General features: G+C 42.6%; 3 protein-coding genes and 1 long non-coding RNA gene across 8 annotated transcripts; 2 read left to right on the plus strand and 2 right to left on the minus strand.

Moving 5' to 3' along the window:
• Positions 1-8,022: 8,022 nt before the first annotated feature.
• LOC309340843 lies at positions 8,023-19,514 on the minus strand. Its single transcript, XR_014156124.1, has 3 exons — positions 19,477-19,514; positions 8,534-8,603; positions 8,023-8,149 (listed from the first exon to the last, which is right to left on the minus strand). It is a non-coding gene; the product is annotated as an uncharacterized lncRNA (long non-coding RNA).
• An 11,261-nt stretch (positions 19,515-30,775) lies between these two features.
• SETD4 (SET domain containing 4) lies at positions 30,776-44,227 on the minus strand. 4 transcript variants are annotated; one of them, XM_081859899.1, is made up of 11 exons: positions 44,018-44,227; positions 42,013-42,121; positions 41,102-41,187; positions 40,571-40,608; positions 39,352-39,440; positions 36,620-37,052; positions 35,298-35,472; positions 33,131-33,212; positions 32,328-32,408; positions 32,063-32,186; positions 30,776-31,415 (listed from the first exon to the last, which is right to left on the minus strand). In XM_081859899.1, the coding sequence occupies exons 2-11, from the start codon at positions 42,060-42,062 to the stop codon at positions 31,281-31,283; spliced, it is 1,293 nt and encodes a 430-aa protein (XP_081716025.1). In that variant the 5' UTR covers positions 42,063-42,121; positions 44,018-44,227; the 3' UTR covers positions 30,776-31,280. The 4 variants fall into 4 exon arrangements, with proteins under 4 accessions (XP_081716025.1, XP_081716023.1, XP_081716024.1 ...); XM_081859897.1 differs by having other exon boundaries at positions 41,102-41,197; positions 44,018-44,226; XM_081859898.1 differs by lacking the exon at positions 44,018-44,227 and adding an exon at positions 43,615-43,716.
• Positions 43,842-47,987, plus strand: LOC309340834 (carbonyl reductase [NADPH] 1-like). Its single transcript, XM_081859921.1, has 4 exons — positions 43,842-43,974; positions 45,396-45,686; positions 46,446-46,553; positions 46,714-47,987. The coding sequence occupies exons 2-4, from the start codon at positions 45,401-45,403 to the stop codon at positions 47,148-47,150; spliced, it is 831 nt and encodes a 276-aa protein (XP_081716047.1). The 5' UTR covers positions 43,842-43,974; positions 45,396-45,400; the 3' UTR covers positions 47,151-47,987.
• A 3,005-nt stretch (positions 47,988-50,992) lies between these two features.
• LOC309340833 (carbonyl reductase [NADPH] 1-like) lies at positions 50,993-59,016 on the plus strand. Of its 2 annotated transcripts, none has more exons than XM_081859919.1 (4): positions 50,993-51,128; positions 51,673-52,004; positions 56,287-56,394; positions 57,626-59,016. In XM_081859919.1, exons 2-4 carry the CDS (start codon positions 51,716-51,718, stop codon positions 58,060-58,062), a joined length of 834 nt encoding a protein of 277 aa, XP_081716045.1. In that variant the 5' UTR covers positions 50,993-51,128; positions 51,673-51,715; the 3' UTR covers positions 58,063-59,016. The 2 variants fall into 2 exon arrangements, with proteins under 2 accessions (XP_081716045.1, XP_081716046.1); XM_081859920.1 differs by having other exon boundaries at positions 51,021-51,128; positions 51,697-52,004.
• The last annotated feature ends 3,153 nt before the right edge of the window (positions 59,017-62,169 follow it).

Below are 62,169 nucleotides of genomic sequence, written 5' to 3' on the forward strand. Positions count from 1 at the left end.
AGGTGTCCCAGCCCTGTATTAGTCGACCACTGTGAGAGGGATTTTTTTTTACTACCACTATGAGAGGGATGAAATTAAGATCCTGTGCATTTGGTTCCCTTAGCACCCCTTCGTCCACAGCTCTGCAGACACAGTGGTGGATCTTTCTCCCCTCCACGTGCTTGCTTAAATCTCCTGTAGGCTGCAGAAGTTATACTACAGAGGATTGGAGTGATCAGCTACTTCCCTCAGGAACAAATTGAAAGACATGTCAGTTCTTGATTTCCTTTTCAAGATGAACTTAACAATGATCAATAAAACTGGAAGATGGCTGGCACCATCCACCTCAGACAAGAACAGTGTAACAAGCCACCTATGGAAGTTTATTTTAGAACAGTCCAGACAGCTCCACTGAATTTAGTGAGAATCATTTTAATGGATTTAACAGGAGATCTCCTGTCATCTTTACTTCTGATTTAAACTCAGTATTCCAGTTCCTTTTTGTTTCATAATATTCATTGCACATTTTTTCCCCTGAATCTTAGCTAAAGGATATCATCTCATCACCTCTTGAATGATGCCCATGCAGAACCCACCCACAGATGCTAGACGTACCTCCACCCTCGCCTCGGCCAGCCATTTTATTCTCAGCATAGCACAGCAGTTTTCTGCTTGTGGGTCCCCTTCACTAGATCACAGTACCCCTCTTGTTACTTGCACGAATGAGTGCTTTAAGTACAAAAGGGCTTTTCGCCACACCCCCATGGCCCATGGGCCCTTCAGGCTTTCCACATGTTCAGGGCAAACATCTGCAGGAGAGATTCTCCTGTACTCTTGTAGGCTTCCTACACGATTTAGAACCATTATCATGCAGGGACTCTACATGACACAGGGACTCTACATGAGTCCAGGAGGATCTCTGCGGCAGATGTTAGCTCTGAACATGAGGAAGCCAAAAGGAGCTGCATGTCAGTGGGGCGAAAGTGGTGTGCCCAGTATGAGGTAGCAGTTAGAGTGCTAGACCAGGACTTGGGAGACATAGGTTCAAATCCTCTCTTAGTTATGAAGCTTGCTGGGTGACCTTGGGGTCATCACTGTCTCTTAGCCTAAGCTACCTCATAGAGTTGTGAAAATAAAAGGGTGAGTGGGGAACTATATATGCCACTTTGAGCTCCTTGGAGGAAAGGTGAGATATAAAAATGGAGGAGGAGGAAAGGAAAGAGAAGGAATATGACAACAACAACAACAACAACATTTTTCTTTTTTTAAAAAAGTGGCCTGGCCCCACAGTCCCATTGAACTTGTGTTGTCTATTCATGTAAGTAGGGCTAGCATTCCTCTTGAAAAGTTACAATTCTCTAAATAATCCAAGGTTATACCTCTTACTTAAAAACAACATTCTTAGATGGTTTCCTTTTTGCCCTATGCATAGGACCAAGGAAGAAAACAGAACCTTGCTTCTAGCAACGAAGTCATATTGGTGCACAGGTTAACCAATGTGATTGCCATCAACTAACTGGTTCCTTGTTATTATCCAGGTGTTTATGCTGGATGCTGCTGCCTCACATAGCAAAAGGCGTTTGCTACCTTAGACGTAGTCTAAACACAGACAAGTACAAACTGGCCACACACAAAAAAAGAGAGAAGGATTTCAAAGTGCTTATTTTAGAAAGACAAAATCAATAGCTGTGTTCCAGGCACCAGAGGCTACAAAATACTTGGCCATTATGCTAAATGCCAAAGAATGCAAACAAATGCCAGCAAGCATTCCACTGATACGTGCTTATATCTGTACCTTGAAATCATTCTGAAAATCAAAAATACTTGGGATTAACACTTCCTCTTAATCATCCAGAACTGGCTGCTTCCAAGAACTATGTCAGACATAATGATATTATTGCCAGGTAGGAACAAGAGACGCCCACCAGGTCAAGCTTCCGAAAACATATGCATTCATCACCCATGATGAAAGTGTATATATGCTTTTGCCTACACTAAACAGAGATCCACACAGGGGAAATGCCATGTGGGAAGCAGTACTGAAAGAGAGAAATCCAGGTTGATTGACACATTAGGCTGAAACAGAGAGACTGCAGTCATATACTCACTTACCTGGAGGCTTAGGCAGTAAGTCTCATTTCCCATAGCAACCATTGTGAAATGGGTTACTATTCCTTCTTAGTTCCACTGTGAAAGTGTGGCTCAAGCTACGTGTTATGTAGAATTCCATAATTCATGTCTCCACTTCTTTCCTCCTTTTAACTCAAAGCATGATTGGGCAAGCTAGAGCCAAGGGGAAGAATGGTGGATGGGAGCAGAAAATACATTAGCAAACCAATACAACACACAACAAATCCACAGAAAACTCATTCCTGAGTTCATGGGTAAATAAGATTGTGGTGAAAACTCACCAGCATTGAAGCCAGCCAAATCTCAGACTTACATCTTACCTTGGCTGCTTTAAAAGAAAAACAGGCGCAGGCAAAAAAAAAAGTCACAGAATCTCCCTTAACAGTAGTTTGAAGCCCGGGATTGAAAGAAACCTCATGACATGGAGACCAACTTTGACATGAATGACCCAACCTTGAAAAGGTGTCCTTGAAAGGCAGAGTAGTTTTACAAAAAGCACCTTGGTGCCAGTTCCCTTCATTTCAATGGGGCTTACAGGCTAAACCTGAAACAGTGGAGAGTAAAGTAGGGTTAGGAAACTTGTAGCCAACCCAACCCCCCAATGTTCTTGGCTTCCAACTTCCATCAGCTCCAGCCAGCATGGTCAATGTTCAGGGGTGATGGGATTTATAGTCCAGCAACAACTGCCAGGGCAATGCAGTAAATGGAAGACTGGAGAAGCAAGGATAACAAGGGGTGAAAGAAAGGAAATACTGTTACACATATATAGATTTTCACTCAGGTTTCAGTCAAGGGAGAAGACTAAGGAGTTATGGCAAAGTTACCCACTGATGATGAAAAGAGTACCATAAGGTGGAAATCAAAGCATCTGTTTCTCATATTCAGTATTAAGCAGGCCAATTAATGGAAACAGCTGGAAGCAAAAGGGCCACCCATGGAGACTCAGAATCCTTTGTGTCATTTGGAAATCCTATTTTTTTAAAAAAACGAGAAGCAACAGAGTTAGCCTGTCAGAAACTAGACCACCAAATGAGGCCAATGGCAGAGGGGAGTCCACTGTCGAATCTGGTAAAGGGTTAGGAAAATTCCATGAGCGAGGCAGGCAGGAGCTGCTCAAAATCCAAAGGGGAAGCCTGTTGGAAGCTGAGGAGTGAGCAAAGGAGGTGGGAGACAAGTCCAAGGCTATATAAGAACACAAGAAGAGCCTGCTGGATCAGGCCAATGGCCAGTCTAGCCCAACATCCTGATCTCACAGTGGCCAAACAGATGCCTATGGGAAACCTTCAAGGAAGACCTGAGCACAACTCCTGCAGTCTTCAGCAGCTGGTAATCAGAGACCTACTTCATCTGACAGTGGAGGTAAAATATAACCACTGTGGCTAGTTACTGTTGATAGCCTTGTCCTCCATGAATTTGTGTAAATCTCTTTTAAAGCCATCCAGGTGGCCCTCACTGACTCCTGTGACAGTGAGTTCCATGAAGAAGTGCTTTCTTTACTCTTTCCTGCCTGTACACAGTACAGTGGTACCTCGGGTTAAGTACTTAATTCGTTCTGGAGGTCCATTCTTAACCTGAAACTGTTCTTAACCTGAAGCACCACTTTAGCTAATGGGGCCTCCTGCTGCTGCCATGCTGCCAGAACACGATTTCTGTTCTCATCCTGAAGCAAAGTTCTTAACCTGAAGCACTATTTCTGGGTTAGCAGAGTCTGTAACCTGAAGCGTATGTAACCTGAAGCGTATGTAACCCGAGGTACCACTGTATTTAAAATGTGGTTGCACCATAGATTTGGTATAATGGCATTCTGATATCGACAGTTTTCTGTTCAATTCCCTAGTGTGGAACTCGCCTTTTTTACATCTGCCACACACTGGGTTGACATCTTCCTTGAGCTGTCTCATACAATCCCAAGATCTCATTCCTGCTCAGTCACCACCAGTTCTGACCTCCTGACTATATGTGAAATTAAGATATTTTGCCCCAACATGCATCACTTTACACTTGTTCGCACTGAATTACATTTGCCATTTTAACCCCATTCACCAAAATAAAAAAATTCCTTCCAGTAGCACCTTAAAGACCAACTGAGTTAGTTCTAGGTATGAGCTTTCGTGTGCATGCACACTTCTGAAGAAGTGTGCATGCACACGAAAGCTCATACCTAGAACTAACTCAGTTGGTCTTTAAGGTGCTACTGGAAGGAATTTTTTTATTTTGTTTTGACCATGGCAGACCAACACGGCTACCTACCCATTCACCAAGTTTGGAGAGGTCCTTTTGGAGCTAGTGTAGATATTTTCGCCAACTAATGATTTTTTATGTACACATTACCTCAGCGTGTGCAGCTTTGTACCCATTACTTGGTTGGAGAACTGCACAGAAAAATTTGGAGAAGTGTAAGTTTCAGTCCATTTATTGTTTCAGGAAGTTCAAGTTAGGTAGGCACATGGTACCTGCTTTAGGAACGGGTGCAATTTTGTCCCCTCTCCCCAGTGTATAACGATTGCTTGGCTTCTATCTTTTCACCATCTGCAACTTACTCTCAGGTAGACCCACTGACCTATAAACTGCTTCAAGCAACTTTTCACACCATTCCAATGACAGATTTGTCTTTCGAATAACACCAGCCAGTTCAAGGGCAGATACTTTAGGACACTGGATAATATTTCCCCCATTGCTAAATTATAAATGTTCTACAGGTCTCTACTTAATACCAATGAAACTGCCACTTTAGGGCAAAATGAAATTAAAACCAGGATTATTATGCCATTTTAATGGCCAGACTCGCATAAAGTGATACTCTGTAGCCATCTAACCTTTTCATAATCAAGTGTAAAATTCCCTTTTTCTTTGCTTTTAATGACTCATAAAAGACTTGGTGTATAAGATATATTTCTCTTTCCGTTGTAAGCGGAGCCAGGGTGGCTGTGCCTTCCCTGCCTATTGCAGGTATTTGGTGCCAACACTCTGATCCATATGCATGAACTGGATATACACATAAGAGCTTACTAAACAAACTGGACAGAGTCCCAGAGGGAACACTCAAAAATGTATTAATCAAAGTCAAGCGGCAGAGCAAATTGAACCAGTTCATTAATTATGAAAATTCTCTCACAAAGTGACATGTTGTTAACTGTGTGGAGACTTGACACATTTTCATCGGCAAAGGGCTTTTTTTTTAATACTGTGACTCAATATGAAGCATTTAATTTTAAAATTAAGAGAATATCTCTCTCTCTCTCTCTCCACAGTTTTTAGTCTGAATTGAAATACACATATATACTTTTACACAATATCTTCTTCACTTTGCAAGATCCCTGCAGTATGGATTCACACTCGCTTCTAGCATACAGAGGGCACTTTAAATACACGTGTCATGCTAACACAAGTTCACAAATCTCCATAAACTGGAAGCTGCCCTGGATTCATATGCATCAACATTCAATTGCCATTTCCAGGTATAAATAAACCTTCCATTAAGCTGAAAGAAATCTCCCCTTCCCAAAAATTTCCTCATGTCAAATTTTCTGCAGATACATCCTCTGGAGTCTTTGTTGGACATTCTATAATATTTGATTTTTACATTTGATACATATCCATTGTTGGCATGCAACAGATTCAACATCTGACAGCATACTGATATTTTGTTGTTATTTCTTATTAGATTTGTATCTCACCTATCCTCCAAGGAGATCAAGGTGGCATACACATTCACCCCTCTCTCCATTTTATCTTCACAACAACCCTGCGATGGATCAGTCCTGCTCCCCACGAGGGTCTGCATCATTGGCATGATCTCTGCGAGAAACTAGCTGGCAAAGCAGCACTCAGCAAGGTTGAACTCTCTGCTCATCAGCTAGTAAGCAGAGGGTTCAGTCATGTCCCCACACATCAGCTGACATCACCCAGTGACATCAACTGATTGACAGAAAGGTGTGTTTGGGGGGAAATGCCTTTGCAGGCCAGAGGTTCCGCACCTCTGAGAAGGAGGAACATCCCCTCCACTGAATCATTGTTTGCAGTGGTGCAGCTAGAGCCAGATCTTAGGCCCAGAGCCCAGAGCCACAAATCATAGGAGGGCTCCAACACCCAGAGAGCAGCAGATGAGGAGAGAGCTGCAAGTAGGCCCCATGTCAGCACCATGTTGGCCAGAAGGCACCTGGCTGGGCATATATATTGTTACATATGCTCTCTTTTTATTGTTATTATGAAAATATTTATCTTTTTCTCAAACACAATGGTGCTTAGTCCCATCAGGGCAGCAGAAGCAACACTCATTTTATTCTGGTGGTCATGCTGCTGCTAACATTTAAAAATGTAAAGGTAAAGGGACCCCTGACAGTTAAGTCCAGTCGCAGACGACTCTGGGGTTGTGGCGCTCATCTCGCTTTGCAGGAGAAGGAAGCCGGCATTTGTCCGCAGACAGTTTTTCCGGGTCATGTGGCCAGCATGACTAAGCCACTTCTGGCTCAATGGAACACTGAAACCAGAGCAGCGCACAGAAACGCCATTTAACTTCTCGCCAGACCGGTTATTTAAATAAGTTTAAAATGCAAAAATGTGCATTCTCAGAGTATTGGAGAATTACTCTTTTTTTGTAAGCAGGGTTGGCAAACTCTCTTTCTTTAACAATGCCATAGAAACATGGACTATCTCCTTTGAGTGAAGGCTTCATAAGGAGTTCTCTGATCAGTTCTAAAACCATCAAGAATGGACCTTGCTTAGGAAGATAGGATGCAGCCTTATACTGTCTTAATCAGGCCTTTGGTCTACTAGCTTAGTACACTGACTGACAGTGGCTTCCCAGGATCTCAGACCAAGTTATCTCCCAGCTGTAGCTGGAGAGTCTGTAGACAGAAGCTGAGAACTTCTGTGTACAAAATAGATGCCCCACCACTGATCTCCAGCCCTTCCTCTCAGTCCTAAAAGCCAGACACAGACGTGTGCCTTAAAAAAGTACCACCATGTGTGAGGAATGGATTCTTCCAAATGTTATCATGCCCTGAAAGGATCGTGTCTTAAGGGAACATTTTTAGAAGAAGGAAATGTGAATGCCATTATTCATTTCTGGCAATCTGCATGGCGTTATATTTATAAAATGGGTAAAGATACTTGGGCAAAGTCTATAAGTGTCCTTTCCAGTAATTTCAGGTCTGGAAGCAAATAAGAAAACTGTAGCTTTAAGACAAATGGAAGCTTAAAGTTAGTGAAGCTGGAGGAGGGTTGGTTCCTTCCTGGTGGTGTGGGAGTCGCTTCCTTCCTTGTGGTGTGAACTGATGCCAGCACCACCCCCAGGAAGATGTTATGAAGAAATCATGTAGACAAGGACAATTATATGGTTTCTTCCCACACAGCTGTTACCTTTTCTCCAACCCTAGTTGACATTCACATGGAAAGAAAACCTATCATTTGCTCTACCCACACAGTTCCTCTCTCCACACAATTCCCGTATCACTGTGGGCAAGTGTGAATCAGTTCTGTGTTTGCTAAGAACATAAGAAGCGTTCTGCTGGATCAGTCTTGCGTTCTGTTTTCACAGTGGCCAATCAGATGCTGGTTTGCTGGCTTTTTTGTTTATTATGTTCATTTATTAGACACTTCATAACATGGCTTCTCTGGGTGGCATACATTAATAAGGCCAAAGCAAGATTAAAACATAATAATATAATCAAATACAACAATAAAATATAGGACTAGAACAAAACAAAACAACAGATACCAACCATGGTCAAGTGAGACCATCAGACATTGTGTCTTGCCCTGCTTGTAAATGCCAAGAATCTTATTCATTTGTTTTAAACAAAGCCAGCCTCTTAAACCAGTCCTATGTTTGGTTACCTATAAATGCAGGGCTTACCATTGTTCTTTCACTTGATGGTTTGTGCATCGCCTCATGGCCATAAAAACACTCACCTCCATGTCTGCCTCTTCCTAACTGCATTCTCCTTCTGTCAGCCTTGTGACAGAACTTGTGTGTTCATACACACACACACATACACCAATACTCAGCGCACCACTGATATGTGTCATTGCTTCTAACCTAAATGGAAGTATATGGGAAAAGCAGGGGGTCAGTGTCCAGTTAAGTGGCTGGTGTCCCCAGAGGGCCCTGAGTATTAGTGATCCACAATTCCCTACAGAGAATTGTACTAGGCATACAGTGCTGTCTATTGTTGTTATACCAAGCAGGGAAGAAGTAGAAAATTAAGAAAAGGAGACTTAGAAGAACTGTAGGGTGTAAATCAAGCAGACATAGCAGAGGTCTCAAAAGAGACATAGCAGAACATCGGAGGAAGTGAGCTAAGCCAATGGAGTTGTGGCAGCTTCTCCCTCTGTCTCTCTCTCACACACACACACCCCACAAAGACACACTGAGAGAAGAAACGGTACTTCACACAATCACAGACAGAGCACCTCAGCTTACCTTCCTCATTGCCTTCCACAAATGCAAGCCACTCACTGCAACCGCAGGGAGGAAGGGGTGGAAAAGGCATCTAGAAGGAATAAATAAGCAAGAACTGGCCCTCGATGAACAACCAATTAAATCTGGAACTTTCAAACCTCATAACTTGAAGAACTCTGGGGTTAATGTTGCACAATAGAGAGCTCTGCAATCACTTTGAGTTTCTGATATTACCTAAACTGCCCAAAGAAGAAAGTGAAGAGTTAGGACAGTGGTTCTCAAAGGGTGTGGCATGCCACACTGGTGTGGCAGGAGAGGATGGCAGTAAAGGAAATATTTAAACATCTCAGTGTGGTACACACACACACACACAACCAGAAAGAGTATCCATACCTCTCTTCAAGAACATTAGCTATTATTCAACAGTTCTCTATGATGATATTGTTGTGAACAGGGATTTTAAATTCTGATAAATATGAAAGATCAGAAAAGGAAAAAGCTTCTTTGTACTGAAGAGGAGATGAGCATTTGTTAATCTCAAATTAGACCTAATATAAATGAAATTACCTGGCATAAACAAGCTCACACCTCTCACTGAGTTTGAAGGTGCATATGTAAGCGCCTCATTTATAATTATATTTTGGGAATGATTCGTATTCTGATGTAGCTGCATTGTTTTATACTTTCTGGATGCTCTGCGATCATATGTTAAAGTAATTCTGCTCTATGTTATAAATCAAGCACTGCTAATTGTTTCTTTTTGTTTTCCAATGTATTTCTTATCAATAAAAAAATTGGTGTGGAGTGAGCAAATTTTTATTCTGGAAATATGTCCCAGATAAAAAAGTTTGAGAACCACTGAGTTAGGAGGTGAACAATGGTAGGAAACATGAGAAGCCTGCGCCTCAGCCACTTTTCATCAGGACTTTCGGAAATTTAGTCAGATTGTCATTGTCACAAGATCCTCAATGCCCAACTTCATATGGATAGTACAAAACATGTGGATATTCAGTCTTATAACATGAGACAATGCTAGAAAAATCAGCTGGCTTAATTATACAGCTGTATAATAGGTTTTCCATTACTTCCTCTATATAATAGGCTTTGCTTTAAACAACGTTTCCCAAAAGTTTCATTCTCACAGTAACAGAATGCCTCTAATCCTTCTGATTCTCTCCATACAGCTGTTGTTTTCAAAGGATGCAGCCCAGATCCTATTGAAGTCAATGGTAAAATGTCCAGCAAATTTAATGGCGCTCTAAATATGTTGCCAGATAATGCCATCTCCCCAATGATTTTGCAGGCAAATTTGCACGTATAGCTTTTTGACCAGTACAAGTACTGGCATTTTGCAGGCCAGAATAGCCTCTGGATTTCCAATCATGCTGGGTTAAGCCATGGCCAAGGACCAGGCCCAACTGAGTACTGTACTTATTCTCTCTTTGATAGGAAATGAGTGGAAGCAGCAATGTTTAGTATAGATAACTGGTGACATCTAGTGAGCAATTTATATAATGCACAAAATGTTCCAACAAAATTCCGACCTTGATTAAAAGTGTGGAAGACCAGCTCTTGCAGTCACCATAGGAAAACTTATTGATCAACAGCCTGGGCCCTGATAAGTCTGCAGTTCAGCTGAAGGGGGTTTTCTGTGGATTGGCAGCTTTGCCAATAGCCCTAAGCCCATCAGCTGCTCCTTTCCTCTGGAAGGAAGAGCTTGGAACCTAGGCTGGTAAGTCATCATACACATATTTGTGATGGTTTTTAATTGTTGTGAGCTGGTTTGGGGGCCCTTCTTGACTGAAATGCAAGGTATAAATATCATAAATCACTTAACCAATTACATGAGATTTCAAGATTTGAGACCTGGGATTGCATGTGTACATTCACTCCTCCCTACTGCAAGTGTTGGAACAGGTTTGGTGGGTCACCCAGCCATGCTGTTAGGAGTTTCCTATTTAGTTGCAGAATCGAACAAGGAAAATGAAAAAGCAGCAGTACCTAGCTCTTCAGGAAAGCTTTTGTTAGTCTAGGGTTTCCTATACTATTTTAATAATCATACGATAGAGAGAGTGTGTGTGTTTCGATCCTATTAATGTTTAATTGTTTTTAAATTATTCCCCCTCCCCATGTTTTTAGCTGTTCTTATTTTATCTATGAGCTGCCTTGAGTTCCTGTCAGGGGAAAAAGTGGGGTATAAATATTATAAAAATAATAATATTTAAGCACTTTGTCTCTGCATATAAAGTAGGACCATCGAACCTCTTGGGCTTGCTAATCAGAAGGTCGGTGGTTCGAATCCCCGCAATAGGATGAGCTCCAGTTGCTCTGTCCTGCCAACCTAGCAGTTCAAAAGCATGCCAGTGCAAGTAGATAAATAGGTACTGTTGAGACAGGAAGGTAAATGGCATTTCTGTGTGCTCTGGTTTCCATCACGATGTCCCATTGCACCAGAAGTGGTTTAGTCATGCTGGTCACATGACCCAGAAAGCTGCCTGTGGACAAACACTGGCTCCCTGGTCCTGAAAGCGAGATGAGCGCCGCAATCCCATAGTTGCCTTTGACTGGACTTAACCATCCAGGGGTCCTTTACTTTTACCTTTTTACCTATAAAGTAAGAGCGTAAAAGGGCAGGGGTTGACTTTCTGATGCTCAGTGGACACAGTGACCCTGATCCAGGTTTAATTATGCCTTGTTACATGCAACCAAGGGTACCAGAAGGGAAGTGCATCTTCATCCCCATCAAGTTCTCTAGGTGTGGAATAAGTATTTGGATGCACTCATAAGGATTCCAGATGCACATCTACATCACCTATTGGCATGGGCCCCTCTATCTGGATAGAAACATGTGTGCAGGATTTGGGAGGCCCTCAGGCTTGATACGTATAATGGAAACTCCTAACTGGAAGAGGTGAGATGTGCCTGCCCCTAGTAGTGTGTGAAGTGAAGTGTTTAACAGTTCCCATTCACCATCAGGGCCGTCTAAAGCATTTCTGGCACCATTGTGCAAAGATCCCTCCAGCGCCCCCCCACCCCCCGTTTTCCAGAGTTGTTGTCAACCTTTTCCCAAGCCTCTGCGGGGATCACTCTCCTGCGGAGGCTTGGGAAGGAAGCTGCACACCCGCCAGCCATATGGTTGATGGGGCACAGCTGGCAGGCGTGCAGGGAAAGGGGAGGCTGCTGGAAAAACCACATAGCTCCCCCACTCGCTGGGGCGCCCCTGCGACGCCAGCGCCCTGGCGCAACGTGCCAGTAAGCCCAATAGGAAAGATGGCTCTGTTCACCATCTTTCTTGTTCTCTAAGGCAGTTCTCCAAGTGCCCGACATACAATCCACATGAATTCCATATTTGTCAATCCCAACACACCCTGTAACTGAACATAGATTGAGCCTTGTTTCCAGTGCTGGGCAGAACCTACTGTGTGCCAGCTTCCATTCCTTTAAAGGCTTCAGAAGTCAAGCTCAATGGATGGAAATGCCATTGATGCTTTTGACTGAGGGAATGGTTATTGCTGAATGAATTTCTGTCACATTTTGCTCATCTGAATGCGGCCTCTAAGGAGTTCTCAGCAGACAAACAGCTCTATAGACTCTCTCTTTTTGATATTACATGTGTTTTTGTTCCCTTGAAAGGCTTTTAGCCCTGAGGTAAGGATTAGACAACAACTTAGCAGCCTTAAAAGACTTCAGGAAAAAAATAGCCTGACAGCCTTGAAAGAAGGAGGCCTGTTTTGTTTTTTCAAAGGTGTAGCATTGTTTTCTGGGCTGCCACCAACAATAACTGCGGAGAAGAATCAGTTTTACAAATCAAGTAACACTGAAAGCATTACAGAAGTAACATATTTTGTAACTGTTTATGTTCGATTGATATACCCCACAAAAGACATCTCCAAACATTTTAATATAGATTCTCGGAAAGGAGCTGTGTTCAGCTGAAACACTTTGAACTAATTCAAACAAACCACAAAGAGCGGCATTTTTTTACCATCATGTTGGCAACTGTTATATCTTTGGCAAGACAAAATCAAGGGTATTCCCTTCACTGAGCAGAGCAAATTCTGACTAATGGGTTGAATCCAACAAAACCATCTCCAGGTCTGTTCTGAGGTTTCCTCTAACTCTCCAGAGCAGAGTTTTTGTTTGATTTTATTTTGAGCAGGGAGCACAAAGGAAGAGGAGAGGGATGACTTTGTTGGATATAACCCAAAATGTCTCTCAGATGTAATGGTGATGGATGGATATCACTCTTGAATGTGCTCTATTCAATGCCAATATAGCAGAGCCTGAGAATGCTGCTATACTTACATTATAAAATGTCTTTGGCTCTAACTGCTGAGCCCTTCAATTCAGAGGAGGATAGGAATCACACACAGATGAGGATAGGATTTGCAACAGGGCTTGCATGTGGTGCTGTTTAAATTGACACTGGATGCCAGCCCATTGCTTTCCATCAGGATCACATCTACCTGATGATATCAGGTGATTGACAGGTAGGCAGCCCCACCCACCTGCCAGCAGAAGCCATGGCCACTTTTTAATCTGGCTCACCAGACAAAAGTGGTTTCCCACAATGAACTAAGCATATTAGTTCTGTAAAAGAATATAAACAATAAATGGGTCAGCATTTCTGGAATAAAACTTAACCAATAGGCTTTGGATCTTGTATATGAAACTTCAAAGGAAGAGGACAAGACAATTCACTTCAAAGCCTCTTATGAACAATCAACTCGGGCAAACCTGCAATTTTCAACAATTGCTAACTGAAATAATATAAACCTATAGCTGAGCAAATTCCAAACCACAAAATTAACCTTTCTCAAAGTTTACCATATTGTTATTCATCAACTGAGCCATCAATGTAAACCTTCTCAGGATAATAAATATCCTGTATTGAAATGCATTGCAGGGGTGTTGTAATATACCATATTGCAAAGGATTCAACCTACAGTGGTACCTCGGGTTACAGACACTTCAGGTTACAGACCCTGCTAACCCGGAAGTAGTACCTCGGGTTGAGAACTTTACCTCAGGATGAGAATGGAAATCGTGTGGTGGCAGCGGGAGGCCCCATTATCTAAAGTGGTACCTCAGGTTAAGAACAGTTTCAGGTTAAGAACGGACCTCCGGAACAAATTAAGTTCTTAACCCAAGGTACCACTGTATTATGGGTTTATTATTTAAGTGTTTACTCTTCTGGGTGTTATTTGATTGTAGTTTTTGATATATGCTCCTCCTGAGCACTGCTTTTGGTTGATTTCTATCCCCTCCAATAGTGACTGGTGGGGCAGCGGATGCAAAGTGCTGCTACTCTCCCAGCTTACAAGTACAGCATGTTACTGCTGCAGTTACCAGAGGGGGAGGAGCAAGGTGTGGGGAGTTCAGCGCTGCGCAGTGGAGCACTGTGGAACCAATCTGCTGCTCCTGCCATTATGTGCATGTACATAGGTTATTCAAAATAGGAAATGTGATGATCATCTGAGGCCCTCCTTCACCTGTCACCTTCACAGGAGGTCCAGAGGGAAGCAACACGAGAATGAGCCTTTTCTGTGGTGGCCCCTCATTTGTGGAATGCTCTCTCTAGGGAGAGCCTGGCACCTTCATTACATTATCTTTAGGCACCAGGCAAAAAAATTCCTCTTCTTCCTGGCTAATTAAGCAATCTATGACCTTTTAAATTGGGGGGGGGAGTATTGTTTTGTTTGTTATTATGTTTGTGCTCTGTGTTTTTATACTGCAAACCACCCTGTGGTCCTCAGATGAAGGACAGTATATAAAATTTAACGGCCCCAGCAGCAACAACAGCATGTATATGTTGGTTATTGTCCCATTTGCTTCTGCATTTAAGAGTTTGTAAGGTTTGGTGCACTGCTGAATACCACACACTAGGCCTTCAAATGTGAGGCCTTACAAATCAACATGAAATGTGATAGGTAAAGGTAGGTCGGCAGCTAAGCCTGCTCTGGAAGCCAAGCCAGGAAAAAAATACATTGTTGTTGACAGGTCTATAATGCCGTGTTAGACAGCACCCATAGAATGGGATGGATGTGAAAAGCTCACAGAAAGCCACGTTGAATAGAGGGTGGAGGAAGATTCGATAACATTCCAAAGTACTGAAAGATAAAGGCGTGTAAACTTGAAAAGGAGAAAGCTAAACGGATCATCAAACACTGCATTTGGGCTTGAGTGAATGCGGCATTAACATAAATATTGAAACGTTTGCCAATAGCTACACACAGGGAAGCCAGTAATTCTATAGAAAGAAGTACCTTTTCTGTATAGAAGTTAATCAGTACCATGAAGGTTAATGGCAAGGGCCCAGGTGCTGCTGATCCTGGTTGTATGGGCAATGCAGAATCGGAAGCAGTGATATTTCCAAATGATAAACTGGGATTGTTAACCAGCGACCCTTCAACCTGCAGCTGGTGCATATTTCACCAGGTGATTATCCCAGAATAGCTGCAGTTGAAATCGGGCTTGAGAGGAAATAATGGAAAACATTTCTCCACATCAAAGGCAGTATGCTACTGAATACCAGTCGCTAAGAATCACAAGTGGGGAGAAACGTGGGTCTGCTTGCAGGCTGCCCATGGGCATCTCATGGGCCACTGTGAGAACAGGATGTGGGCCTAGATGGGCATTTGGCCTGACCCAGGCGGCTGTTCTTACATTCTTAAGTTTACTACCAAACAATACCATTTGGCAACAAGATGTCCTTTACACTCATATATAACCCAGCAGCTCTCCTTGGGCTCTGAGAGGAATTTGTAGGGAATACAAGATTTGCTGAAAGTTTTGAATAGCAGGGGCTTTCTTCTGTGTCAATGTCATTTGTAAACAAGGCCTGACATGAGTATCTTTTATGAGCAATCAGAAAGCACAGCTCTTCCACGCACACACTGTTGTACCGATAACATTAATTCATTCATGTCAAGAATGAAGAACTTGTGGTCCTCCAGATATTGTTGGATGACTAGCTCCCATCAGCCACAGGCAACTTGAACCACAGTCATGGACGATGGGTGATAATGGGTCAAGCAAGATCTGGAGGGCACCGTTAGCTTGCCAGGCAATAATGATGCAATGTGATACTGAAAATCATTGGCACTGAAACATTTCAGGGGTTAAACACATTTTGGCTTTTAAATAAATACTGAAGTGTGATTAGGAGGCTTTCACAGGACAAAAACTTCCCAGATGGTATCGTTATATCACCTCTACACATCTGTCTTTGATTCATTAAGCCATGTATCAAAATTGGATTTCATTTTAATACACACCGGGAGAAAGAAAAACTATGCCATGCTAGCTCTTAGACAGTGGTCTTTCTTTAGCTATAATCCCAGGAGATTTTCTGGATGATCCAGATATCTTTAGAAAGCATAACCTGCACATTTCAACACCACACCTCCAGTCACCTTCAGAAATTTGGAACCTTCAAAGAACATAAAAAGTAAGATTTGCAACAAAGGGATACTGCAAAGACCCAGGGAGGATAATGATACTGCCAGCATCTCCCTAAAAAAGACACCATCATTCCTCTTAGCTAAGAAGCTATATAGCTGAGGAAGCCCAAACATCAATGAGAAAGGAAATAAATGTGAAAACAGTTTTAAGGTTGATCCATCATACAAGTAAATCAAACTAGGATCAGTTTCTAGATCTGGAACTAAGAACTTAAACCTGCGTTTGCTTATTTCCTCTTCGCTACCAATTTGTATTCCTTTTTGTATCATATCTTTTTAGCTTGTAAGCCTAAGGGCAGAGTATGTCCTGTAAGCTGCTCTTTACTGTGCTGACTGGGGCTGATGGGAGTTGTAGCCCCAAATATCTGGAGGACACCATGCCAAGGGTTGTGTTATTTTGTGTGTGCCAAATGTCATAGCAGACTTCTTAGGACCAACCATCAAACAGATCTCTTGTGATTTCTGCTTTTCCTATTTGCAGCCCTCCTTCTCTGGGGATGTGGTAGGGGTTCACGTTTAAAGCTGAATCACACTTTTTGAAACAGTATGAGAACTGAAACACAGCCATCCTTCAAAATTAGCACTTATCCAAATTTTATGATGCTGATCTTCAACCAAATAAGATTTACAGAAATGCCTACATTAGGAGGAAGAGTGCATAAATATGCATATATGAGTGAAAAGAACATTAAAAAATATTAGGGAAAATACTTTGCAAAGATGTGTAGATTAGTCAAAACTTCATATAAATTCAGAAATTTGCCCTAAAATGCTGAAGAATTTTAATAAGGACTTTTTATTTTTTTAAAAAAAAATAGTGAACTGATATGCAATCGTGAAGAACTGGTTTATGATTGGAAAAATGAGAAACTGAGAGAACCGAAGTTGACCGATTCTTCCATCCCTAGAAGTGCGTGTTGCTCTGCAAGATTACCCTCATCCCTTGACCTAGCTATTAGCTCAGTGGGGACAAGGGTGGCATCTGCTCCTGTCTTCTCCCCTCCCTCATAATATTGGGGGAGGGACATGAGAAGAAAGGATTAAACACACCCTGGATCATGGCTGTCCTACATCACCTCTGGTTTGGCTCAAAGCTGTTGGTGAACCACAGGTATTTCCTTAAAAACCACTAATGGTTCATTATTCTAGCCTTTATCTTTAAAAGGTCAGGTATTTTGTTTTGTGGATTTGTAACTTTTTGTGGCTTTTGTGGCCAGCCCTGCTTCAGAACCAACACTGTTGGCCTGTGTTGCTGCTTGTTTCTCTCTGCTCAACCTGTTCATAAGTAAATAAAGAGATACTGCCAGGTCTCAGCAAATCTCACAAAGGAAACTGACTCTGAAAATCTGTTCTGGAGCGTCTCATCGCTTGGGGAAATGGGGAACACAAACCAGTATCGGTTTTTTTGCTCTTTGCAATTGAATTATACAAAATGCCACATGTTGGGTGAATTACCATAAAGATCAACCAAGGAATTGATTTCTACACTGATTTAATAAGTGAATAATCTGTATGCCATTTGCACCAAATGAAAACAAATGTTAGTACATAATCTAAATGACAAATTTGGGAGGGAAAGTGGTATTTCTTTTCATATGCATAAATGTTCCTTTGCATTGCTTGCTGCTGAAGACATCTCTTAATACTGCTGCCACTATTTTTCTTCCTTCCTTTATAAATATTTTTAATAGACAAGGAGACTTAGTTTGAATGATATGCAGATCATTAATTAATCTCAAAACTAGCCAAGGTTCATATTTTGCTGTGATTGTCAAACCGGAACACCTACACGCTGCCTAAAAGCTTTGGAAAATCAACTTCCAATCATTTATCACAGGGAAAGGTCAGAACTGATTAAATTCTGATTCTTCATCATGCTCTCTTTCATATGCACTTAATCAAGGTTTGCTTGGAATATGAGAGATTCTCAACCATTTCTTTCTTTGGAACACCACCCTAAAGCATACCGAATGAATAAATGCAATGATTGGAATTAAGATCATAAGCATGCAAGTGTCCTGCTGCATCAGGGCCAAGGCCCATCTATTCTAGCATTCTAGTCTCACAGTACAGGGCCAGCCCACCTATAAGGTCAGATGAGGCAAGTGCCTCAGGCAGCAAGATGCACAGGGACAGCAGATCCTAATGTCAATCTTTCTCTCCTCTCCCCCTGCCTGTTCTTGATGTAGATATTCCTTCGCCCCTTCTTCCCTGGTGGGGAGGTGGCAACATTTTGGAGTCTGCCTCAAGACAAACTAACCAGATAGAGACATTACTGATGTTTCTAACCTGAAGTAGGATCTGAGGTCCCTGCCCCTGTGTCTTCCACACCGAATGCAGCAATAAAAACATATAATGTTAATAAAGTTATCTGTAAGTACCAGCCATGCTTTCACCCCCACCCCAACATTTCGGAATCAATAGATGCAGGAAAACCTACAGGAAACACCTACAGCAAACTTGGACACAATGGAAGTTTCAAAACTGACTGTTGATATTTGCTCACGTATTCTTTCTAGCCACCTGTGCTGAGTTTACAAAATGGGTGTGTGGTTCTTCTATCTTTTGTGTTTGCAGCTTGCGTTGCTGAGATACGGAGTCTCAGGCCCCAGCAGTGAAAATAAGCCAAATTGTTTTCTCTTTTATTTGAAACCCAGGCGTTCTCAATCAGATCATACACCTGAGTGACGCTAATGAACTCTTTTATGTGGCTTGTCATAGGCTGTCTTTGGAAAATCAGAGTGATGGAGTACGGTCTCGAGGATTTAAGAAAGAAAGGGACTTTAAACAAACAGTACAAAGCCCAGATCTAAACAGACGGCGAGAATTGTTGTCAGTTCCCATGCTGTCTGGAGTTGCAACATTATATCACATCTGTGCAACAATAAATGATCTGCTTAGTCATCAGCCTTAGGGAGAACTGTTTGGTACCCATCTGTATCTCTTGAAGGGATAGGGTGCCACCCCTGTGCAGGCCTTGTCGTGCCACTTCCGTTGCTGAACAGATTTCCATGTTTCTCAAGTGTATGGCTGGACTTCTCTGCAAATTTAGACTCAATGCTGAGCGATGATGTTGATCTACAATTTTTACAGAGCAAACCCAAGCAGGGGTCAGAGGGCCAAAGCAGCAGATTCACTGCAACATCCAGAGCCATATCAACAACTTTCAGCTGGGACAGAAGATGTGCAGCGAAGCTGTTTGTTTCCTTTTTGCAGCATCAGCTGCCTTATTGTCTCATATCCACCGTAATAGGAACCCGTGGGGCTTCATCAAACTTTGATAGAGTTCCACCCCGCACCCTTCCACCAAGTAAACTATTTGGACATAGTGAGCATTGGCAAACAAAATGTGCAAACACTGACACTTTCTGTCACTTCTGCACCTAACTCGTACTGTAATATTTCTCCTGCCGGGCCCTCTCTAGACACTTACTTTATTCATATCTCATCTTTCATTCTGTGAAATTGACACTGACATACATAGGGTCCCCTGGCACTCACCAGACCCAGTTCTGCTTAGCTTCAGCAAGTTGGCCCTGCATCCTGGACTTTGAGACCATGGCCTGCCCTAGACACTTCATACAGTCTATGCAGAAGAATAATGGCATGGCACGCACTCTTGAAGTTTTGCCATACAGAATAAACTCACTGAGCTTTCCTTGAGTAAGATTCAGAGCATGAGGCCAGTTCAAACAAAGCTTCGATGGAACACTTGTAGTTACACAGCCGTTTGGCTGCAAATGGAGACACAGAACAGAAAAGTCTTGTCTCACACAACCTGCCTGCTTCCTTGTTTGCTATGGACCCTCTCCTTCAGGCCCATGCTTCTTCAGATGCAAGCTACTTTCTTCTAGGTTTGTTTTTAAAACTTAAAGAAGCTGGATACAAAGTCTGTGCAGAAGAACAGCACAGGAACAAAAGCAGCTTGCACAAGTGGCATTTTTGAACTTTAAAAGCAAGCAGAAGGGAAAGGGTTAAGCAGCCTCTCTCCCTACCATCCTTCTTGTGCTCAGATCCAGCCTGCCAGTGGGGTTTTTGTTTGGCTTTTTTCAAGGAGGAAATAATCATAGAACTCCATTTAACCTGTTGTTTGAGGTGCTAATACTGAAAGAAATGTTAGCTAATTCTCATGACACAATAGGGCAGGGTTTGTTTGCTTTGGAAGGTGCTCTGTGTCTTAGTGGGAGCCCAAAATAACTAATCAGAAAGTTGTTCTAGAGGGAAAGGTGGAGATTTCAAAACATTCAACGGCAGCCAAGTTGCCAAGAGTACATGCAAATGAACTACATTCATGCTCTGAAACTACATATACTAAATAGATCAATGTATGCACACAGGCACAAAGTACACAAGAGTTCTCCTTTGCATCCTCAACTCTTTGCAACCTCACTGACCCTCTTTCACCCACTGAAGTACAGGCACTCCTCATCAAAGGCTGTGCTTGAAACCATATGTATGAAGCTTTCGTTAAAATCTTGTGAAGTTGGCTTTGAGCACTCCTAGTTATTTTGCAACGAGACTAGAGTAACAGGATCTGGTTTTGTTTTTTAAACTTACCTTCATTCAAATGTTACTTTTAGTTGTGGTGTAATGACCACAAGAGAATTTTACAACCTTGATTTCACATGCAGAGCATGTCATTTGGATCACATGGAGAAAGCTGGAATTTAGCATCCCAGAGCAAATTTCCAAAGAGTGGGCTTCACCATGTGAATCTCTCATGTGGGAAGCCACATTTGTAAACATATTCACCAGACTTGTAAATAGCCTGGTTGCCTGTGGTGAGCAAGAATCTCCCCAACCCCTGGAAAGGGAGATTAACAACAACAACAAATGTTATTTTCTTCTTCTTCTTCTAAGTTGAGGCAATAACTGAGGAACATGGGTATATATGAGAAGACAAGGTAGTCATAGAGCATGTTACTTTTGCAAGCTGTTTTCCAAGGCTGGCATTGACCACGTGGAATCAACATACATTTGTGGCAATTGTTCAGATCCATTAAAAGTCATGCAGACATTTGATAATGAGGCATGGATTGTATTCTGTGCCTCTATCCCTTTCTGGCATGGCCATCTCAGAGGGGAAGCAAAAAGAAGCCAGGATTCACAGCTGTCTGAAGGAAAAGGCAGATGTGTTTACAAATACAGTCTCGAGTCACCAATGTTGACTGTGGCTCCAGCCCTCAAAGCACATAAGAGCTCCTATCCACTTTTCAGCGTATCTCCACTGAGGTTTTTGTGGTAAGCCATGAGAAGTGTTCCTAGAGTTACACTATCTAACCACACTTGTGTTATCCCAGCATGGCTGTGGTTTGGTCTTCAAATAATCTCAGAAATCAGCAAACATCATCATACCTTGCATGACCCCCTAAGCATAATGAATACTACTGGATGAAAGCAAGCAATAGTTTAAAACTGTGATTCATTTGATCGCTGATTCAGCTCTGCAGTTAACTATTTCTACATCCAGGTCAGACTCCCAATATACACAACCAAGAAGTTGTGCAGAGGGCAAATAAAGAATGGTCCTTGGCCTTTAAAGGGGCCTAATACTGGGATCCAAATGTCACACTTACATGTATAGGCTGCATCAACAGTTGTGCAAAAAAGCATCGCGATTGATTTTCTCCCTACCAACAATATTCAATGGTTGAATGTTTTTTGCTATGTTAGGCTGCAGGAAACACACAGCTAATAAGACAGTTCAGCATCTGATCTGCCTGGCTTACTGCACTCGCCAAGCCTCTGAGCAAACTGGCATCTTCCTTTTCTTCAGTCACCTTGGACACATGTCCAGTTATTCCATACTGAAAATATTACATTGTTTACATTCGTTTTTAAAAAGTGGTAGTTTACTGAATTATCAGTGGCACTCACTTTGTGTCCTGTCAACTTTGTTACCCCATTCTGAATAGGATGACAACTATTATAATGGCGAAAATTTACAGCATAGCTTCATACTGTGGGGTACTTGACTATAGCTACAGTGGCAACTCCTGAGGGATGCGGACAACCTATCCCATTAAATCTCATATATCCATGGCTACCACCAGCATAAATCAATGTAGATTTGAACGTGCATCAAAATGCAGGTGCCATCTAGCTGCTCCATACTTTCAGTGAGATGTGCATTAGAAAGCACACACAGATGAGCATCCAAATCAGCATCTGACTTCAGATGCTCTCATTCTACTCCATCTCCTTTAATAGGATGTATATTTGGATACAGCTTGTGTAAGAGTTTCTATATCCTTTTGCTCTTCAAAATAATGTGTGCAAGAATTTGTGCTTGCAATAACCAATAATTTTGTGTTTATCTTGCATTTATTAATTGATAGATTTATATACCAATGGATATATGAAAAATAAATCAGATAGAATCATACACAATTGTTCATACCAGTAGACTATGATAGGATAGAAATCATGGCATCTCTAATAAGAGAGCTGAAAACCACATTGGTCCAAAACTCGAGCTTTTCAGCTCATAGGAAATAATTTCTAGATGTCATTCTGAACCTTGACGTTTGTTATATCTTATATGCACATTCTTGCATATCAAAGATTAAGGTTTCATTCTTCCCACACTTTTCAACCTTTGCAAGACCAACATATTGATGGTGGTACCCTTTCATTCCTTCTTCCATTCTCAGCCCCAGCATGTTCTTCTATACGATCCCCAGTGTTTCACAGGCAGCCATACAAGAATACAGCAAAGCTCTCAGTGAACAGAAATTTGGGGGGAAATCCCAGCTGACTCTACTTTGTGGCAGGATAGGCAAGCTGTTGCCTCCAGATGTTGCCAGGCTCCAACTCACATCATCCCTGAATAGTGGCCATGCTGGCTGGGACTGATGGGACCTGGAGTCCAACAATGTCTTGAGGGCAACAACATTCCCATCCCAGTCTTAAAAAGTAAAGTATTGTTTATTTATTCTTACACACACACACACACACACAGAGAGAGAGAGAGAGAGAGAGAGAGAGAGAGAGAGAGAGAGAGATGCTTTAAGTATAAGGAATCCATTCCCATTTAGTTGAGTGGAATCAGGATTTTGCTGTTTAAATCTTTTTGTTCTCTTGGGCTATGCAAATATAAAATTGTCCTTAGCAACCTAAGATTAAAATATGGTTCAGAGTCCTTTTTTTAAAAAAACCCAAAAAACATGATGATCTACAATTTCCAGTAAGCATTCCCTTTTCTTCTAAGCAACCCTTACATTGGAAATTCTTAATGATAAAAACAATATTCCCGGTGATTAAAATACACTTGTGATTATTTATGAAAGCACAAATAATTACCAGTGTTTCTTGCTAGAATTTCCAGGCTTAAAAAAGTATTTGGGTGAATGGATGTATTAAAAGCATGTGTATACATAAATAATACACAGTGTGTTAAAAGTTTGCCATGTCACTTAGGTCCTGTGTTTCCAATCCACAGAGCAATAAAATCTGCTGAAGAATGGGATCAGCTAATACTGTATGGAAGGTTATAAAGGAGTTTAGAGAAATGTGCCACTCACTTGGCTACCACACCCAAAAGCCATGTCTTCCACTGTCTGGTATGTTTGGGATACATCAGAAGGGGCCCTATGTATGCACTGACAAAATTCCATAGAGTTCCATAGGGGACATCCTGGTTGGTCTGGGTCCTGCACCCCTTGTAGAATGATAAGCTTCACGGAGATTATATAATTACTGAAGGGACCTTGCTGGACTCCCTCTAATCCAATGTTCTTCAATCTTGAATCCCCAGATGTAGTTAGACTACGACTCCCAGGACGTACCATTTCTTGCATGTGGCTGAATTTCTCATTGGCACCATCTCTCCCTAATATACTTTTTCTCTGATCCATTTACTGCTGAAGACTCTTGGGAAGAATTACCATGCCTTCTCTCTTTTTACAATATATAATTATTTCCTTAAATAAAACAATGGGGAGTGGAACCATTGGAATGAATGGCCTAACTTAGTAATAGTTATTAATTTCAATGTCTACTCTGAGTAAAACAGAGTTGAATACCAGCCCAAGGGGTGACTGTCCTAGAATGAAGCTCATAGGCCTACTGTGTATATTAGGGGAAACTGAGTGAAAAATTCATTTCAGATTCAACGCCAATTTTTCAAAGATTATGAGGAACATTGGGCCTGATTCAGTGAAGCCTCATCATGCACCTGGTCAGAATGGGGGTGGGGAAAGAGAAACCAACCCCATGCAAGCCTGACTTGTGAAAACTGTAGTATTTGTTAATCCATCTTTTGTCATTACTGTAGACAAGCACACCGACAAGAGGTGATGAAGTATTTTTCAATTTTCATTGCTGCATTAAGAGGAAAGGTGATTAATTGCACAGAGGTCTTGGTGTGAGAGTCATTACTCAAAAAGGAAACACCCAGGAAGAAATCTATGACTGCATGAAAAAAGGGAGGGCGTCAACATGCAAGAGGTGCAGTCATCGGGCAAAATATTATACCTTTCCAAACTAGGCAAAGCCACAATAAGTGGTTGATTTAAAAAAATAAAACCTTTTGAAAAGAATTCAGAAAGTAACTGTATGTACATTGTGGTTACTTCCCAGACAATACTGTACATTACTAAAGAAAAGCTACTTCCTGAGGTTTAAGAAGGAGAACTCTTCAAGTTACGGAATGCAGACATACATCATGTCTGTAGAGATTGAGGTGGGGGGAGATCAAATGTAATATTTTCTTTCAACACAGACAACTGCTTTGAGATTTTCCACCCAGACAGCCTTGAAAACTGCCTGCAGCCTTTGCCAATTACTACTGACAAATACCACTTGGTCCTGAGTGATGTTTTAAGTGAAATAAAACAGTGAGGAAAACTGAACATGATGAAAGGGCTCCTTCTCTTTTCTTTTCCCCCCCTTTCCTAAGAGGCGACTACAAGTTATATATTCACAAGGAAAGGTATATGCTTCCTATCCATGACAAATTCCATATGAAGTCAAGAGCCGAGGCAAACTTTGTTTGACAGTAAGAGGAAAGGAAGACTGAACTCATTTTCTTGACTTCTAAAACATATATTCTTTTAATTTTAAACAAAGGAAGAGAAGCTAATACAGTACCCCTGTTCAACATCATTCTTCACAATATCAGTTCTCTAATGGGGTAAACTGATTCCTTACTGTGTGTGCGTGTGTATAGGATACTTGCAGGATCTTTGCAATACAGACTCTCGATACTTTTAGCATTATAAAATGCTTTGAACACAACAAACCAGCAGCCATTTTAAGAGGCATAATCATCACGGGCAACTAAAATAAAGATACAGATATAGAAGTACAGCTCCCTTAAAGTGTACATGAACCTTTGTTTGACACCAGGAATGAGATGTCCTGTGCTTTATTCAAAATTTTAAACAAGCAGGAATTAGGGTTTCTTTGCCAAACTAAACAGCCACTATGCCTATCAACACTTGCTACTGCACCCATATCTTCAAATATACATCACTACTCATTTCTTTCTACTATTCCACTTTAGAATAGACTGTTCTAAACAAGAATAATACTTTATTCTATTCTCCCTCACACAAAAAGCACACCCCTTGGCCTGCTGCTCGCAGCTTTCATTACCAGGAAGGGGAATCAGATGACATCTGTCATTAACCCCAGTTTAGCTGATCCTTGGGCATGTAAAATACAAACCTCTGCTGGTCAATATAGCACAACCAATTGCTCCTAAATAGCAGCATAAGAAAACAAAACACATCCTGAACCTTGGGAAGATTCTGTGGACTAAACATGTTAACAAACAGGCATGGGTGTGCAAAACCACACACCACACATCCCTTGTATGAGGCACTTGTGGAAATCCACAGCAATATGTTATTGTGAAGGTCAGTATTATAACTAACTGGGTATACAAGATCAATGGGTTATTGGTTTTCAAAGGTTATCAACATGTTGTCAATGGGAAGATCAGTGATGGGAGACATGCTTCCCTGAGATAACTTACTTGCTGCTTCCAACCTGAAGGCAACAGTGGAGTTTTGTGTGCATGCTATATAGCAACGTCTCGAGTGAACTCACTTCTCTCAGCAGTCACATACAAAATAACTTCCTCAATAAGTCAATGTGTAAAAGGTTTCCAGGTTGGTAAAGTATTTGAAAATTACTGATTACAGGTTGGAAGCAGCAAATTTACTTGTTTGTAAATAAAAGTCTTTATATACAGGCATCATCAAATATCTGCAATCAGCATGCAAAGTATTCAAGGGAAGCAGAGCTGAGGGGCTGTGTCTGCTCAACTGCCCAGGTTGATGGACAGTTGGATATGCCAGGATCTCTGTGGGATATGGGACATGTGGATTGACCCTGGACTGGAGACTTGACATGCTGACTTGCTGCCAGGTAGGCCAGGGGTTTGGGACAAGTGTGTATCAAGCAACAAAATTTAGGACTTAGATTTTTAAGAGCTGGAAGGCTCTTCTATCAAAACTTAACCCAGTGTATTTGGGTAACTGGAAATGTTGTCCAGTGAACAGGCACTTAAACTTTCTCACTCTTCCCAAACCTCAAAGAGCTATTACGGTTGCATGCTGCAATTCCCTGCCAAGACCATTAATGGTCAATTTAACTGGACTCCACTGGAAGGAAGTGCAGGCCCCGGTGGTGAAAGCTATCAGGAATCACTATCATGTGCTTTATTGCAAATATTAAATAATGCCGTTAGGAAGGATTTGAACCTCCCGCTTTTAAGCAGTTGCCTGGTAGACTGATGGGCATTATGGCAGAATTCATTTGAAGGGGGAGGATAAGTAGATAACCAGAAGGGCAGCCTTTTAAAGGTTGGTCATGAAGTTGAGAGCTCAGATCATCTCACAGTGAGCTTCAGATATATGTAACATTTTGTATGTCTTATCTGTGTTAAGCTTCATGTGATGTTTAACATTCCATGTTGTCTGGGGTCTGTTACTCCAGTTATTTTACAATGAGCCCATATAAATAAATCCAATCTGACCTGACCAACCCCTAGTGTTGTCTACCTTGGGGGGACTTAATATGCTGTACGCGTATTAAAATGGGCAAACAATTCTCTTTGAAGAGGTTTCAGAAATACACTTTTGCCTTACTTTTTCTTGAATGGCAAAAGTCAGTGAAGAACTTCACTAGTGAAAGAACAAATATATTTTCAAGCACTGTTCTTTTTAAAATAATAATAATAAACTTTCAGTAAAGGGTAGCTTCCACTGCAGTATACATGTGCCCTCTAGTGCACTGCTATGTAAACAGCAGTGGTTTCTCAAAAATTATCTTGCCAACGCCTTCTGCATTTGTCTTGAGTTTAGCACATTGGTTCCTTTGCAAGCAAGTCATGTCTAAAGTACATTACTCCCCCCCCCCCCCAAAAAAATGCTGGGAACTGCAGTGTGTTAAAGGTGCTGAAAATTGTAGCTCTGTGATGAGTGAACAGAATTTTGGAGTGTTTGGTGTGCATGTGACCTAGGTGAAGGTCGACATGTCTTGCAATTACACCTTTTAAAAAGGTTTGTTTCTTATGGCTTGTGAGGAAGATGACACCATGATTTAACCGTATTAAAAATATTACTGACATAGTAGCTAACAAACAAAACCAAGCTATTAGTAATAGTTTCTTCTGCACATTCAGTGGGCAAGATGCTTATTCACTTTTGCAGTGCTTTTGCAACATAAGATGCTATGCACAATCTTCAGCAGCAGCGCTGAGGCTGGGACAGCAATTTGCTGAAAACCGGGGTCACTGTGGCTGAAGTTTAGAATCATAGAATGGTAGAGTTGGAAGGCACCACGAGGGTCATCTACTCCAACCGCTTGCAATGTAGGAATCTTTTGCCCAACATGGGGCTCAAACCCATGACCTTGAGATTTAAGAGTCCCAGTGTCGTGCTGATTCTGTGTATATATACAAGCAAAAAATATAAAACACCTCAAGGTATTTGATTTACATTTTTCACCATATACTGGAATCAGTAACAAGCTTCATCCAAAGGCCTTTAGTCAGTATCCCCAACCTACTAGGCCAGATCCAGAACAGACCCACCCTCAAGCGGTCTGAGCAGAGCCGTCTTTAGCCAGGGGTGCAGGGCACCTGGGCGCCAAATTCTGGGGGACACCAGGCGCCCGACACTGAAGCCGCCTAAGCTCTTAACTATCTACCTGTTATGAAATAATAAATAATTTTGATCAAGCTAGAAAAACAAAATACATATATACCTAGGTATTACTGAAATGTATACCTACTGTTTCACTAAAGGACTTTTGACTTTGTGTGGTCATTTACCAAAGACGCACCATGCCAGTGGCGGTGCTTGTCATTCACAACAGCGGCGCTTGTCAGACTTGGGCAGATCTTTGCACCCCGGTGGTGCATATGGTAAAGACTCCCCTGGGGGTGAGGGGGCCATTTTTCACAGGTAGGCGGTCACTCAGCTGTTGTCATATGTCTCAAAGGAAATGCACTCCAAGTGCTCTGCCGATTCCTCCATTCTAGCCCGTTAAATTAACCTTGTTCTACTTTCCCTGTCAAAAGCAACGCTTGTGTGAGGGGATAAACCACTCTCAGCTCAATCTCAGCAGTTGTATTTGGGGCCAAATTTAGAAGGTGCAGACTGCAAGTTCTGCTTACAGAGGGACAAGTGGATGCACAGTGTAAGATTCCCAACTGTTCCTCTGCAGCCACAGCTGTACCTGCCCCACATACGGCATCAGGTGAGAGGCAAGTGAGCAGGGTTGGGGGGGGGGAACCCCGGCAAGCCTAATTAGTCCCGCTGGCAAGAAACAACATCATTAAAAGGCCCCAGACCCTGGGCCACTGGCAAGGGACAGGTTTCTTTGCCCTACAAAGGAAGATTCATTCTACATTCTGGTCAGAGACAGACTTGCATTGACCCAATGTCAGCCGAGCAGATAGCAGAGCACTGTCTCCTGCTGTATTAGACTTTTGCCTGGAATCATTCAGCCTCTGTTCTGATCCTGTCTTGTTTCTTCAGCCACACAGTCCAACTTTAAGGAGAGTCTAGACAAACAAACTTCACAGCTTAATTGTTTCGGCTGACTTTTGCATTCATCTCTCCGCACCACCAACATTACCCACCCACCCCACCTACAGCATGCCTTTCAGAATTCCAATATGGCCAGCACCCTTAAGCAACAAATAAGGACAAGGATTAAATTCATGCTGTGACAATAAAATTCAGCCCACAAAGTACATTTAAACTGCTTTTATGCTTATCAAACTATCTTTAAGGTTCTCCTGGCTGCACATTTCAACCATAAAATGCTAGGAATTTGTGTGTGCTATTAGCACAAAAGCAAAAATAGCCCCAGGTGGATGTGAAGCACAGCCTATGTTTACAGTCCCTGTAACAAGTCCAGCCTGCGTTTAGTTTGCAATTAAAGCAAGCTAGGCATGTTTCACTTTGCAGCAGGGCTAACCTTTTCTTCCATTCTCCCCGTTTATCATCTCCATCTACACTCATAGATGCACCATGCTGCAAATTGCTTCATATAATTCATGCTGTAAAAAAAAAAGTCCCTTTCTTCTAACGTGGCTTCATATTTCTAAGGAATATTTCACTTCTAAGAACAGTGAATCCTTAAAGACATCACTTACTGATCTTTTCCCCTTAGTGAGTGTCATCTTTTGACATTTCATTCATAATGTACTTAAAAGCTTTAATTAACAGAGTTTGAAAGTTGATACTATCTTATCTTTTCCTGAATAGACAGGTCTAAAAGCACTAACGCAAGATGAATGATTCCCACATTTTATAGCTGAAGCTGGGAAACTAAAAACCATTCTAATGATAGCTGTAAAATGATATCAAGGGAGCTTCTGAGATCACCACCCTCCCCCTTTCTTCATGAGTACCTGACTAGTAATAACCAGCAGGGGAAATAAAACACGGTGCCTTCCATTGTAGAAGGTATATACTCAGGGTAGAAGGTATATACTCTTTCCTGTAACTATATTATAGCTAACACAATTGTTTCGCTGTTAAATTTAAATAATGCGCTAAAGTCAAATGTAACAGCGTCGCACGACGTGTCAGTCCTCTTGGCATTTAAAAAATATGTAGTTGCGAAAAAAATGCTAAGTACCAGAAAAATACTTAGCTATGCAATGTGCAAGCTGCTTCATGATCTCTTCCAGGATAAATAATGCTAAAAAGAGTAAAATCTGTCTTTGCTGGGGGGGGGGGGGTTGTTAAGCCTTATAAACAGATGGAGAAAAGTCAGGTTACTAAGCAGCTCTGATGAATTCCTCAGACACAGTCAACACACAGACTGCGTAAAAGGAAAATTGCCATATTGTTAATGATGCCTTGCTCTCAAAACTAACAATTCAACCTTGTTCATGGGGATCCTAACACAAATTCTGAAATTCACCCTCCCACACGAATTCAGGAGTTTTGCTCATCTTCCAAGTCCCTTCTTGCTGTCTTGCTTCTGATGGAGGTTTGGCTGGTGGGGATAAAAAGGCCTCTTTTTATCATGGTCTCCCCACAGGCAGGTGCAGCTGACCCCTACCCTATTGTCCACTTTTAAAACTGTCTTTTTCCTCCCCACCCCCACCACCATTAATGGTAACTCTTAGGATTAACTCTTATGGGTTTGTATTTTCCCCCTCCCCCAATCTCTCTTCTATTTTATTAAGCTCCCTTCAGTGGCTTTTAAATTATTTTACTGTGGTACTGTTCTACTCAAATTGTTGCAAGCCGCCTTGTGTCTGCTTTGCAAAGAAAATGGGGGATACTAAGTTTTATAATTTAAGTAAATAAATAAGCAAGCTGGTGGCTTTTGCCAATAAATAAATAATTTATTATTTATACCCAGTCCATCTGGCTGAGTAGCCCCAGTCACACCGGGCAGCTTTCAACACATATAAAAACATAATAAAATATCAAACATTAAAAAACCTCCTGATACAGGGCTGCCTTCAGATGTCTTCTAAGAGTTGCAGTGTTATTTATCTCCTTGACATCTGATGGGAGGGCGTTCCACAGAGCAGGCTACTGAGAAGGCCCTCTGACTGGTTCCCTGTAACCTCACTTCTCGCAGTGAGGGAACCGCCAGAAGGCCCTCAGAGCTCGATCTCTATGTCCAGGCTGAACAATGTGGGTAGAGATGCTCCTTCAGGTATACAGGGTCAAGGCTGTTTAGGGTTTTAATGGTCAGCACCAATACTTTGAATTGTGCTCAGAAACATACTGGGAGCCAGTACAGATCCTTTAGGACTGGTGTTATATGGCCCACTTCACACCAGGTATTCTATTCTGTGATGCAACTCTGTTCCAAGGAGGTCAGATTGTGGTGGAATGTGAATGCTGAAGAATCTCTGCTGACATTTGCAAGATCTTTAGGTCTTCTGTACGCAACGCCTCAACCAAAGTTAGCTGGCTTGCAAGATGATGGCGATCACTTTTTAACAGAGAAATCTGAAAAGTGAAAAGGTAAAAAGATCATTAATAAAATCCTACTGGACAGAGAGGCACAGTTTAAGTTTCCCCACCTATTTGTGATGGAGTGCAGAGAACCAATATTCATGGCTCCTGCACAATTATGCAATTGTCCACTGAAAACTATAATAGCCAAGATACAGATCATAGATTTAGAATAACATTCTTGATGGAAATCCATTAGCTAGAGGTATGGTGGGCTCTCCCTTGCTGGAAGTGTACGAGCAGATGGATTTCTTGCATCAATGAGGAGGAACATCTACATTGCCAAGAAGAAGGCCCCATGCAACTTCATTATTATTATTTGCATTTCCTTATCACTTACTACAAAAATGTCTCAAAGTGCTTAGGATTATAGAAGCACACATAGCACTAAATTATATACATACATACATATTTATATATGAACTTTAATTAAAATAATTATATTATACTGTTTTCTATACAAACTGAACCATCTTCATTTCTGAGTGTTAAGCTGGTATGACAGAAATCAGTGTGCGGGATTTTCAGTCTTTTGGGGATCCTATTGCTCTTAAATGCAAGTAGGAAAGGGGTTTTTTCCCCCATGTGAGTTTCACCTCCAGCCCTTGTGTTACAGCAGGCTAATTCATTCAAACAGATACCTTCTTAAGGGCATGCTGGGTCTCCTCTGTCAATGACATACATATTTTTGTTGCGAGATCCAAACTCTTCTTTTCATTCCTCTTTGAAACTACATCACCAAGCAACACTTTCTTCCAGGAAGTACTACAGTCAATAAATGTAAACACATTTTAGATATTTTGCTTCTGATCCAGCCATCAGACAGCTAAACAAAGTCGAACAATGGCATTCAAGAAATGCAACTTTTGCATTAGCGGCCATTTTCAGCAAACATTTGCTACTTACAATTGGTCTGCTTCCAGACATAGCAGCTTGAGAGCCGTAAGAAGTCTCCAAGATGGCCCATCCCAGTCAAACGTCAGATTACTAGAGATGAAAATAACAAATCATTTTTAAAAGAATCTATATCCAACATATTTTATAATAGCAGCCTCGTACCCAAAACCACTTGGGAATTCTAAGCAATAATAAAAACTTTGTGCCGTTTTGAAAAGTTCAGTCCAGCCTCTTGATTCAAAATAGCAGCATCCAATTGTACCCTAACTTGGAGGAAAACCTGCTCCTTATCCACATGCAAAATATGATTATGGTATGTCCAGAGTGAACAGACAACTTTCCAAAATATGTAGTACATACTGCATACATACAGTGGTACCTCGAGTTAAGTACTTAATTCGTTCTGGAAGTCCGTACTTAACCTGAAACTGTTCTTAACCTGAAGCACCACTTTAGCTAATGGGGCCTCCTGCTGCTGCCGTGCCACCGGAGCACGATTTCTGTTCTCATCCTGAAGCAAAGTTCTTAACCTGAAGCACTATTTCTGGGTTAGCGGAGTCTGTAACCTGAAGTGTATGTAACCCGAGGTACCACTGTACTGTATATGACACACACATTTATTAATATTAGTAGAATTTATAAAAGGATTTTTTTACTTGATTATATTTTATCCACTTTTTGTCTAAGGTTTAAGCATGGGAGGCACCCACTGATCAAAACATCCTAACCTATCTTCTTTGTTGACCTGAAGTTATAAACTAAAATCACAGGAGGGAGGCTATTGCGTCCCCAGATGCATATGTATACTTAACTCTAAAAGGTTGTTTTCTTGTAAAATTGAAAGTTTCGTATGCCTCTGCTTATCTTCTGGAAGGATATATTTGAGTAAGGTTTCTGAAGGAAAAAAATGTTTAAAGCAAACAAGTTATGAGAGTTACGGTAACGAAGAAGCCTTTTGTGTGTCTCTAGCACTATTAACTATTAGCATTTCTGCTGAAAATATTTTAAGAAACAAAGCCAAGAACACATTTGCTCTCACTTGTGGCTGGGTGCTCACATAATTTTAGCATGACTGTCTGACTTCACTGGCGTAGGGGGAATCTAGAAACACACATGTGCTGTGGTTGCTCGACTAGAGGAGGAAAAGCAGGTTTTCCTTTCCCCAAGAATGGTCATGTCCACACCATACATTTAAAGCACTCTTACAAGTCACTTTAACCATTAGGACATTCCTACAAAGAATCCTGGGAGCTGTAGTTTGTTAAAGGTGATGAACAGTGTATTTCTGTGGCAAGCAAACTACAGTTCCCAGGATTATTTTGAGAAATCCATGACTATTATAAAGAGCCATTTAATGTATGGTGTGGATGTGATCAGTGGGAGGGAGAAGGAAATTGTGTGTGTGTATATGCTTGCTTAAAATGAATGTATTTTGATGGAATAGAATATGATCATTTTGTGGAGGGTTTGGCAGGTGTACTTTAAGTTGCCTTGTCTCTGAGACTAAAAGCCTTCCCTATACACACACACACACACACACACATATATATATATATATATATATATATATATATATATATATATATGAGAGAATGAAATGACTGAGATACCATTCCATCAGAAAAATTTCAAAGAGATTTGCATAAAGCAATGTTTAAGAAAATACTGATAAAATCAAACTTTAAACTCAAGTAGACATAAATAAAATTTATCAGCTGAAGATACAATCTACGCTTTAAAAACAAACATGCACAATAAAATTAAGTGTCTGAGTATGCTTGCCTCCCCCTGCAAAAAAAACCCCCTATATAAAACAAGTGGCTTCAGCCTAGATGTGGAGAGTTGGAAATGAAAAAACCAAAACAAAATGCAAAACCCTAGAAAAGAAAAACCAAGGAAAACCAAAAACAAGCTGGCTATTTAAAAGCACAATAAAAAGGTGGGGAATCTGCCTACGGCTTAGATTTTCCCTGCCAGCCCTAACCAGGTTGTTATTATTTAATTGATTTACAATCCAAGTTGAAGCAACAACATTAGCTGCAAAATGTAATAGCTGACCGCAAAGAGCACACTGCACACAAATACCAAAGGATTAAACAGAGTGTAAAAACCAGCAGCTAAAACTTAAAGGACAAACAGATGCCGAGTGGCAGAAAGCTGAGTTTTCTCAACCAATTCCATAGCTAAGCCAAGATGACCATTAGGACTAACAGCAGAGTGCTAGGATAATGTGTGTACCAGGATAATGTCAGCTCTCAACAGCAAAGGATGATGGCATCCCCTTCAGTGATCAAAATTCGCCTGGCACATTTTGTACCTGGCTATTGGCCACTTGCGACCAAGTGAAGATGGCTGGGCACCAGGATGGTGCCTGACATCTCCATCATCTGGAGGTGCATGCCTGAGGATCCTTGGATCAGTTTTCACACACTAGCAACACATCCTGTGTAATTCTGTTATATTTCATTGGCACAATTAGAATGAATTTCAGGAACAAAAAAGTTGTATTGAAAAATATGGCTTTTGAGGCATCTGGCCCAACAATGGCAACTTGGCATTCCATTTTGGCGACTAACCCTGGTTTAAGGAGCCATTTGGCACCTAACTTTTATGTACGAGTTTCTAACTCTGACCTCCATCATTCCCAGAGTTATAAGCCAGAGGTGGGCAGGCTTTGGGAAGATGTGATACTGCCACTAATAGCTACAAGTAAAGGACAACCTCACTGTGGTCTTATCATTATTCTGCTACACAATGCATTGCCATGGTTGCTTTTCAAAGAGAGCCCTGCCCAAGACTTGCAAGATGAACTGAAGTCAGGCAGCTACAGTGCAAAGCTAGCTGCAAGTGGTAGCTGGAACCCTTAAAAAATGGTAGTGGAATGATAAGCTCCGCCCACTGAGTGGCAGGTTGGCCCTGTCCTAAGCCTCCAGTAAAACTGCATCACCCATCAATGTCAAGATCAAATCTCAAATTTACCTGTCCCAACATGCACACTGCTGTGTGGATTAGAGTTCGCAACAAAACCATATTCGAGAAGCAGGCGCTGATTATCATGTGGGCCATAACAAATAAATACTTCTTTGTATTTCTGACAGCCTGAAAGTGTTCTTATTTCATAACACTTTGTCTTCTCATTAAATGCAGCTTTCACCTTGGAGGAGGAGGAGGGAGGAGAGAATAAGGCAGTTTTATCTGAAAAGAAAGTTCATGAGAACAGACCAAGCCTAAAATGTTTTAAGCTATTTGTGAACCACTCTTCTTCCCAACACCAAGGACAACAGAGAATACGAACGTGTGGAAATGGCAAATTTAAATGCCAGTGCTGGAGGAAATGTTGAATGTTTGGTGTCCAACTCTTGATTGTGTGCCGCAAACGGCACCTTCACATCTTACTCACTTGGAGCGTCCCTGTGTGGTGCAAGGGAATTAGGACCGCAGCTCCTGGCCCATGCATTGAACATGGAGGTCTACAAAAACACAGCTATGTGAGAACTCCTGCATAGGAACTCCATACGATCACAACCACCACCACCCCAATACGCACACCATTTTGAGGATAAGCAGCTGTTCATGCAAAGGTGTATTTTTGCCAACACTAACACACAACATGTGTGTCCAAGGAGTTGGTAAGTTGTCTGCCCTGGTTGCGCATTCCCTGAAGGAGCAGGTGCAGAGTTTGGGGTGCTCCTAGGTCCAGCTGGGTCACTAGAGGCACAGGCATCCTCAATGGTTGGGTGTGCCTTTCCTACTAACTTCTATTGGCAAGACAGCTGCAGCTGTTACTGGGTCAGGTTAGCCCAACCACAATTGTCCATGCATTTGTAACCTCATGGTTGGTTTGTGCTCCATGTGCCCTTGGGGTTGGTCTGGGGGCTGCAGCTGGTGCAGAACACAACTTCTAGAACCCCCAAGTGATGGTCAAGAGGGGCCTGGGGCAGATAGGAATTGTAGCTCGAAACAAGTGAAGTGCACCAGGTTGGGGAAGGTTGATCTACTTCATAGTCAAAGCAGAACATTAAACACAATGAGCCTTCCAACAACTAAAGTACTATAGTCAGCAGAACGACGGATGGCCCCTTTTGCCTTTTACCTGGGCTCTGGCAGAACACATGGATTAATTTGGGAAAGTATTAAAAGTGGATTTTTTTTGCGCAGAACACAGGGAGGAGTAATGAAAGAAGGGTACCATGAAAGAAGGCATGGCTGGCTGGAACCGTTCACACTGCACAGTTCAGTTCCTACTGTTCATGCCAATTTCCCACCCTCATATTCTAGAAACCTGGCTTCAATTAGCTTACCTGGACAGCTGGATTGTGATTTAGCAGATCCAAGTAAGGAGCCAAGGCATATGTATTTGACTCCCTAGAGAAACAGTCCTCCTGAGAATGTTTCATATACACTGTCCTGGTATTAACGGTGCACCAAGCCCACCGAAAGGCACTATAGTTAAAGACAGATGCTATGTCTTCAGAAAACAGAGGCTGTAAGGAGAAGAAAAATGGCTGGGATGAAACAAACAGCTCCTGGACCCGTCTTCTTTGCTCAAGGGCTTTTCTTCTTAAGGGCACAGGGAAAAGGCTCACTGTTTCTTGCTCCAACCAAACAGGGCAGGTATATGTTTCAGGTAGGAGATCCAGGTATGGCTTCCACAGAGATTCCTCCTTGCAAGTACACTTTTCTGCTATTAAAAATGTACACAGTGCTGCCAAAGGAGAAATGGGGGGTCTCCATCTAAAGATAAAAGAAAACATGAGAACCACAAATCCTCCTTACTACATTCCTATAGCTTTAAATGACACAGAAAGCTGCTCACGTAGCATAAAGACTGACTTACGTCACCATCGCCCATTAAATGCTATGGACGCAGAACAGAGTAGGGGCAGCCAAGATGGCAGCTTCCAGATGTTGTAGACCTTGTGACTCTCAAATGCCCCAGCCAGGATGGCCCCAAAGATCAGGGATAATGGGAGATGTAGTCCACGGCATCTAGAGGGCACTACACTGACTACTCATACTCCAGAGTAAGCAAATTAACCAGAGGATCCAGTTTATCCGTGTGTGATGGATGGGCCTTGGGGTCATCCTCACGGACACCCAGAAGCCAGTCATGGCTGGGCAGAGTGTCAACCACTCAGGAGGCGGTGGAGAGTTAAAAGACGGAAAGTTTAACTGTCAGGTCTTAAATAGGGCTTAGGGTGTGGTAGATTTTAGGAAGGGTTTGGCTGGGAATTAGCTGGGCTTGCTGTAGAAAGACTCAGATGCTTTATGCTGTATAAATATTTAATATTTCATTTAATCAAGGGAAATATTATGTAAGCAGCTGAAGAGGAGAGGACAGAGAGTGAAGAAAGAGCTGGCGGGGGGGGGGGGGGCTTTTCACATCTTCTGGACCCCCTAGGAAACTCAGCAAACCTGCTGTACGGTCATACCTTGTGTTACGTTTGCTTCACGTTGCAGCTTTTCAGGTTACAAACGCAGCAAACATGCAAGTGTTTACTTCTGGGTTTGCCGTGCACGCACGCGTAGAAGAGATCTGCGTGCTTCGCACACGTGCAATAGCGGCACTCTACTTACGGGTTTTTCAGGGTGCGAATGGCACCCCAAAACAGATTGTGTTCCTAAGTAGAGGTACCACTGTACCTGGAATTGGGTGTGGAGAGTGCAACTGAATGGGACATGGCTGTGGGCAGCCTGAGGAAGTACCATCCACCTTGGGCCTGCCCATAAAAAGCAAGCCTAGAGTGAGAAACGAGGGTGATGTCTGTGGCTTCTAGGAACAATTCTCATTGTGAGACTTTTGTGAGTGAGCCGAGAGTTTGTTTGAACCATGAGTGAGAACCCGGAGCCTGAGAAGGAGGAAGTGCCAGAAGGAAAATGAACCGATATTCTTGATTTTTATATACTAGCAACTTTGTTTTCAAATAACATTTTTATGTCCAACTGTATTTTTGTAATATTTTGTTTAAGTCATCTGTTGTTGCTTCAGTTTTCTGTACACCACAGAGATATTTTTATTATGTCCTGCAAATATTTTGCAAGAGCATAAACAAAGAGATAGAAACCAAATAAAACCCAATTAGAGTCAATGATTTTTAACCACTTCAGTCTTGTTCATCTGCTTACACCTTAAGATACAATTCTCTAACCACTTACCTGAGTGCAAGACCTACTGAAATCAATGGGGTTTGTTTCTAAGTAGACTATAAGGGCAAGGACATTTGCAGCACATCCCTGCCCATGGCTACTCAGAAGTATGTCCCACTGTGTCCAATAGAGCTTACACTCCAAAGTAAGCGTGTGTGAGGCTGCAACCAGTTTTTGTTCTGAAGTAAAATACTTTTCTTCTGCTTCTACAGTGGTACCTGGGGCTACATACGCTTCAGGTTACAGACTCCGCTAACCCAGAAATATTACCTCGGGTTAAGAACTTTGCTTCAGGATGAGAACAGAAATGGCGCAGCAGCAGCAGCAGGAGGCCCCATTAGCTAAAGTGGTGCTTCAGGTTAAGAACAGACCTCCAGAGCAAATTAAGTTTCTAACCCGAGGTACCACTGTATTAGTTTTTATTGTTTTGAAAGTTTAGCATATATTCTGATCAATAATTCTAGAGAAAAAGAAGCAGAGAAAGGGTAATTTTAGTTTTAATTTCCATTACCTTTCCCTTGCTTGTTTTTCCTTATTAGTTATCATTATAAAACTGTTCTGTGCAATACAATCCTATGCATGTTTCTTCAAAAGTAAGTCTTGTCTACTGGCTAGAGTATATTCCCATGTTGAGTGCATTTAGGGTTGTGGCCTAAATATCTGAATTTCCTGTGGACATACTTTATTTCACTGTTTTTTTCATATATGTGGCTTCAAATATATAGCACCAAATAACTTCTCTATCTGCATGGCTATGCTGAAAGTGATAGAAATGATTCTGATAAGAAAAAGTACAGTGTGAGGAATGTTAAGAGTAGGTTCAAGGGAGAACTAGGAATTCTTGATAGACAGAATTCAAAATTGTATTAAGGGATTGTAAACTTACTTTATGATGTATTCTCCAAGGTAGCTGCTAAGGACAGTATTAGTGGTGAGCAAGCATTTTTCAGGCAATGAAATAATCAGCTCTTCTGCCTATGGTTTTTTAAAAAGAAAGAAATCAGAGTGAACATACTCCCAAATACAATTTGCAACAAGAAATGTCAAAATGCACACATAATTAGCACTATTGGGTCAAGAAAAAAATACTGCACTGATGAATCTAAGAAAAAATTATTATGGCTGGTCTGCAGCTTAACAAAGGGCATTAACTTCAAAGAGGCTTCCCCCCCTTCCCCCCCCAAAAAAAGACTGAAAGTTGTCACTTGAAACAAGACAAGCACTGGGCACTTTAGATACAGATTATATTACTCAATGGAGTGCTGAAAGATTAGTAGCCCTGGTTATAAATTATTGGCAACAAAAATATATTTCTGTTCTGATTAACAGTTGAGTAAAAACCAGATGAACCATACAGTTTTTAATTGGTTGTCAGCACCTTTCTACAGTTCTTTACAAGTTATATTTAGCCATGAATGTATGACTTGAAGGTCAAAATTTCTATTCCCATTTTTATTGTGGTCAAACCATTACAAGATTACCTCAGTTTTGTTAATTTCACACACTGAGTATTTCTAGCAAATTCACTACTAGGAGTTGACCACCTCCTATGCCAATTATTTCAGAGGAAGTGGTAAATACCAGCTTTTACCACCTGGCGGAGCAAAATCATTCACAATAACTTTACACAACAAAAATTATGTTAAGAAACTGGCCATACACCAATCTACAAAGCTCAGAAATAATTGTTTTTAAATGGTTGTTCTGTTTACCCCCCCCCCCCACTTCAGAATCTGATTCTGTGAATCCAGTATAGTCTAGTGCAAAGGAAGCTTTAAGACAGTTTGTTAATACAGTGGTACCTCGGGTTAAATACTTAATTCATTCCAGAGGTCCGTTCTTAACCTGAAACTGTTCTTAAACTGAGGTACCACTTTAGCTAATGGGGCCTCCCGCTGCTACACGATTTCTGTTCTCGTCCTGAAGCAAAGTTCTTAACCCGAGGTACTATTTCTGGATTAGCGGAGTCTGTAACCTGAAGTGTATGTAACCCGGGGTACCACTGTACTATACACAAGGATACCATGGAGGGGGTAGAGGGAGGGATCTCATATTTTCAATCTGCCCCAGAAGTTGTGCACCAGCCCCTTCTTTGGAATACAAACCTGAAGAGCTTTTGTGGTCATCAATCCTCTTCCTGTCTCTAAAAGACAAGAGAGAGAAAGCTGCAATGAAACTGGCTCCTGGACTCTCCAGAAAGCTGAAAATGGTTGTTAACTGGTGGTCCAAGAAAAGAAACAGGATCGGGGGCAAGAATTTAGAAGTGGTTTGTATCTTCACTACCACTAGGTTCCCCAGAGATATGCAGTATTAATTATTTCATTATTTGACTTGTGAAGCAACTCAAAGCAATTTGACATTACAAGAAAAGCATGTATAAAACAATTTCATACACATGCATACTGCATATATAAATAGACTGCTCAGGCCTCAAGGAAACAAGGCAGAAGGAGGGGGGAGAACACAGAAGACTTTTAGAAAGCAAAAAACTCATGGAATGCTTAATCAGAGTTATAAATAGGGCATGGAAGCTCCTGCCTTCAAACTTTTGCCCCGGAGGCTCTCCCCAGATCACCTGTAGTTTCAAACACACTCAAATACAGCTGCAGTTTGTCAGAAAAGTATTATATCATTACCTGAAAATTGTGCTGGCCGTAATTTATTATCTTCATAGCCTCTTTCTTTCAGCCATTTCTTTAGCAGCACATATTCGTGTTTGTGGCTAAGATTTACTGAAATCATTACACAGAAATTATCGGGCTACGGCATTCTTTCATTAATGACAATTCACCAAAAGATGGTTTTCACAGCAGCGTAACTACTATACCTGAAAATCACAACACTGGGGGGAAAATGGATGCCATGAAAGTACTTTGGCTTAGCGGAATAAACAGAATAACTTGGCAGTACAGTAGCAGGACTACGCTCCTCCCTGATAAACCTATTGTATCAATGTTACCCTATACACAGGAAAAAATAGGGGATAGGAATTCCATCTTCCTATCTGCACTATACAATGTGCATTGGGGTTCACTAATCACTTAGGCTGCAATCCTTAGCACACCAGACATCGGAGTACACCCAACTGAACACAGTGAGGCCCACTGCTCAGAAAACATGTACAGGAGCATGTTGTTACACTGTGTTGGCTCAATGGCTTTTATGAACATTAACCCCAGTTGCAATACTGAATTAACTATTCCCCCACTCCTAAGCTAGTGTTGTTTTCCCATGTCACTGATAAAAAATTTCAGTAACAATATGACACCCTGGTTTGTAAGAATGTAGATCGGCTTTCCCCAAGCGTTTGCCCTCCAAATGTTTTGTATTTCAAATCCCATTAAGTTGTATTGGCTTAGGTTAAGCTTCTTCCATTTGGGGAAGGCTAGGCTAAATGTTGGAATGCTACATCTCAAAGCATTCATTGGCCCAGCATGAGCTAAGATAGGATAAACTTCACTTTTAGACTTTGTTTAGCTTTCCGAGGTTTGAGGGTGCCTTAATAATAAAAGGCCTTGAAACAAACAAACAAACAAAAACACATTACCACCACATAAAGACAAACTTCTCGATTGTTTTCTTCGCCTCTTTCGACATGTTCGACCTTTACTCTTCTTCATGTTAATCAAAGGCCTTCAGATTTTGTACATCAAACTCTGCATGGAAACAAAATGCATTTCTTACAGTAGTTTTTTTCAGTTGCTATAGATACAAAAATGTTTTGCCCCATGATAATATTGGGAAGAAACTTTCATGGCCAACACACTCATAGATGGCTTACCACGAAAAACATCAAATGTGCAAAGAAACTAACAATGTAAATGGGAGCGGGAGACGCGAGGGAGTCCAAAGAAGTGATGAAACCATGTTTGTGACAGAAGTAAGATTGTTTATTATTTGTGCATTTATATTTAAAAACTTTAATAAATATTTATTAAAAAAAAAAACAAATGTGCAAAGAAACAGGGAACAAAAATCTCATCCTCTTGCATCCACTGAACTAACTCATCTTGGAACAGACCAATAATAGCCAACTAGTTTTCTGGTTGCCTATCTTCATATTGCCAAAACAGAGTCATGAGGGAGGCACTGGTAGGCTTTGGTGACCCCACAAGGTTTGAAGAAATACAACCCCCCCCCCCCACACACAACTATTGTGGGAGGGAGAAGTTCTAAGGGGGTGGGTGGGGAGGGAAAACAGAAAACAGCCAATAAACACAGACCGTGTAAATAGCCAAGTTCCCTTCATCCCTGACCACTGGTCCTGTTAGCTAGGGATGATGAGAGTTGTAGTCCCAAAACATCTGGAGGGCCAAGTTTGACCGCGCCTGGTATAAAGCATGCACCAAAATCTATCAGAGTGGGCTTAAAAGTTCCATACTGTATTAAGTTGTTCTCTAAAAATCTGCACCAAGTTAAGATATACTGCAGAGTAGTTCATCACATATTTGTTGCCAGCTGCACTGCATGTGGGTTTACTGTTGGCAAAAATATTAAGCGTTTCCAACCATAATTGTATCTCCAAAACTAATTTCTGAACATATAAAATGAGACTATTCAGCAGGATGGCTAGGCCTTGCCACCAAATACCAGCTGCTGGGGGCCAAAAGCAGGGCAGGGTTTTGGCCTTCAACCCCTGCTTGTAGGATTGAAAGGGGGCAACTGACAGGCCACTGTAGAAAGGAGAACTAGAGACAGCCTTCGTCTGAGGGCTCTTTATTGGTCCATAAATCCATAAATATGGGGGTGGGGGGGTTAGAAAGAAGAAGCAGCAAATCCTCATTTACTATTCCCTCATTTGACTACGATCATAAACACACGAATACCAATCCTATATATTATATAACGGTGCTTTTTTCTATTAAGAAAAAAGTTTAGATACTTTCATTTTGACTCAAGAGAATCACCATTTTATAGTTCAAATCGGGGAAAATAAACACAGTACATGGACAAAAGTACAAAGATTCACAAAATGTTTAGCCCTGCGTGCTCCCAGGAAAAAAGCCCTGCATCCAACAGAGCTCCCGCCTATGTAAAAACAGCACATGGCCAAGGCTGCAACACAGAGCAGAGACGTCTGCATTGGGATTTGCTGCCTCCCTAAGGAACAAGCCGCGCGGCATCTCAGCGCCCCGGCAACTCCACTCACCGAGCTCCCCGCAGCCCCACGCGCCCCTTAGAGGGCGCCGCGCTTCCCCCTTCGGCTGCCACCGCCCCCAAACTCTCGCGGGCTCCTTTCCCAGGCTGCAAGGGGCCGGAAGAGGCGGGCCTTGTCATTCCATGGCCGCCGCCTCTCAGCCAATCCCCTGGCGATTCGAGAGACAGGGTGGAAGGAGCGCCGCTTCCCATTGAGCGGAGACTAAAAAGGCGCACGCTTTCCTCCTTCCCCCCAGCAGCTGCGCCGTCGATTCTGGGGATCCCCGCTTAGAACAGGCGCAGCTCTTTAAGGCGCCTCCACCCGGTATAGTTGGAAGTGGACCAGCTTTGCAGCAGCCTGGTTTCCGTAAAGGTTTTTCGCGCTAATCCTACATTATAACTTTTGTTTTCCTAACCTGTAGCCGCGCAGCGACACCAAGGAATTTATTTGGACCGCAGTTGTCGCTGGGTGGTGTTGGCACGTCTGGATCCTAATGCATTCAGCGAGTGCGCGGGTTATATGCGGGGTGTGGCTACTGGGAAGGCTGCAGCCGGACGATTGTGCTCTGCTCTAAGGAGCATTTTGCAGAACTGCCCTTGTTCATTTTTCTGAGCTGCTCTAGGGTGCAGCGTCACGGTAGGGAGTGGCTTGTAGCTGTACAGTAACACGAGAAGTTCCCTTGGGGAAGTCCAGCCAGATGGGCGGGGTATAAATAATAAATTGTTATTTTTATTATTATTGACCCTGAACCTTCTTTCTTTGTAGTCAGCTATCTGTTCTATCTTTCGAGTTATGCCACTGAGAGATGTGCTTTTGACCAGAATGGGTACAAAGTGATAACACTAGAAAGCATGTTGCCAGCTTCGTGCTTTCGGCTTCCCCTCCTGCTTTGCACGACTGCATTTGTAACTGAAAGGTCTTTTTCTTCCCCCTTCGTTTGGCCTCCCTGTTCACGCTTAGGTTACCCCGTTGCAAGGTTATGGCGCTCTAAAGCGGTGCTTCCCAAACTTTTGAGGGCCACTGCTCCCTTGGTTGTATAAACACATCCTCAATGCGCACTGCCCTACGCTGTGAAAAGCATTTTTTCAGAAGAGCGGTTTGCACAACCCACTAAGGAAGATAACACAGTAAAACTCAAACCAGTAAAAATAAATAACATATTAATTGAAAATCTAATCCAAACTAGTTTAATTAATTCAACAAAGTGGATGAGGATGCAGTGGTGCCAGTATGATAGTCGTTTACACCTCCAGTGCCACCCCTGCCACCCACTTGCCTCTTTGCAACCCCCCCCCCAATAGATACAGCCCACTTTGGAAACCACTAATTTAAAATGTAGATGGATTTAATGTTGACTCATGACACATGGTATTTTATCAATAAAGATCTTATGTCAATGCCATGGCTAAATTGTGCTTTGGCTCATAACTGGTGCCATGGCTTACAATGCAAACAAGCCCAATGCAGTTTTCTTGAAGCACGGTCCTGTGCCTTTCTACTCAGAAGCAAGGCCCACTCAGTTCAGTAAGACTTACCGTACATCTAGGTAGGTGTTATAAGATTGCAACTTGGGACTCTGCATAGGTTCCAAAGTGGTGTACCAGTTTATTATTTTTTAGCTTACAAGGGGTAATTTATAGAACCAAAATCACACAAAATTCAAATAAAAGCCATTCAATGCTATTGTTGCAAAAGGTTTGATAGAATCACCTTTTTAGCTGTGAATAAATTAACCATCTCATTCTTTCTGATATTAATGTTCCTTTTTAGTTACTTTGAAATTTCCTTGGCAGGGAGAATGTCTAGTACTCCAGTAGCTGTGGTGACTGGATCCAACAAAGGCATTGGGCTGGCCATCGTGCGGGCTCTATGCAAGAAGTTCACTGGGGATGTTTACCTAACAGCCCGGGACATCCAACGGGGCAAGGAGGCAGTGGCCAAGCTTCAGGAAGAAGGGCTGAAGCCACAGTTCCACCAGCTGGACATCACTGATCTGCAGAGTATTCAAACCCTCCGTGATTTCTTGAAGGAGAAGTATGGAGGATTAAATGTGCTGGTCAACAATGCAGGGATTGCTTTCAAAGGTAAAATACATTTATAGTCTTTGGCTGCAATCATGCAGTCTGGCTGCAGGTTAACTCTTCTTCAGGCTCCAGCCTTTGTCATTTTCTCTCTTGGTGAGTGGATGTGTGTCACTTTCTGGTGCTTCCTCACTTTAATTGCCTGGTTACCTGCACTATGAACAGGTTACTAGGAAGAATTGTCCAGAGTAATAGACAGAGCATTTCTAATTGCCAGCCGCAGAGTGTGGTGGAGCAGCATAGCCATACCCACAGTGCTTCTGCTCATGCAGGCTGGGATAGAAGTTGAGGGGAGCAGGAAAAACGTCTAAACTGGCAAAGCAATCAGGTCCAGTGCCATATAGTGATGTGAGAGGCACTGGATCATGGTCCGGCTCAGCCCCATCACTAGTGAGGCTTTTTGTGGGACATCAGCTGTGGGAATCCTGTCAGTGGTACTTCCAGTGGGTTGATTGGAAAGCTCTGTGCTGGAAGAAGGAGGTTGGTGCCGTATCAAGGGCAGAGGATGGCTTTTGGGTGGACCCCTTCTAATACTTTAATTGTAATGGTGTGCCATATCATCTGGATATAGTATTTTTTCTTATAAACTATTTATTTGTTTTATTGATGTTTATTCTCACCCTTTAAAAAGAAAATTTTCTAATGAATATTCAAAATAACACTAAGCTAATGAAGGAACAAAAGCAGGTTTTTACAAAGTTTATATTTTCATAATGTCCATTCTGATTTTTGTTTGCTTTCTCCCTGCCATCTGGCAAAAAGTTGCAGATACAACTCCATTTGCTATACAAGCGGAAGTCACACTGCGAACAAACTTTTTTGCAACAAGGGATATTTGCAGAGAATTGCTACCACTGATGAAACCTAATGGTAAGTGCTCCACACTGACTTTAGGGGAAAATATATTTAGATTTAGGCTGTAACCTTGCACTTAACTGGGATCAAGGCCTATTGAACGCAACATGAGGTGGGGTGGAGGCAACAAGCTTAACTAAGGCTAGTTTCTTCTTAACATTTTCCCTTTTAATAGGCAGAGTGGTGAACGTATCTAGCATGTGCGGGGCTTCAGCGTTGTCCCAATGCAGCCAAGACTTGCAGCAGAAGTTTCGGAGTGACACAATCACTGAAGAGGAACTAGTGAAACTCATGGAAAAATTTGTAGAAGACACCAAGAAAGGAGTGCATGAAAAGGAGGGTTGGCCAAGTACAGCTTATGGCGTGTCCAAAACTGGATTAACGGTTCTGTCCAGAATTCAAGCAAGGCAGCTGAATGAGACGAGGAAAGGTGATGGTATTCTCCTGAATGCCTGCTGCCCTGGGTGGGTCAGGACTGACATGGCAGGTCCCAGAGCCCCAAAATCTCCTGATGAGGGAGCTGAGACTCCAGTGTATTTGGCCCTTTTACCCCCTGGTGCTGATGGGCCTCACGGCCAGTATGTTAGTGAAAAGAAAGTGCAGAAGTGGTAGTTGTTCAGTGTACACTGAATAATGCATTTGCAGTGTTACTACTAGCTTGATTACTAGCAGTAATAGTGCAAAAGCAGATGTGGACTCTTCCACTGGGATCTGCTGTAACAGTCGTGGCAGGCTCACTTGCAAAGGAAGAAAGTGTTTCATAAATGCTTCATATTGTCTGTTATGCACCTGTGCAAATAACTATTTTGGTTTGGTGTGTGCATGTGGCAGTTGGTGAGCATCTTTTTGCTACATTTGCTCTTCCCCGGATTTGGGAAGCTGTCTTGGCTTAATGTGTATTTTCCAGCTATTTTGAATTATTTTTGTTTCACAATGTGTGAAAACCATTTCCTTTTTGAATTTTAAAATGTGTATACATGATTTTCTCTCCTGTGCAAGGCTGTTTTGTTTAACACAGAAATCAAGCCATTATAGCCTTCACTGCAAATATGAATGCATGAAATAAGTAAAATGGACATGATGGCTTAGCAAATTTAATTTGGGCTGCTGTGGTGGGGAGGGTGCACGTGGGCTGTATAAAGAGAACCAATTTCTACTCTTAAACCCCTAGAAATAATTCACTCCACTGTTAGCATAGCAAAGATCCTCCAAGTTCAGGAAAACACAAAGGATCGTTATTACACATTATATAATTGTTAGAAAATAAAAGTTGAATGCTTTCTCTGTAAAAGGATCTCTTAACACCCGTACAAATGAAACTGAAACTAATATTCATGGATCTTTGTTTTTGATTAATAAAAATGTATTCTAAACAATATACATGCATGCAATTTTCATATGTTTGATGACAAAGCACATATTTAAAAATAAAAGGCTTGACCATGTTTACCTCTGGTTTTTTTGTTATATTTTAAGGGGTCTGCATAAAGCAGAAAGGGGAGAGATGCACTTATCCTGTATTGTTTTGTTTTTAAAAACTATACAAGTGATGGGGAAAATTGTGTTTTCTACATATAAATGATCTTATGAATGCCATATTATACAGAGCCATCTCAGTGACAATGGAAACACTACCTGTGGGAATAAATTCACCAGCAGTGCTGTACCACCTTCTCCCAATCAGTACCAATAGACTTCAATGATTTTTAAAAACCAATAATACTTAGGCATTATTTTTGGAATAATCAATTAATTTTAATTTTGAATCTTGAGAAGTTGACCTATCATCATACACAGTATGATAGGAATCACTTCTCCAAGTACTTGCCAAAACAGTACCATCCACACACAAGAAATAAGTAGCAGTTAGCTTGGGAAAAACTTAAGATTTGCAAAAGTGGGCTGGGGTGGGGGGGCTCAGTGGAGAAAATAGCCCAATGGGAACTTAAGTGGACATAATGCTGATTGTTGGAATGGAGGTGGGGACTAGAATCCTGAAGTGGAATAGTCCATATGGCAACAATTAGCTGCAGATTCCACTTCCCAAGCAATGAAATGCAGGAGCATGTTTTGTTCATTTTGGTAAGCCTCCTTTTCTCGACTAATTTGGCAGCCCCACCTGCCCTTCTTTCTTACACACAGCCAGGGGCTGACTGGGCCTGTGACTGGCTTTGACCCTACTGCTGGGCTCCATGATCACTGCAGATGCTGACAGCAGTCCCAAAATTAAAAGAGGCCTGCTTCTTGGGAGAAAAGTGATGACAAACCTAGACAGCATCTTAAAAAGCAGAGACATTACCTTGCCGACAAAGGTCCGTATAGTTAAAGCTATGGTTTTCCCAGTAGTGATGTATGGAAGTGAGAGCTGGACCATAAAGAAGACTGAGCCAGTGTGGTGTAATGGTTAAGAGCGGTAGTCACGTAATCTGGGGAACTGGGTTCGCGTCTCCGCTCCTCCACATGCAGCTGCTTGGTGACCTTGGGCCAGTCACACTTCTTTGAAGTCTCTCAGCCCCACTCACCTCACAGAGTGTTTGTTGTGGGGGAGGAAGGGAAAGGAGATTGTTAGCCACTTTGAGACTCCTGAAGGGGAGTGAAAGGTGGGATATCAAATCCAAACTCTTCTTCTTCTACTACTGATTGCCGAAGAATTGATACTGTTGAATTATGGTGCTGGAGGAGACTCTTGAGAGTCCCATGGACTGCAAGAAGATCAAACCTATCCATTCTTAAGGAAATCATCCCTGAGTGCTCACTGGAAGGACAGATCCTGAAGCTGAGGCTTCAATACTTTGGTCACCGCATGAGAAGAGAAGACTCCCTCGAAAAGACCCTGATGTTGGGAAAGATTGAGGGAACAAGGAGAAGGGGACAACAGAGGACGAGATGGTTGGACAGTGTTCTCGAAGCTACAAACATGAGTCTGACCAAACTGCGGGAGGCAGTGGAAGACAGGAGTGCCTGTCGTGCTCTGGTCCATGGGGTCACGAAGAGTCGGACACGACTAAACAACAACAACTGCTGGGCTGCCCTCCCAGTCCCTTTGGGCACCACCCATGGCTGCTTCTGCTAGTAAAACATGAAGCACCCAATTTTCATCAATTGTACCACTATCCACTCACCCTGCAGCCCTCTGTGCCATATCCCATACTTTTGTGGAAGATCTGGCAACTTTCGGCAGCACAGGGGGCTGCAGTGAAATAAGGAGATGAGCTTAGATGAGCAAAAATGCTTTCCATAATCTCAACTCTTCCGCTCACGTAATTTTATTTTCTCCTCATTTTAGTTACAGTACTGTACTTGTCTATAGGTTTCCCTTTCCTGACTTCCTCTGTTGCTTCATGTCAGATTTCAACTTCTTCTAGCCGCTAATCAACTTCATGGCCTTGGTGCTTCTTATCTTTGTTCCTTTTCCTCTATTCTCCTTAGCCTCTTGGCTAACCACAAATCTTCCGTTTATACCTCCCTTCCTTTGTTCTAGTTTTTATCTTCAAGGTTTATTTCTTGTGCTAACTTCTTCCCTAAGTAATTATTTTGTATTTTTATGTTGTGAACCACTCTGTGATCTTCAGATTGGCAGTGTACAAATTTAATAAATAATACTAAACTCATTCTCTCTCTCGCATTGTCCTTGCATTGTCCCACCACCACCATTTTCTCTCTATGCCTAGGCTAATGCATGTAGTCTCTCTTTCTTCTTTTTACTTTGTTCAACCTTTGCAAAGTTTCCACACTCCCTCCAATTCCTCCTTCCCTTCTTTTCTTATTTTGAAAAATAAAACCCAGTACAAGTTCCTGTTTTCAGGCTCACCACTAAATACAGTAATAATAATAATGGTGAGCCTTCAAGCAGGAACTTATATTGGGTTTTTGTTGTTGTTTACAGCACCAAGCACATATTAGCCACATTATAAATGATGAATTATAATGAATTTGACACATATGAACTGTGCCATTTTTAGCTTGTTTACACATAGGTTTGAACACAGGCGCAAACTATTTTAACACATCTTCAAGTTTGTGTGAAGAGTGTGCACTTGTTGTGTTGTAGTTTGTGCATGTTGCTACACAGCTTGTACACAAGCTGAATGTAACTTGCAAACACCCCTATTGCAAGGACATTTAATTTAAGAAATGATCCACTTTGAACTCAGTGGGATTTATTTCTAAGTAAACATAAGGCTGTGGAAAGTGCTTTCCCCTTCCCTCTTCCTGAGGACATACTTGCAAACATAAAAGCTGCTTTTAGGTTTGTACGTGTCTCTTCTCCCATACACAGATAATACTCCTGAATGTAGAATATGTTACCTAACTTCAGACTGTTGCATAAACAAACAAGAGGGCACAAAGCTAATACCCAGAGGAGCAGATATATCTTTGAGTTACTCAACACTCTGCATCTGTTTTGTTTCAGATTCTCCTATAGGCTACATTCTAATATTCTCTCTCCTCCTTAAATGCTCGAGGCTCTATACAGCTGCCAGGAAAGGCGGGCCTCCAGCCTTTCCACCATAGCAACCTTGTCGTGCCTGCTCTGTGCAAGGGAAGACGGAAGAGAGTCAACAGCAGGCGCTGCACAGAATCAGCAGGGTAAGTTCTTGTTCTTGTTCTTTGATTGCATGAACCTGCTCAATTCTGTTGATAATCTAAAAAACCTCCAGGGTAGATTATGGCCTCCCTGCTACGTCTCTGTAAGTTGCAGAATAAAATAATGTGTAAAACAATGTTCAAAGGTCAGGAAGAGCCAATAGGCACACCCTGGGAATGGAGGTTTCAAAGCAATACTCCAAACCACATGCTCCAACTCAGGCAGTCCTTCATCTTTGCAACAGGTATAAATATACTCATCCAGTGAAGTTGCCATTCCATGTGTCTGGCTTCAGACAAAAAACAACAACAAAAAAACACCCTTATGCCACAATAAATTCACAGGTTTTTTTAAAGATGCCACAAGATTTTTTGTGTTTGCTGCAAAAAAACATGTTTATGGAATTACTCCAGCAAATTGTTTTTGAAGTTTTCTTGCTGATTATGCTATGCTACCCCAGAGTAAGTGCTTTCGGGTAATGCAATAATGCTGTTCTGACGCCATACAGAAAACATGCTCGGTTATGTGGATGTGTTTCTTCCTAAGGTGTCTCCCGTCCTACCTGATCAGAATCCGCTTGGCAGAGAGGATGTCTAAGAGCATTCCAGTGGCTGTGGTGACTGGCTCCAACAAAGGCATTGGGCTGGCCATCGTGCGGGCTCTATGCAAGCAGTTCAGTGGGGATGTTTACCTGACAGCCCGGGATGTGGAACGGGGCAAGGAGGCAGTGGCCAAGCTTCAGGAAGAAGGGCTGAAGCCACAGTTCCACCAACTGGACATAAATGACCTGCAGAGTATCCGAACCCTACGCGATTTCTTGAAGGAGAAGTATGGAGGATTAAATGTGCTGATCAACAATGCAGGGATTGCTTTCAAAGGTAAAAACAGTTCAGTTTCTGGAAAGAAAGTATACGGAGATCAGGTCTGCCTGGGAGCACCACAGTCTGATACAAAATGGTATTGTTGGTCCCTGATGAGTGGGAAGTTGAACTCACTGCAGTTACTTGGTGGTCAGGAAACTTTCATTCACCTTATTTCATATATTCTGGGCTTACCCCAGGGCTAAGAACAGATGCTGAGCTGAGCCCTCTGACCAAAGTTAAGAACTGGGTAAAAGTACTTTTAACAGTGTACTTTGGACACAATGCAGTAGTTAAATATTCGCCACACTGCTTGCGACTTTCATGGGTGCTGCAGCTCAGGGCAGCTGCATACATTACTGTTTTCCAATACAGAAAATGCATCAATAGGACTAAGCGTGAGAGCTGAATGTAAATAATCCAGTGTACCAATCTTGCATATGAGTACAGTGGTACCTCAGGTTACAAACGCCTCAGGTTACAAACACTTAGAGTTACAAACTCTGCTAACCCAGAAGTAGGACCTCGGGTTGAGCTTTGCCCCAGAATGAGAACGGAAATCGCGTGCCAGCGGCACGGCAGCAGCGGGAGGCCCCATTAGCAAAAGTGCGTCTCAGGTTAAGAACGGTTTCGGGTTAAGAACAGACCTCCAGAACGAATTAAGTTCGTAACCCAAGATACCACTGTATTCACTGCATGTACACATGTGCAACTTCATTTCTGATGGGCTACACTTGAACCTATGTTTCTTAATACACGATAAATTCTTTTGCATGCAGCAAAGAATAATCTGTGATGGAAAACTGCAAAACATATACAATTAATGTTTGATAAAAATGCAATTTGTTTCTTGCATTTCCTGTGGAAACTATAATCAGAATAGTTAGATAATCAAACAATCATTCAGAAAAAGGTACTTTGCAGTTTGATTATTGGTTAGTTGCAGAGACAGAAGCAGCTAAATGTTTGTTAGTGATCTTTCTCACTATACAATACATAACTGTCCCATGCAGAAAGTAAGTAATGAAAAACACAGAGTACCTGGTGGATAGCTGGCAACTATCTATTATTATTACTAATTAGCAGTAGTAGTAGTAGTAATAATTCTGAATGAGAGGTGATACTTTTAGCCTGCTCTTAACTTTATTCTTGCACACAGAAACCATGGGTACACAGACATAAAATCAATTGTACAGTGGTATCTCGGGTTACATACGCTTCAGGTTACATACGCTTCAGGTTACAGACTCCGCTAACTCAGAAATAGTACCCCGGGTTAAGAACTTTGCTTCAGGATGAGAACAGAAATCATGCGGTGGCAGCGCAGCAGCAGCGGGAGGCCCCATTAGCTAAAGTGGTGCTTCAGGTTAAGAACAGTTTCAGGTTAAGAACGGACCTCCGGAACGAATTAAATACGTAACCAGAGGTACCACTGTACATATTAACAAGGCAAATATAATTTCATGTTCTACAACAGAAATGAAAATTATTCCATCTAGATTTAATGTGGGTTTGTGTGTTACTGTTATTTTGTAATTTAAACATCTGGACACAATAAAATATATGTCATTCCCTCTCTTGGCATGTACAAGCAGCCAGAACTGCGACAAACAATGCTAACTCAAGTGAAAGCAGATGGTGTGGGAGCTTTGCACATCTTCAACATGTTTTTTTAAAAATTATGACATCCTAGACAGTTCTGACATGTGTGTTTGTGACAGCCACCCTAGGTCTTGTGCCATCTGTGGAGAGTGTGTTCCCGGCTAGCATAGAGTACACCCCTCTACTCAGCAGAGTCTCCCCCTTTAAACAATAGGTGCCACTAGATGAGGTGTAAATATTTCCACAGGGCTGTCCTTTATCAGCCGGCCTCCAAATTTCCCTGAGGTCCCCTTGAAGCCTCGTAAGGTAGTGTGGTATTCTATCTTCCAAGCTTGAGGGTGTTAAAAATAAGCCAAGACCACGCAGGGTTATGAAACAAGTTCTAAAGTTTACTAAACCTGGAAAAATGTGGAGATTTTAGAAAAAGATATGCAGTGGAAAAGTTACAGAAAAGCAATATATTCCCTTTAAGGCAAAATGGATTAAACCACCATCTACTTTCCCTGGACGAAACAGTCCCTTAATCCAGGTTTACAAAGTTTTTCCTTGTCAGGTTGAGTTCCACCTTGAACTGCCCATCTCCTACTTTTATATTGTTATGAGTTGGGAGGAGGGGAGGCTGTACGCCTGACCCCCTCTTCTAATCCCTGGATCCAGCACATTTTCAGTTACTGAAATGGCTGGCTAATGAGTCATTACGGGTAGGGAGTGGCTCTGTGCCAGAGGGCCAGGGTGGAGGGTGGAGTGATATGAGCTAGAAGCTGGGTGCAAAAGCTGCAGGCTGGAAAGTCAGAGAGAAAGCCAAGCCTGATTTCTGCTGGAATCCAAGGCTGTGGCTGTGGGAGAAGCAAAGCTCTCTTAGGGCATTAATGCTGTAAACCCCTCCATTGCCTCTTGGGCTTGCCAATCAGAAGGTCGGCAGTTCAAATCCGCACAACGGGGTAAGCTCCCATTGCTCTGTCCCAGCTTCTGCCAACCTAGAAGTTCGAAAGCACACCAGTGAAAGTAGATACCGTATTTTTCGTCCTATAGGACACTCCGTCCCATAGGACGCACCTAGTTTTTTGGGGGGGAAATAAAGGGGGGGAAATTACCTTTATTTCCCCCCCAAAACCAGGTTGGGGAAACCGAACCAGGTCGAGGAACAGCAGGATGGCGGCGCTGCGCCTCCCTGCTGTCCCCCGAGCTTGTGGGGCTGGCCGATGTCTGCACGGCGCGCGGGGTGCTCTGCTTCAGAACGCCCTTCCCACCGGGCGGCAGGCTGCTATCCACAGTGTGGGGAGTCCTGCGGGGAACTCCTGCAGGGCTCCCCACGCTGCAGATGTTTGCCCGGCGTGTGGGGCGCTCCGCTTCAGGGCGCCCCGGGCGGCAGGCTGCTATCCGCAGCAAGGGGAGCCCTGCGGGGAACTCCTGCAGGGCTCCCCACGCTGCGGATGTCTGCCTGGCACGAGGGGCGCTCTGCTTCAGGGTACATTTCGCGCCGGGCGGCAGGCTGCTATCCGCAGCGTGGGAAGCCCTGCGGGGAACTCCTGCAGGGCTCCCCACGCTGCGGATGTCTGCCCGGCGTGAGTGGCGCTCTGCTTCAGGGCGTCCCTCGCACCGGGTGGCAGGCTGCTATTCGCAGCCTAGACAGCCCTGCGGGAACTCCCGCAGGGCTGCCTAGGCTGCGGATATGTTCCCGAAGCGCCGGGCGCTCTGCTTTCAGCACGCCCCGCGCTCCGGGAAGCAGGCTGCTATCCGCAGCCTAGACAGCCCTGCGGGAGTTCCCGCAGGGCTGCCCAGGCTGCGGATGTCTTCCTGAAGCCTGGAGAGCGAGAGGGGTCGGTGCGCACGGACCCCTCTCGCTCTCCAAGCTTCAGCGAAAGCCTGCATTCACCCCATAGGACGCACCCAGATTTCCCCTTCATTTTTGGAGGGGAAAAAGTGCGTCCTATAGGGCGAAAAATACAGTAAATAGGTACCGCTGCGGCGGGAAGGTAAACGGCGTTTCTGTGCGCTCTGGCACGCCTCATGATGTCCCGTTGCCCCAGTAGCGGTATAGTCATGACTCGGAAAGCTGTCTGCGGACAAACACCAGCTCCCTTGGCCTGAAGTGAGATGAGCACCGCAACCCCATAGTTACCTTTGACTGGACTTAACCATCCAGGGGTCCTTTACCTATGTATATATACTGTATATCATAAAGACATCACAGCCTCTGCCATGCCTTATTCCAAAAGGAAACATGAACCCTTCATTGATGCGTGAACCCCTGGTATTTTCTACTACTCAGAGATTGGGGTGGTGTGCAATAATATAGGTTCCTGTCAATCACATGAAGCACCTTAGCCAGAGATGAGGCAACTCTCACATACCAAGGAGTTTTAATTAACTTGATATTTGAGCCTTGAGGTATTTGCTAGGTTTCCAAGTTAACCCTATAATCCCCCAAACAAGCAGACAGGTTATTGAACAAGTAAAATATACAACAGCTGGTTGGGGGTTGATGGGATAGTCTAAAACATCTGGAGGGCACCAGGTTATTAAAGGCTGTAGTAAGGTTTTCAAGAATGTTACAGCTGCACAATGTAATTTCAACTGACGTTGACCATAAGTGGACTATGTTGTTTGCCTTTTTAGTGTACGTGCTGGAAAGACTGTGTGCATTTGTACCTTAATGCATATTTTTGTATTTCCATTTTCTTTGCCCAATAAAAAGTGGAGGACCCCACACCGTTTCCTACACAAGCAGACGTGTCCATGAAAACGAACTTCTTTGCAACCAGAAATATTTGCAACGAGTTATTGCCACTTATTAAACCACAAGGTGAGCTTTACATTTTCATCCTGCAGGACTAAATATTGTATTTTTAAATAGTCACAACCCATCCTGGGACCTTATAGTAGGGCAGGTAGGAAATAAAAATGAATAACTATTAATAACAACAGACAAACAGATAATAATAATAATAATAATAATAATAATAATAATATAATAATAATTATTATTATTATTATTATTATTATTATTATTTATTATTTATACCCCGCCCTCCCCAGCCAAGGCCGGGCTCAGAGTGGCTTACAAGCAATAATAAAAACAAGATGAATGATTACAAACTTAAAACCAAAAATAAAATACAACATTAAGATAGACAGACAGACCAACTGAGCTTTTCAAGTCTGATCCTGTTCTTTACAGCCATCATGTAAAGACGATAGGATAGCACTCTTTATGTAGTACATGAAACAAGAGACAAATAGAAGTTGAACTAAGCCAGATAGGGCTTAGTGAGGTTTATCACATGGATTTATTGAAGAAGAAGGGGCAGGAGGAGCAAACTGGATTTGTTTTCTGCTCTGTACGATACAATATTGTACAATCAGCAGCGTGTCAGATGATTCAGATTTCTAGCTATTTTGAGAAGCTAGTGAAATTACTGGCATCATACTGCACTATTGATCAACTCTGAGTAACTGCTGCATTCTATCTTGAAATGTCCAAACATTGTATACAGTGCTTTTTTTCTGCATACCATTGAGTACCCTCAGAAAAAAGCACTGTGTGTATGTGTTAAATGCCACTGTGATAGCCTTCAGAGCTATTAAACTCAAACTACACAGCATATATATTTTAGATTTTCCTTCAACCCTTTCTTATTTTAGAATATCTCCATGGCATCATAGAAAGGTTTCTGTTCCTGTGTATGAAACTTGCTTATGATTAATTCTTCATTATTTACTTGCTGTATGACACTTATTATTTGTACTTGCTCTGCAGAGTATTGGGTTGAACGCAATCATGGGCATAGCCAAGGGGGGGTGGGGGTAGCAATACAAATAAATTTGGGGTAACAATACAAATAAATACAAATCTGAGGTTCTGCCCCCCTAACAAAAATCCTGGCTACACCCATGTACCCAATGTTAGTGTTACTCAGAGGGGACCCGTTATAAATAACCTAGGTCTGCCCAGTATGTCTACTTTGAGTGCAACTGAGTTGGATATGGCCCATTGGTTATTATGGAATTATCTTTCTTTTCTTTTTTTGTCACAGGAAGAGTAGTGAATGTCTCCAGTGTCGTGAGTGTCCGGGCATTAGCCATGTGCAGCCCAGAACTACAGCAGAAGTTTCGGAGTGAGACAATCACTGAAGAGGAACTAGTGAAACTCATGGAAAAATTTGTAGAAGACACCAAGAAGGGAGTGCATGAGAAGGAGGGCTGGCCAAATACAGCTTATGGGGTGACCAAAATCGGGGTAACGGTTTTGTCCAGAATTCAAGCAAGGCGCCTGAATGAGACGAGGAAAGGTGATGGTATTCTCCTGAATGCCTGTTGCCCTGGGTGGGTCAGGACTGACATGGCAGGTCCTAAAGCCCCCAAATCTCCTGATGAGGGAGCTGAGACTCCAGTGTATTTGGCCCTTTTACCCCCGGGAGCCGATGGGCCCCACGGGCAGTTTGTTAGTGACAAAACGGTTCAACCTTGGTGAATTTTGGCATGTGCCCAATTTTATGGCACTCTATTCTAGTTGAGATCAGACAGGCTACTGCTCCCTACTGAGCCTCCAGTGCCTACTGAAGACTAATTTTATTCCAGCAGGCATTTTAATTGTAGTTTTCTTTTATAGTTTTAACTGATTTTTATTTTTTATATTCTTTGTAAATCACTTAAAGGCTATTGTAGTGAAGTGCTATATAAATTGTTTTAATAATAACAAATAAAATAACTGGAGCTTATCTGAGATACTGCAGCTGGCTCTTAATGAGTAGAGCTCTTGAAAAGAGGAGGATGGATGGGAAAAAAAATTAAGCTTCCCTTTTGCTCTGTGGTCAGTTACAATCACAATATTAATTTAAACACTATACTACTCTGTACAACTTCACACGTAAGGAAACATGTACAAGTCTCTCACCCACATACACAAACACCTTCTGTCGCTACTCCCATGTGGTGGTTTTTTTTACATCTCTAGTGCTGCCTTCACCCTTAAAAAAAAATAGAGATGCTGGGTGTTTAAACCAGGGCCCATGCCCTGTAACCCCAGATTAATAGGTGCCAGCTGTAGTTATTCAATGTGGAGGAAAATACAGACATAGCCAACATAGTTAAACAAAGTAAAATAAAGATCCCTGTCATATGAGCCCTTGCATTGAAAACCAGCTGCTGGCTAAAATGATGCCCTATGATTAACCTCTTAATTCCTACTATTTTGTTATATCCCTCCTGTAAAAAAAAAAAAAGAAGTGGAGCCAAAAGCTTGCTGTTCCTTCTTTTACATCTCTGCTACTTGTAAGAAAATGAGAATGCAAAACCACTTTGCAGGAGAAATTAAATGCAATTATATTGGTACGGCTAACCTATTCTATATATGTAACTCTAAATCAGGCAAATAGTATTTTACATGAACTTTTGTGAGATTTGAATAAATTATGAACTGTTACAATGACCTGCTTATTTAGAGCTTCTTAACATCATGATTAAAGTTTTTTTTATTAGGTTACTTTTTAAATATTCTTTGTTTCAAAGCCAAGTTACCGTATGATCAGCAAACCAATCACAAACCCAGCTATCCATGTCCCTAAAGATCAAATCACCCACTACCATGGTCAGAAAAGGAAACCAGAACTGCTGCGTTAGGAGAAACAGGCAAGCTTTCCAGAGAAGCCCCCACCAGAATACTTCCCATCTCACTGATCTGTTCCAGCAGCTGGAGCAGATTTGCAGGATCAAAGCTGTTGGTGGAACAAAGATTGAGTGGGATGCAATTATCATGTCCTATGAAGGTCTCATCTACAAACCTCTGTTTATCCAGGTCAACTACCTTGGTCCCAAGGGAGCAAACTAACTCCCTGAGGTCCAGGACTGATTTGCACTGAGTATCCCACCCCTGATTCTGTCCATCAGGAAGACATACAACATTCTGTGCTACACTGGATAGCTCCTACACCTCTGCTGGCATTCTACCAGCAGATATTGTTGTTGAGCGAGTTAATTTACTTGGGAACCTGGGGCTTGTAAGTTCACTAAGGGGAGGGACACAGTAGTCTGCCCTGTTGCTGAACTTGCTTGGCTGCCTTACTTTGGCTCAAGGCGCAGCTCTGACACTTGGGCACGCAGAAATGTATATTCAGCCTAGTCTCTCCTAGGTTCTACTTTTGTAGCCCTGGCTAAATTCCTCCAGCTGCTGATGCAGGAGGTCCTCATTTGAAAATCACAGAGAGCTGCTGCTCAGCTACTAGTTTCATCCAATCCTAGTGAGCAGGAATATGAAAGGTGGGTTAGGTTAATATACATACAGTATGTGTGTGTTATTTCTGAGCAATGAATTATTCAAGGGATACAACAGTCACGCAAGGTTCAGCTCACTGGAGGCTGTGATATTTTTTGCAATTTATGGTTTACAGTGGTACCTCAGGTTAAGTACTGAATTCATTCCGGAGGTCCGTTCTTAACCTGAAACTGTTCTTAACCTGAAGCACCACTTTAGCTAATGGGGCCTCCAGCTGCTGCCACACTGCCGGAGCACGATTTCTGTTCTCATCCTGAAGCAAAGTTCTTAACCTGGGGTACTATTTCTGGGTTAGCGGAGTCTGTAACCTGAAGTGTATGTAACCTGAAGCATATGTAACCTGAGGTACCACTGTATTTATAAAGTGGTTTACAAAAAAACCAAAAGTAGCTCTAAAAATCTACAACCATAGTTAAAACATACAAGTCCAGTGTAGTAGTAGTAGTAGTAGTAATACTAAAAAAGGGAAATCCAAATTCTTCCCCAACCCCCAAAGCACAATCCTCAATTTTGCCAATAGTGAAACATCAGGTAACATTTGCTCTTGCTCTCTTATTGTGGAATTAGCTGCCCACATGCCCCAAACAGGAAAAGCCAATGGCGGGTAGCACGGAGTAGTGACTGAGCGGAGAAAACACAGCATAGAAATATTTCATCAGGGGCCACCCACTGGTGGCTGGGGAAGTAACGGAATACCTATGCAAAACCGATGACTAAACAAATGTGTGGACAGCAACATGTCAGTCATACGTAGATAAAAATTAGACTCGACTGACCTAATAAAGCCCCCTCTGGAAACACCTTTACAACCAAAAGCCAAAGAGTTGAAAAGGATCGCTAACCTTCATCTCCCAACCTTTCAACAGTCTCATTTCGATTTTTTTGCAGGATCCAGTCAATGGATCTAGGGACTCAGATTAAGCCCTTCTTTTAATTACGAGATTGGCATTTCCCAAACTGCCCGCAGCAGTACTCCTATGTATGTACTCCGAGATTAGCGCCACACACTCGAACCAAAACAACCCTGCAGTCTCCGCTTCTGCCAGCAGGTGGAGGTAGAGACGTGCCCAAACGCGCGATGTTGGGACGCACCATCTCATCGGGGCGGGGTGGGGGTGGGCAGCTGCGCCTTTGAATCCGGCTTAAGGCGAGCCGTCCACACTGAAGAGGTTGGAAAGGCGATAACGGGGACGAGTCGAGGCCCCGCGCCGCTTTATAGAAAAAGCGGGGTCCCGTAAATCTTGCTGTCACCATTCTCCTCCCCCCCCGCGCTTCGAAATGGTACTCCCCCATCCGGCAAGGGCAAGGGGAGGGGGCGAAGAGGAGGCGTAGCAGCCCGGCCGCCATGGCGACGGGAGATTCCGCCCCCGCCCTTCCTTGTAGTCTCTGGCTCCCGCCTCGGCCCCGCCCAGCCGCGGGACACGTCGCAGGAGAGGGAAGCGGCCGGGGAGCCTCGGCGAAGCTGCGGCGGCGACGCGCGCCCTTCCTCCGCGGTGGAAGCAGCAGCAGCAGCAGCAGCAGCAGCAGCAGCAGCCAGCGCGACGCCTCTGCCGCCGCAGCCTGCTTCTCCCTCAGTTGGTGAGTAGGGAAGATGGGGGACAGTGTGCTGCTGCAATTGAGGAAGTCAAGCCAGCCAGTGCTTCCTCTTTCCCCTCCCTTTTCTGCATAGGGAGGACGACGGGTGGGGGGGACCTTCTTCCCTCCACGAAGGGACCAGTTTGCCCCCCGACCAATGAAGTGCAGGTGGGGAGAGGGGGAAACAAAGCAAACACTCCATTTTCTCCCTTAAGCATCCCTTCAGGATCTCTCTATATTTCTGAAATGGTGCTTATTCCTGATTTTCAACCGAGGAGGGGGGAAATGTGGATGCCAGCGCTCTCCTTCACTTCTCCACATAGGCAGGCGTAGAAATGTAGAGGGCATAAACACGTGTTTGTTTGTTTTGTTTGTTTACGTGTTTAGCAGTGCCTGCGATTCTACAGGTTGTCTGTATCCTGCTGCCCGCCCCCCTCTCGGGTGCTTCTGCAGCTGCCTGTTATGTTGCTGCTGCTGGAGAACAGCTGTTGGGTTGTGTTTGCTATGTAGGAGCAGCAGCCTGTCAAAGGCGAGGAGAGGGAGAGAAGGGCGGGGGGAAGGAAAAGCTGTTTTACTGCATAATCGATGCCGTATCTTTCCCCACCTCGCCTTATTTGCACACCGTTGTGTGTCTGAATGATCTGGTAGAGCTGAAGTGAAAGGGGGGGGGGATGATTTGAGAGAAGCACTGATTTTAGCACCAGTAAACAGGCTCGGTAGAACAGGTTTGGC

Source organism: Podarcis erhardii (genome assembly GCF_964252035.2).
Source record: "Podarcis erhardii genome assembly, chromosome: 4".
NCBI lineage: Eukaryota > Metazoa > Chordata > Lepidosauria > Squamata > Lacertidae > Podarcis > Podarcis erhardii.

Excerpts from the sequence above, each read along its gene's own strand:
- SETD4 (XM_081859897.1), bottom strand. The coding sequence starts at position 42,085 with ATGAAGAAGAGTAAAGGTCGAACATGTCGAAAGAGGCGAAGAAAACAA. Across the intron at positions 39,441-40,570 it reads TGACCACAAAAGCTCTTCAG|GCAGAAGAGCTGATTATTTC; the intron begins GTTTGTATTCCA and ends AAAAAACCATAG. Across the intron at positions 37,053-39,351 it reads CTTGGAGAATACATCATAAA|ATGGAGACCCCCCATTTCTC; the intron begins GTAAGTTTACAA and ends TTTTATCTTTAG.
- LOC309340834 (XM_081859921.1), top strand. The coding sequence starts at position 45,401 with ATGTCTAGTACTCCAGTAGCTGTGGTGACTGGATCCAACAAAGGCATT. Across the intron at positions 45,687-46,445 it reads TGCAGGGATTGCTTTCAAAG|TTGCAGATACAACTCCATTT; the intron begins GTAAAATACATT and ends TCTGGCAAAAAG. Across the intron at positions 46,554-46,713 it reads ACCACTGATGAAACCTAATG|GCAGAGTGGTGAACGTATCT; the intron begins GTAAGTGCTCCA and ends CCCTTTTAATAG.
- LOC309340833 (XM_081859919.1), top strand. The coding sequence starts at position 51,716 with ATGTCTAAGAGCATTCCAGTGGCTGTGGTGACTGGCTCCAACAAAGGC. Across the intron at positions 52,005-56,286 it reads TGCAGGGATTGCTTTCAAAG|TGGAGGACCCCACACCGTTT; the intron begins GTAAAAACAGTT and ends CCCAATAAAAAG. Across the intron at positions 56,395-57,625 it reads GCCACTTATTAAACCACAAG|GAAGAGTAGTGAATGTCTCC; the intron begins GTGAGCTTTACA and ends TTTTTGTCACAG.